The sequence below is a fragment of the Balaenoptera musculus genome, chromosome 11 (genome assembly GCF_009873245.2).
Source record: "Balaenoptera musculus isolate JJ_BM4_2016_0621 chromosome 11, mBalMus1.pri.v3, whole genome shotgun sequence".
Taxonomy (NCBI): domain Eukaryota; kingdom Metazoa; phylum Chordata; class Mammalia; order Artiodactyla; family Balaenopteridae; genus Balaenoptera; species Balaenoptera musculus.
Genome location: NC_045795.1, coordinates 24,317,834 through 24,389,922, shown reverse-complemented (window position 1 = coordinate 24,389,922; position 72,089 = coordinate 24,317,834). Strand labels below are relative to the sequence as shown.

Here is a 72,089-nt window from a genome sequence, read left to right as displayed (position 1 = left end):
TTATTAATATGGTGATCAGAGCTAATGGAATAAATCATCTCCATATAAGAACAAAATAATACCAAAAAACCAACACTTTTGAAAATTAAGCAGCATGGTAGAGAGGAAAGCTAATTATTTTTTTAAAATTGCTCAATACAGTAGCAGCCTTGTATAAATAGGTACTTTTCATATTGATTTTTGGAAACACAATATCACATGATTTTGACTGAAACTGCATTAAATCTATGTGTTATATTCCTTTCTGGGAACAACGTATTCTCCCTCACTTATTCATCTTTTGAGGTCTCAGAAAAGTTTTGTAATATTTTCACTAATGACTCCTTGTTAAATGTATGACTTAGTATTTTACAGTTTTAAAATAGATACTTTTTTCTTTTTCTGTAACTACTTTTTCTTACAGTCTTTCATGGCTTAGTCTGCCAGAAACAAAGGATGCTGCCTTCCATATGGTTCTAATTTGCCTGAGAGGAAACTTTCCAATGTCTCATTTTGGTTTCACTTAAACCCAACTTCTGCAAAGTTTGTTTGTCACCACAGTCTGGCTAGAGAGGAGTGGCATTGTGGAGACTGAGGGTGAGGAAGTTACTCCATGGGTGTGCCTTCTAGGGCGCTCTGCTTCTCTGTCTAGAAAAATGTTCCACATGAACAGAGAAGTGAAGGACTTAGCAGTCAGCTGAGACCACATGTACTGTACTACCCTGTTATCTAGGTCATGATCAAGAACTTAAACCAAGGATGGGTTCACACCCATACACCTGTAGAGAAATGAGAACCATAAATATTAACACCTTAAAGTGTTTCTACTTCTGGAAATGCTGAGGATACTTAATTTCTTATGTCCACTCAGTCCCAAGTGAATTTCATGATATGCCAGTTGGGTCTTATGGTGTAGACTCTGTTTACTAAACAGCACACGCTCATAAAATCGACTGTGAGTTCAACCTACCGGTGTGAGCCTGATTTTTGCAGTTTTAGAATCAACCAACAAATTCTGGGATGTGTAAATGGTGGAAAGGAAATCCAGACGGAGTGAAGGGATGGACGCAGCTATTTCCCCTGATGTCTGGGATCTGGTGAGTTTCCTGGAGGTGGCTAGAACAACGTCAGAATCTAAAACATGAAATGGCTATTTCTCTCAAATTCCTTCTCTTTTCCCCTTTCTCCCCAAACATAAAGAAAGCCAGGCCTCTTTTGGCTTTTGATCCTGCCCCAGACGTGTTGGATCCTTATTAGCCAGACTGGTGAGAAAATGAAGACAGATTGCGAGATTACCCTCCAGCCATGGTGATAATGGTAATTAATAATAATGATAATAACCATAATGCCTAATATATTGAGAGCTTACTATATGCCAGACACTCTTTGAAGTGTTTTTACTATATTAACTGACTTAATCTTTATGATATCATGAGGTAGGTATATTATTATTACTTCCCTTCCTCATTTTATCAGTTAGGAAATTGTAGCATGGAGGAGTTGAATTCTTGCCTAAAGCTACAGCATTAATAAGAGGTGGAGCCAGGATTCAAACCCAGGCAGTCTAACCCCAGAGTGATGTGCCAGAGGGCCCTTGTGCTACCCTGTGTCACAGAAGGCCATTGATGCCGTACTTCCCCTCACAGGCACTGGACCAGTTGTTAAACCACCCACTTAATTCTTCTAAAGAAGTGGAAAGTTGTATTTTTGCAGCTGACTAAGCTCTTCTTGTGGACTCCCTATGGGTAGAAAAGGGGTCTTCTGTATCCCTTTGTTTCTCATACTTAACACAGTATTTGACTCATGCATGCACGTATGAACACTCCTGACGAGATCCAGGATCATTTATCTTCCAGTTATTTAAAGAGATGATATACTTTGGAGTCTTCATGATCAGCTGAAGAATCTGAAATGTTATACAGTTAGACTTAGAAATCTTATAGTCTCAAACACATTGAGGCTAAAAAATCTTTCCAACTTTATCAAAAACCAAAGAAATGTTCCTGAGCTGAGACCATTGCTAAACATGGCCAAAGAGTCAAGGCTACACCCAACCCCAGAAGTTCCAACACAAAAGTTGATGTATTTTAACTACAGACTGGACACTTCTTCTGAAAGTTTCCTTTTGCAGCAAAAAGAGTGTGAATCTCAATAGCGTTCTTCTGTCTGCTTGCTTGGGCATCACAGGAATCATGGGCTGTGAATTTAAGGCCCATCAGATTTGGGGAGTGTTCATGTTTTTTCTCTCCTCTTTATCTCTGAGGAACAAAGTGGTAATTATTTAAGTTCCATGAGGTGATTGATTAAAAAAAGAACATTTTGGAGGGAAATGAGAAGTAGAAATGGCTAAAGATATTTTATAATAACTTTATATAAAGTATGGTATAACCTATAAAAATATCAGATCACTATGTTGTACACCCAAAACTAATATGTTATTGTAAATCAACTATACTTCAATGGAAAAAAAAAAAGACCAAAGGTATGTAAAAGGATTGAAAAGTGGGCTTGAGAGCTCAGCTAAGATTGGAGACTTACATGTTTATGGCCACAATCCTAGGGGGACCATGAATGCCTGTGGGAGAAGAAGAAAGGTAGGGAATAGGCACAGTGGGGACGGCATGGGCAGGTAACTTCAGAAATTCTATATAATGCTCCACATTCAAATATTCCATATACTAATTTCACTGAACTGAGATGTAAATGGAATTTCTTTCCCCCCATCCCTGCCCTCCACCACAACTTTGAGTATGCCTTTTGGACATTTTAGTCTGCCAGAGACAAATGATGCTGCCTTCCTTCCTTCTTCTTATTAGCTGGAAAGAAAAGTATTTTATGATACATCACGATTTCATGTAAATGTGGTTTATGCAAAGATTTATGTCATCATCCTTCCTGTTGAACCACAGCCCTGGTCTAACAACCACTTCCCAAACAACTCCTCTCTTCCTACAAGCATCAAACAGATTTTTCGTTTTTCTGAGGTTTTCAATGTAAACTTTAGATGGCAATATAGTCTTTGGTCAATCCTCCAACAATCTTCATACAAGATGTGAAGAACATAAGAACAAACTATTTATACATAAGTTTATCAAAGGAATGTATTGTAGGTTAACCCTCCCAATTGTGAAGGAAATTTTCACTAAGGCACAATATTTTACAGGGCACCTTCTTAGCATATGAATCCAACATATTAGTAACATCGTAGAAGTTTCTCAAGAAGAGAAAAAAAGCATTTGGGAAACCCATTGCGATAAGAAGGATCTGTAATTGTTTGGTATAACAGTGAGGCTTGTGTCCAGCTCTGGGTCAGACAGAAATAGGGCCACTGTTTCAATATTTGACAGAGATGGGGTTTTGAATGGTGAGGACTGCATTATCCAGAGCGCCGGATCTTAGAGTTCACATTTGGACAGAGATTGGAAGCATGCTTACTGCCAGCTCTGGGGCCCAAGCAGTGAAAGAGCCCCCTGCTGGAGGCCAGACCTCAAACCCTGTGCATATGCTGGCCCATTACTAAGGGCACAGATATACTTTCTGGAACAGTGAACACTTCAGGGCCTGGACTAAATTAGCCAGCGCCCTCTCTCCCTTCACCCCACCCAATGGTAAATCCAGTAAAGCAGCCCTAATTTGCTTTGCATTATAGGATTTGCTAAATGTGATGGCTGTTACTTTAAGCCAAGTAGCTTCTGTTGCTGACTCAAGAGCAATGTGTAATGGTAACTCGAGTATAAGAATAGAATTATTATGCATTGATTGCTATGCAGATTTACCAGTGACAGATAATCTGTCTCACTGTCTATTCATATACCTGTTCTTTTCTAGTGCTGAATAAAGATCTACACAATAGTAAGCAGTTTGTAACAAGATTGGTACCACGAAATGCTCAATTTTAGCTCTCTAGGGTTTTCTCTCTTGAAGTTTGTTGTATCTTTCTTACTTTTGCCAAGGCAGTATAAACTAAGCTTGTAAATTTTGAAATCTCTTTCTTCCAGTAGATTTTCTATGTCTAAATTTTAATTTAAGACTAGGAATCCTTTCTGACCCTTGGACACTGAAAGGAAGCGTCTCTCTCTTCCTTTGTTTACTTACCAACCTTTCTATGAGCTGGTGAGTCTGGAGGTTAAAGTACAAAGTGGAAGTAATAAATCTCCCTGCTAGGTACCTCAGTTATTGAGATCTCCTTAATATGGAAGTCCTTACTATGTCCCTTGGGGAAAATGAAGGACATGACTGGCTTTGTGGTGTTGGTCATGGGAAATCAGCTGCACTGTGTCAAGTAATTCGGTGAAAGGCGCTGATGTCTTCCCCTACTCTGAGCATTTTGATCTGAAGGACTTCTTCATATCAAACCTCTGGGGATCCCCGGAGATTCTGAGAATGTTTCTGAGAACATTTCCCGTAACAGAATTCTGGTTACTTCTATTCTTCTTTGTCTGCTATTATGATCCCTGCCTCTCTGAACATCCTTGTGCATGTCTCCTGGTCCACATGTGTAAAGTTCCTTAGAGCATATGTAAGGGTAGAATTGCTGTGTATTGTATGCGTATTTATAGCTTTACTAGATTTAACTAGTTGTATGAATTTACACCTCCACTATCAGTGTATAATTAATCTAACTAATTGACTTTCTTGCCAGTAGTTGGTATTTTCAGACTTTTTCATTTTGTCCATCTGTTGAGTATTAAATGGTGCCTCTTGGTGCTTTTAAAATGCATTTTACTGATTACTAATAAGGTTGGGAATCTTCACATGTGTATTGGTCTACTCTGTTTCCTTTTCATAATCTAGCTCTAGCCCTTCCAGTGACAATAATTCCTCATTATTTTTATAAATATATAAAAATATGTCTAGATAGAAATAAGTTTATAGGGGTTAGATTTTAGTTTTTACTATCTCAGTTTCCTATATAAGTTATATGCATTAAAATGATTTCTCCCAATTTGCTACGTATTTTTAAAAGTGTCTTAGGGTTGATATAATTTTAAGAAACATGTAATAAAGTCAATTTTTCTATATTTTACATTTTTTTGCTATTATATTCCTGTTAAGAAATGATTCCTTACCTAAGCTCATAAAAGTAAACTTCTAAATTTTTCACTAGAAGTTAAAATTTTTTCTTGTTCACATTTAAGTACTTATTTTTCATGGAATTAATTTTTGTTATGTGTTATATGGTCTGGATCCAATGCTGAGTTTTCCCTCTGGATAATCAACCTCACAGGATGATTTATTAAAAACTATACCATTTCCTAAATGAATTCCAATGCCAACTCCAGTAGATGGATGGGTTGGTTCTGGGCCCTTTGTTTGTGTTCGTTTGCCTACACGTCTGTCCCTGCACCAATCTTACTCTCTTATTTTTACTTAAGTTTCACAACATTTTGGTCAGAGTAGATACTTGATATGAGTTCAATCTTCTTAAATTTGTTAAGACTTGTTTTGTGACCTAACATATGATCTATCCTGGAGAATGTTCTGTTTGTGCTTGAGAAGAACATACGTGTATTCTGCTGCTGTTGGATGGAATGTTCTATATATGTCCGTAAGGTTCATTTGGTCTAAGTTGTCACTCAAGTCCATTTTTTCATATTGATTTTCTACATGGATGATCTATTTATTGTTGAAAGTGGGGTAATGGACTTGAGAGTCACCTACTCTATTACATTACTTTCTGTTTCTCCCTTCAGATCTGCTAATAATTGTTTTATATATTTAGGTGCTCCAACAGCCATCTATTTCAATAGTGCCCTGGGGCATCAATTCCTCTATAAACTAATCAAATAAAGTTGTGACTCTTTCTATGGGATAGTTTCTGAGGTCAGTGTTTGATATTTGTTCTGACGCCAGGAGGGCACCCCTCAGCTCTCTTATTCCCTGGTTTTTACCTGCAAACTAGCCAACCTATAGCCTAGGATGTGTCTTCATTAGATCCATGAATTGCCTCCCAACTGCCTTTCATCACAACATCTACTGCTCATGAGAGTGCCTTTCTGTAATTATTTTCAGTTAATTGAAATGATCAGTGACAGTGGAATAAAAATTAAATGTTTATTAACATTTATCATGTTTGAGGAATCAGTTCAGTGTTAACATGGGCAATCATGTAATTCAATTCCTTAATTTCAATGATGAAGAATGAGAAGCTCAAAAGAGTAAGTCATTGGACTAGCCTACAGATCAGGTCCCAGAATTCTGACCTTATGACAGTGAACACTGCTTTTCCCACCCCAGTATATATTCACTAACTGAGCTACAGGATAACTCTGATCAAGTGAAAGTTGCTTTGTATTGGAAGAATATTAAAAGAGGAAATGTTAAGTTGAGGTGCGTGAAATTCGTAGAATGAAGGTTCACTCAACTCTTACTCCAGATACTCTTCTGACCTCAGAAAAACTAGTATTTTATTTCCTGGGTTTTGGACTTAGGCAGAACTAAGTTTGGATCCTAATAATTATGACCTTATATTTCTTAAACTCACTAAATCTTAGTCTCCTATTCATTTATTAATTAATTGCCTAGCTGGTTATTCCATGCTAAGAACTACTCTGGGTGCTGAAAATTCAGCCGTTAAGAAAAATTCAAGACTGTCATGATGATAAATAGAGAGATAATACATCTGGAAGTGCTGCTTCTCTAGAGAAAAACTGTCAGCATGTGGTATGGTAATACGACTTTCCCTTAAATTGTCCTATGACAATCAGCAGGTGGGTTCATGGACTTTTTCACAATTTCCATCTCGTCCACCACAGGTACTCATGCGTCAGTGTCAAGGAGAGTTCAGTGTCATAGCCATTTCCTTCTTTTTAAAACTTGAGCAGGGACTTCCCACAGATGCATGAAAAATATCAGGTTCCCTCTCCTTTTTCCATCCAACACCAAATGCTTAGATACCCTCCACTCTGCTTCACAACTACAAAATGTGGGGTTTTTTTTGTTCTCTAACATGGACTATCATTTTTTTCCATGAAACTAGGTTGTCAGCCACTCCTCTCACTACATATTAGTCATCCTGCCTCTTCTCCATCTTCTCCCCAAGACATGGGATCAGATCAGACCTTCTTAAAAGATACATCTGCTTGGAGACAAGTGATGCTGCTTCATTTTCTATCCCTATTGGTTGAAGAGAAAGGTTAAAGGGATGGGGATTTCCAGGAACGCTTTTCTTTCTTAAAATGCTTCAGTATGAAAAGCTGGAATGCCTTCCTAAAAAGGAATTAACCTGGGCCTGAGTTAACAGATGAGGCAGATTCTGGGTTTGAGGGCTCAGCCTGTAGGTGCTGCCTTTGAAAAGAGAGAAGATGCATTCCTTCTAAAAGGACTCATCTTTCCCTCTTTATCAAATGATATTTCCTAGTGCAATTATGAGAACATTAGTGCTCAGTAAATTCAAACCTTCCTTCCATTCTAACTGTCACTTCTTAACCTTGTAACTGCATTGGGATTACCAGAATAGCTTGGTTCATTTCCCCTTCTATTTGCAGCTATACAATTTTGCTTTGTTGGGGGTAGCTTCACTTTGTATTTTCCCTTCTATTCCTTAAGGAAGACTATTCTCTCACATCGGCCAGGACTCTTCTCCCTGCCTGCATCTTTCATCCTTTATTGTCCCTGCATATTCTTCCATTATATTTTATTTGCCTCTTCTGTTCTGTAATTAACCTGAAACATACCCCCTTTCCTCTTTTCATGACTCTTACTACCTCACATAAATGGAGAACTCCAATCTTTAATTTTTAATGTTCTTATAGATTTGTAAAACATTTTATCAATTTTTTCCCACTTTTGACAACATATGGCTCCACCAATTTATGCTCTAACTATACGTTATAAACAAATCTATTGCAGCTCTTGTTGTAGTGTATTATAGCAAGACTATGTAGGCTCTGAACTCCTAGGAACAAGATCTACAAATCCCTTTCATCCTGGCAATGCCAGCACCTTGAAGAATGCTTCGCACAATTTTCAGCACTAATACATTTTTACTAAATTTATAGTCTTCAGAGAGAATATTCTTTTCTTTTTTGAAGTCAGAATAGAATTCCTGTACTCCTATTATCACTTCTAAAAATAGTATGAAATGTTATTTGTAGGGTTGTTACAAAGATTAAATGAGATAATTGAAAACTGCTTAATCAGGGCCCAGAACTATTGATTTCTTTTTCCATCATTGTCCCTGCACTTTCTCATGATAACCAGCAGGTGGAGAGGTGGCCCTTAATACCTCTCTCTTCTTTCAGTCTTCTCTCCACCACAGAGATTAAATTTTTACCAGCAATGAGATACTAGCATCATAGCAATTTCCTTTCCATTTAATCCTGTCCAGGGGCTTTCCAAAGATGCCTGAAAAGGAATAAATATCCTGATTATAGCACTCTAGACCCATCTAAATCATGCTTGAATACCAAAAGGGGAGAGTTCTTGGCAATCCACATAGCCATATCCTGTTTCTTCTCACAAACTCTAGGTATTAGAACTTCCTCTCACCACATAACTCATAACTTGTCCTGACTCCACTTTCTCACAGGATCTTGAAACCAGACTAATACTAGGACCATTACAGTAACATTATTTGGTGGAGACAAATGATGTTACTTCACTTATTGGTTGTATAGGAAGGAAAGTGATAGAAATGAGAATTTCCATAAAGTATCTTTGTTCAGCAAATTGACCTGCTTTGTCCTAGAAGAAAGAGCCTAGGACCCAGGCTAGAGAAGCAGCCTGAGATTGAAGGACTGGGTCTTTTGATATTACTCCTGAAAAAAGAAAAGAGGCAGTTCTTTTTTTTTAAAATTGAAGTATAGTTGATTTACAATGTCATGTTAGTTTATATACATGACATATATATATATATATTTATATAAATATATATATATATATATTTCAGATTCTTTTCCCTTACAGGTTATTACAAAATATTGAGTATAGTTCCCGTGCTATACAGTAACTCTTTGTTGTTTATCTATTTTTTATATAGTAGTGTGTATATGTAAATCCCAAACTCCAATTTATCCCTCCCCTTCCCCTCATTTCCCCTTTGGTAACCATATGTTTGTTTTCTATGTCTGTGAGTCTAGAAGAGAGATGGTTCTAAAAAGCTCTGCATTTACTTTCCCTACTCATCCAATAGTAGTACCCTTACAAGTTTGTGAAGACACAAGACATTCAGTGATACCAGCCCTCCAGTCTCACCCTCACCTCCCTGGAATTGAAGCTCTTCTTATACCTATATGACACCTGGGTTACCAACAGTTGATTTTGCTGCTTTGCATTTGTGTATCTCAGTTCATCACTTTACTAAAGAAGTAACTGCTCTGCTCAGCCTCTAAGGCCTTTCATACAACAGGTCCTCTCTGCCTATCCGCTCTTATTCCACACTGTTCTTCAATGTGGACATTCACTCCATTCAATCAGGGCTTCTCCTAAAATTACTTCACTCCTCCTTCCCCCAGTACTTCCAACCCTAAGCCAGTACTGTTTTTGCTCATATGATTCATGATTGTTCCTTTTGCACTGCTGTTCTGAATCATTTCTTCCTCCTTCTCTGATTCAAGTCTCACTTCTGCAAACGAACTACATTTTCAAGTTTCTTCTAAATACTCCAACCTATATGAATATACCCTTTTTCTACTATGTTTAAACTTGATTACTTTAAAATAATACCCATTTGTATTTTCATTGTAATTATAAATGCCTGTCTTCTTTTTTCTTTTTTTAAATTGAAGTATAGCTGCTGTACAATATTATATGTTATATGTGTACAGTACAGTGATTCACAATTTTTAAAGGTTGTACTTCCTTTACAGTTATTATAAAATATTAACTATATTCCCCGGGTTGTATATTCTTGCAGCTTATTTTACACCTAATAGTTTGTACCTCTAAATCCCTTACCCCTATGTTGCCCCTCCCCTTCACTGTATTTATTCATAATGTATTGTTTATTAATTCAACAACTATTTATGATTACCTCCTCTGAACCAGGTGTTTCTCCAGGAACTGAGAAAGAACGGTACACAAAGAAGATAAAGTCTCCGACTCACAGAGCTATTATTCTACGTGTCTTTCTTTCTTTCCCGGTGGAGATTGATAATCCTGAGATCTTTATCTTGGTATTGCTAGCCACTAGCACTCTTCTGAATATAAGAGGTATCCAGTAAGTGTTTGCGCTTTGAATTTCACCAGTTGTACTCCATGCTTCTATGTCCACGTAGCACTTAGCATGATGCTTGACGTTCATAGGTGAGCAGGATTAAATTTGCTGTTTAATTGATATCATCGAGTCAAGGAGAAATTAAGATGAACATTAAGGAAGACTTTTCTTTTCTGACTTTGGAAGTGATGATTTGGGGGGTAACCTCTGCCACGCCACTCTCCTTCCCCTCTTTGCATTTTCACACTTTGGTTCATCACCTTCCTAAAGGTCACCTTGTTTCCCAGATTTAACTGCCCCTTTCCTTCCAGTGATTTCCAAAGTATTCGAGAGTGTGTTCCTCTGTCGTTCTTTTTCCTCTTTTTCCTAGAACCAGAGAAACTGGAGCCCAGCTAGTGAGAGGCTTCTAGAATCAGCATGATATGCTTGTTGAAGGTCCTCATCAGGAGTTTTCCTAGTACATCCCATGATACTCACTAGTTGTACCCAATAAATTCTTACTATCCCTATTTAAATGTTATACTTGTGACTTCCGGGTAATCTTTTTCTTTATGACTAGTGAACTTTGTATCCTATTTTAAAAATCTTTTTATACTTCAAGGTCATAAAGATATAACCTAACATTATCTTCTAAAGATCTTATTGCATTGCGTTTTTATATATAGATATACAATTCAACTGGAATTAATTTTGTGTATGGTGTGAGATAGGTGTCAAATTTCATTCTTTTTTTAAAATAAGGGTATCCAAGTGATTCAGCAGCATTTATTGACAAGACCATCCTTTCCTAGCTGCTCAATTGAAAACGATTAGGTCACAAAAGAGGCACAAAAGAGAACATACTGTAATAATTCAATTTATATAATGCTACTAAGCACGTTTAGAAATAAATGTCAGGTTGGGAAAGTACGTGGAAAATCAAGGAAGTGATTGGTATAGACATCTGGGTAATGAATTATCCTGGTGGAGAGAGAGAGAGGAGTGTGGATGGAAAGAGGCACATTATGCACTTACAGGGTGCTGGCCCAATGTCCCCAGTGTTCTATTTCTTGATCTGGGCAGTGGTTCCATGAATATTGGCACTATAAAAATTAAGTTGTACATTTATGCTTTCTGTGTTTTTCTATATGTGTGTTCTACTTCACTACAAAGTATCAAAAATGTAAAATGTTTAATTTCCTGACTAGACCCTTGTAGTCAATATTATTGAGTATCACTAAGTGATCAGCATTTTTCCATGTGTTGGGGATGCAGCAGTTAACTGAAAATACAGTGTGATACAACATAGCCATTTCGAGGCTATGATGAGAACTAAATGAACTAAAGTGTCTGGAAGTACATAATCAGTGCCTTGTAGAAAATAAATGATAATTCATTCTTTGATTTTCCCTTCATTTGTCTGTGCAACCAGAGTTGGGATAGTAGATCTCATTCACAGTCCCCATCTCTTCTAGGTCAGGAACAGCAGGGAGATACCAGCATCATAGCTTTTAATTTGTGCTTTTTAATCATAGCCAGGGACTTCCTACATAGGTATGAAAAGTCAGGCATCATATCTCTATCAAAACACCTATCTCCTCCAATCCTCACTCCACACTTTGCTTTACTCTGCAAATACTCTTTCCTCGCTAACCACTTAATCATGTCCTAATTCATTCCACTAAAGGATATTTTTGGCTTTTATTATCAATATCTAACTTAGTCATTCTGTCCTTTCCTGATTTCTACCCAAGACTTTAAATAAGACCTTCTGGTCAGATGTATCTGCTGGAGATAAGTGATGCTGCCTCATTCTTTATCCCTATTGGTTATAGGGGAAAAAAAAACCCAAACAGTTATCTGAGGAAGGATGTGGTTTTTCCAGCAAATCTTTCTCTTTCTCTTTCTTTCTCCAAAATGTCTCACTCAGAAGGAAAGAACCAACTCCCAGGCTGATAAAAGGGATGATCTTTCTATCTCCAAAAGGAAAGAAAAGATACTTCTAAAAGATCTCATGTTCCTCCCTTATTCATCAAATATCAGTTTTTTATATTATACATGTCTAGGAGTCCTATATTGTTTATTCCTACTGTCATCACAGTAATCTCTTTGCCCAACCCCTCATAACTAACCTTGGGTTGCTGAAAGTTTTCCTAGTTAATATTTTTTTCTAACCTCATTCCCATCTTTCTAAAAGATGTAATTTTACCATTTTTACAATGACTTACCTAGCATAGTTTAACTCTGCATATCCACTCTCTCATATTGCCCAACATTATTTAGGTAGGATTACAATTCTGTCAAAAAGGACTCTTCACCATCTACTGCCTCCTGACCACTCCCTCCCTCCTACACATATGATTTCACTGTGGTTCCTATTCCCCAGATGTCTCTAAACAACCCGAAACATAACCCCTTCCTCTATGTTCTAAGTCTCACTTCCTCCAGAACTCACGTCTCTACAAATGCTTCCTTGTTATTGTAAATTATGTTTTTACTTGGTTTTAATTATTTTGTTGTATCAATTTGTGTTTTGATTGTTTTTTTTTTATAGATGTTTCTACTGTAGGTCTTGTAACATTGTTTTACTTTAATTTTATATTTCTATCTTTATTGTGGGTTCTAGTTTCCTTAAAAGTACGATCTAAATCATATATATCTTTTCATCCCTAGCATGTGGCTCCAACAATTTCTCCTACATAGACACAGATAACTATTTCTTCCTAGAAAATGAGAGGATGAACTGACTAGTGACCAAGGGTGAACCAGTCCCAGGATCATGTCCCAGATGATACTCTGTGCGCCTTATTTCATAGTTTATTATTAATCACAAAAGATTTTCTGGATGCTTACTCTTTGGGTCTTTTGAATGTCCTTTATTCTACTTTCTCCCAGTCCTCAATATATCCACAGAAGGTCTCATCAAAACTGTATTCTGATATTTTATAGAATTACCTATTTCAGACCCTCTTGAGATTGATCTCTCATCTCCTCATTCTCCTGTACCAAATGCTAGAGTCCATGAAGTGCAAAGGGGCTAGTGTTAGCCATGTGCTTATTTTGGGCCTCTGGTCAGGAGCTTTCCTAGAATATCCTGTGGGAATCAGTAGCCTTGTCCCAGTGTTTTCCCATTATTCACTATCCCTATTTAATGCTGCTGCTGAGGTATTTCTTCTTTTCTTGACTAGACTTTAGTAATCCTGGCCCATGGCACCATCTTGGTTCACTCTCCATATCTTATTGTCCTTCTGTGGCTCACATGTGCTACTTCCTGTGAACCATCTGTGCTCTTGGTCACAGAACACAATGCTCAGCTTTTTCCCCAGGTCCTATTCCTTCTCCCAAACATTTGCATTTAAAGAAATGTTTCTTCTCTATCTCCCTTTTCTACACTTACCTTCTTTTATCTGCCCTAGTATTCACAAAAATATTTCCAGTTCTCTTGGGACCTTTCATGAAAAAAAAATGCTGAGGCAGTCCACGATGCCCATGTAGGAAGACCCTGAACTCACCTCCCATGAACACACCGAATCTACCGCTCCATATGAAACAGTTTCCTCTGAAAAAGACCTGAAAACTAGCTGAGCAGCTACTTCACGTTGCAGACAAGAAAAGGGCCACATGGAGGTGGGTAGGAGAGGCTGAGACAAGGTCTCGCCATAAACCCCAACCCTGACACAGCAACCGTAATAGGGAGGGAACCCACAGGCCTAGAGCTTCTTTCTGAGAAGCAAAGTGTTCGTACCTCAATAAGGCATCCAACTTTTAGGACCTGTACCTGACAGACAATCCTCCAAAACATCTGGCTTTGAGAACCAACAAGACCTGTGGGGCAGTGGCAAACTGAGAAGACACCCTTAAAGGGCTTATGCACAGGTTCACGTGGCCAGGGTCTAACACAGACGCAGTCATTTCAAAAGGGCCCAGACTTTACTGAAAAAGATTTATTGCTAATCTTTTTTTTTTTTAACATCTTTATTGGAGTATAATTGCTTTACAATGGTGTGTTAGTTTCTGCTGTATAACAAAGTGAATCAGCTATATGTATACGTATATCCCCATATCCCCTTCCTCTTGCGTCTCCCTCCCACACTCCCTATCCCACCCCTCTAGGTGGTCACATATCTTAAGGCTTTGGCTGGAGGTGCAGAAGCCTGTTGGGTTACTCTTGGGGACAGAAGCATGGGCCAGCACCATTGTTGAGCTCTCCCTCTGCCTTGCTAAAGCTGGTAGGGCACCATATATATATTTTCCCTCAGGAAGTGCCATCGTCATGCCCTGCCTCTGCCACTCTCCATAGTGCCAGTATCTCCCGAGGGGAGCTCTTACACACGTCTGGTGCTCCAGTTTGTACAACTATGGCCAGGAAACACCTCTACGTTGTCTGGCTCTGGTGGCCATCAGGGCTTATGCTCACAGGTCCCACAGGACGGTAACCAACAGAGAGATTTCTTAACCAGCTCCCACCCTCAGGGCACAGCAAGAGGCAACAGACTCAGGAGCTGAGTCTTTATGTGAAAGAAGCCTGTATGTTTATCATCATGGCTTTGGCCTGAGGGGCAGGGTTTTTAAATTAAACACACATCAAAGGGCTAACTGTAGACCTTTCCAAGGACCTCAAAACTCAGGCACTATCTTGCACTCTTCCTCTGCCACACTCCAGAGTGCCAGTATCTCTTGGAGGGGAGCTCTTACACATGTCTGGTGCTCTGGTTTCTCATCTGGTTCCCTGGCTTTTGTAGCTGTAACTCAGGAGACACCCTTTCATCTCTTGGCTCTGCTAGGGGGACTTGTGTTCCAGGTTCCTATGGGACTGTAACAATCAGAGACAGTTCTTGAGGGGCTACCACCCCCAGGGCAGTACACACACGCCAGACTGAAACGTACCCCAGCCTTTTTATGGAAAAGGCCTATTTTCTTATCCTGGACCTTCAGCCTTAGGGGCAAGCTTCAGGCTTGGTCCCCATCTAGAGGTTATGGATGTGCTCTCAGGGAATGTAGGCCTGGGGATGCCATCTTTGCACTCTTCCTCTGCCTTGCTACAGATCTCCCAGAAAGGGAGCCTGATTTTTGTGACTGTTGCTCAGGAGACACCTCCAGTTCACCTGGTCTGATGGCCAGCAGAGCTTAGCTTGTGGTCCTACAGGACTATATATTATTGCATACTTTAAAGCTGCTACCTGAGGGTCTGACTTCCAATCGGTCTGAATCTAGGTGCTGATTCAGATCCCCCCACTGGGACACTGGTAGGACTTGGCACACCCTCAACTACTGAGAGCTGTAAAAATATAATAGGCTGTTTAGAAATCACAAAGGTTTGAGAGACAGCCAAGAGCTAGGATAAGGTTGAACCATAAACTTCATCTCCTACCCAAAGCTACTTCTTCCAGACTGGGAGAGGTAGATGATGATTAACTGATAGTCTCAATAGATGCAGAAAAGGTATTGGGCGAAATTCAACATCCATTTATGATAAAAACTCTTAACAAAGCGGGAATAGAAGGAACGTACCTTCACAGAATAAAGGCCATATATGACAAGCCCACAGCTAACATCATATTCAATGGTGAAAATCTGAGAGTTTGTCCTCTAGGGGCAGAAACAAAACAAGAATGCCGATAGTCACCACTTTTATTCAACATAGTACTGGAAGTCTTAGCCAGAGCAATTAGGCCAGGAAAAAAAAGTCATCCAAATAGGAAAGGAAAGTAACACTCACTATTTGCAGATGACATAATTTTATATATAGAAATCGCTAAAGACACCACCAAAAATTGTTAGAATTAATAAGTAAATTCAGTACAGTGGCAGGATACAAAATCAATACACACAAATATATTGCATTTTTATACTAATAACAAACTATCAGTAAGAGAAATTAAGAAAACAATCTATTTATGGTTTTTACTAGAGAAACAATTGACCTATCACCAGCTGATGGCTACCATGGTTACCACAGGGGAGTTCTGCACCTTCTGTCTAATGGCTATTGTATATGGCTTTAGGGCTATAGAAGGCTTTTCATTGCCACTGGATGGCTCGTGGCCCCTGTTTGGAGGATGCTGCTATAATGATTAACGGTAACAAAACTGCCTTTGAGTTTAATGGCTGTTTCTTTTCATTTGACCACATCTACCATTGTAAAAAGATGAGAACATTGTGGCCCAGTTCCTCTGGGGTAGTTTTATAACATAAATATTATTAAAATATATGATCTGCAGAGCTACATGTTTTAGGTGGAAAAAGAAATTGAAGATGATTCCTGAAGACAACTCTCAACTTCAGACTTTCCATGGGAGCTGAGACCAGAGGTGCGTCTTGATGGATTTACCCAAAGGATTTCCTTTTATATAAGGCTTCTTAACACAGGAAACCCTTTATTACTATCCTGCTGTCCATATTAGAAATCTTTTTTTGGGTGTGGTTTTGGGGATAATATTTAGGGCACAGTAAGGGATAATGATATACCTACCAAGGATGTTTTTCATTGTTCTGATTAGGGTATATGGCAAGCTGATGTTTACTCTGTTAAACTCATGCAGAGACCCTTAGAAAACACCTTAAGGACTAAATGACAGAAACCTGCTTTCTAGTGGAACTCGATGCATCTCTCACAAAGGTAACAGGGACATGAAGATATTTGAAGTTTTGCATTTCAAGAACATTGTCACTGAACTCTCTGGAGACTATATCAGACTGCAATTCTCGAAAGTTTCTGAGTTTCTACCTAGGTGTAAATTATAAACTTGAGGTCTACTACAGAGAGGATTGTCATGATCAGTTTGTGCCCCAAGAGATCAGCCTGAATTGTGCCAAATTTCCTGATTTTATTTTTGGTAAGTTTGTACAGCCACAATTTCCAACACTTCTTGGTTAGGAAACCTGTGGAGAGTCTGAGAACATCTCTTCATTATTCCAAGAAGTTTCTATTTGGACTTCACAGGTGATATCATAACACTGATCTGCCAGAGTTGTGCCAAAGATTCCCGAATGTCACAAGTTAGTACCAACGTTTTTTGTTTTTTGTTTTTTTTTGCCTACTTGAACATTCTTGAAACTAGAATTTTACAACTTACTTAACAGTTCAAATCTTTATCATGTTAGTGCTTCTATCATTAACTAATAGACAGGGAAAATACAGGTTCCCTTAGAAGCTGATCCAGGCAAAAACTTCAGTGAATTGTCCATAGAGGAGCATAACAGGAAGTTCCATTTTTGTAGTCTGAAGTAACATGGCTATAAAATTATAGGTGAATCAAGAAATAAGAATCATCTCAAATAAACAACCTAAGCTTACACCTAAAGCAATTAGAGAAAGAAAAACAAAAAACCCCCAAAGTTAGCAGAAGGAAAGAACTCATAAAGATCAGATCAGAAATAAATGAAAAAGAAATGAAGGAAACAATCGCAAAGATCAATAAAACTAAAAGCTGGTTCTTTGAGAAGATAAACAAAATTGATAAACCATTAGCCAGACTCATCGAGAAAGAAAGGGAGAAGACTCAAATCAGTAGAATTAGAAATGAAAAAGGAGAACTAACAGTTGACGGGGCAGAAATACAAAGGATCATGAGAGATTACTACAAGCAACTATATACCAATAAAATGGACAACCTGAAGAAATGGACAAATTCTTAGCAAAGCACAACCTTCCGAGACTGAACCAGGAAGAAATAGAAAATATCAACAGACCAATCACAAGCACTGAAATTGAGACTGTGATGAAAAATCTTCCAACAAACAAAAGCCCAGGACCAGATGGCTTCCCAGGTGAATTCTATCAAATATTTAGAGAAGAGCTAACACCCATCCTTCTCAAGCTCTTCCAAAATATAGCAGAGGGAGGAACACTCCCAAACTCATTCTACAAGGCCAACAACACCCTGATACCAAAGCCAGTAGATATGTCACAAAGAAAGAAAACTACAGGCCAATACCACTGATGAACATAGATGTGAAAATCCTCAACAGAATACTAGCAAATAGAATCCAACAGCACATTAAAAGGATCACACACCATGATCAAGTGGGGTTTATCTCAGAAATGCGAGGATTCTTCAATATATGCAAATCAATCAATGTGATAATCCATATTAACAAATTGAAGGAGAAAAACCATATGATCATCTTAATAGATGCAGAAAAAGCTTTTGACAAAATTCAACAGCCATTTATGATAAAAACCCTCCAGAAAGTAGGCAGAGAGGGAACTTACCTCAACATAATGAAGGCCATATATGACAAACCCACAGCCAACATCATTCTCAATGGTGAAAAACTGAAACCATTTCTTCTAAGATCAGGAACAAGACAAGGTTGTCCACTCTCACCACTATTACTCAACATAGTTTTGGAAGTTTTAGCCATGGCAATCAGAGAAGAAAAAGAAATAAAAGGAATCCAAATTGGAAAAGAAGAAGTAAAACTGTCACTGTTTGCAGATGACATGATACTATACATACAGACTCCTAAAGATGTTACCAGAAAACTACGAGAGCTAATCAATGAATTTGGTAAAGTAGCAGGATATGAAATTAATGCACAGAAATCTCTTGCATTCCTATACACTAATGATGAAAAATCTGAAAGAGAAATTAAGGAAACACTCCCATTTACCATTGCAACAAAAAGAATAAAATACCTAGGAATAAACCTACCTAAGGAGACAAAAGACCTGTATGCAGAAAACTATGACACTGATTGATGAAAGAAATTAAAAATGATACAAACAGATGGAGAGAGATACCACGTTCCTGGATTAGAAGAATTAACTTTGTGAAAATGACTATACTACCCATAGCAAGCTACAGATTCAATGCAATCCCTATCAAACTGCCAATGGCATTGTTCACAGAACTAGAACAAAAAATTTCACAATTTGTATGGAAACACAAAAGACCCCGAATAGCCAAAGCAATCTTAAGAAAGAAAAACAAAGCTGGAGGAATCAGGCTCCCAGACTTCAGACTATACTACAAAGTTACAGTAATCAAGACAGTGTGGTCCTGGTACAAAAACAGAACTATAGATCAATGGAACAGGATAGAAAGCCCAGAGATAACCCACGCAGATATGGTCACCTTATTTTTGACAAAGGATGCAAGAATATACAATGGAAAAACGACAGCCTCTTCAATAAGTGATGCTGGGAAAACTGGACAGCTACATGTAAAAGAATGAAATTAGAACACTCCCTAACACCACACTCAAAAATAAACTCAAAATGGATTAAAGACCTAAATGGAAGGCCAGACACTATCAAACTCTTAGAGGAAAACATAGGCAGAACACTCTATGACATAAATCACAGCAAGATCCTTTATGACCCACCTCCTAGAAAAATGGAAATAAAAACAAAAATAAACAAATGGGACCTAATGAAACTTCAAAGCTTTTGCACAGCAAAGGAAACCATGAACAAGACGAAAAGACAGCCCTCAGAATGGGAGAAAATATTTGCAAATGAAGCAACTGACAAAGGATTAATCTCCAAAATATACAAGCAGCTCATGCAGCTCAATATCAAACAAACAACCCAATCCAAAAATGGGCAGAAGACCTAAATAGACATTTCTCCAAAGAAGATATACGATTGCCAACAAACACATGAAAGGATGCTCAACATCACTAATCATTAGAGAAATGCAAATCAAAACTACAATGAGGTATCACCTCACACCAGTCAGAATGGCCATCATCAAAAAATGTACAAACAATAAATGCTGGAGAGGGTGTGGAGAAAAGGGAACCCACTTGCACTGTTGGTGGGAATGAAAATTGATATGGCCACTATGGAGAACAGTATGGAGGTTCCTTAAAAAACTAAAAATAGAACTAACCATACGACCCAGCAATCCCACTACTGGGCATATACCCAGAGAAAACCATAATTCAAAAAGAGACATGTACCACAATGTTCATTGCAGCTCTACTTACAATAGCCAGGACGTGGAAGCAAGCTAATTGTCCATCGACAGATGAATGGATAAAGAAAGTGTGGCACATATATACAATGGAATATTACTCAGCCATAAAAAGAAAAGAAATTGAATTATTTGTAGTGAGGTGGATGGACCTAGAGACTGTCCTACAGACTGAAGTAAGTCAGAAAGAGAAAAACAAATACTGTATGCTAACACATATATATGGAATCTAAAAAAAAAAAAAAAATGGTTTGGAAGAACTCTAGGGGCAGGACAGGAAATAAAGCCGCAGATGTTGAGAATGGAGTTGAGGACACGGAGGTGGGAAGGGTAAGCTGGGATGAAGTGAGAGAGTGCATGGACTTATATATACTACCAATATAAATAGATAGCTAGTGGGAAGCACCGCATAGCACAGGGAGATCAGGCTCTGTGCTTTGTGACCACCTAGAGGGGTGGGATAGGGAGGATGGGAGGGCGACGCAAGAGGGAGGGAGATATAGGGTTATATGTATATGTATAGCTGATTCACTTTGTTATAAAGCAGAAACTAACACCCCATTGTAAAGCATTATACTCCATAAAGATGTTAAAAAAAAAAGAATTATAGGTGAAACTACTATGGTCAAATTAGAGATACTGTAGTTAATAACAGCAATAGCATTGAAGAAAATGTTAATGGTTAAAAGATTTTCGTGTTTAACTCCTGTTCGGAGTGGAAAATAAACTAACAACTATGTATTTTGCCTAGGAAGCAGAACCAATTTCTGTAGGACTAATTCTTGTTAGGCCTTTGTGTTTTCATACCTTACAATTCATAAAGCAGCAAGTATTTCTCATTTCTGGAGAAGCTGATTATTGCTCATAGTCATTGTGCTATCTTCTGCTTTGGTAATTAGATAGCTTTTTTCCTCTGGTTAATAATGTAGCCATGGTGTAGATAATTTTTTTTATTACTGGCCCCTTTGTTTTTATTTAAACACATGACCATACTCCTTTCTCCTCTGAAAGTTTTTGTTTTGCTTTGTTTTGTTTTTGTGTTTTAAGACCAGGTCCCATATTCTGAACTATAGAGGCTGATAGGCCATTTTTACACCCAGATTATCTTTAGCATCTCTAGGTGGATGTGTAATAGCAACAAGCTTTCCTATTTTATCTCGCATAAATATGGATGCTAGCACAATTTGTGAGGGGTCATATGCTTCAATATTCTCAAAATTGGTCTACAATATTGAAAGAACTGATTCATTTGACAGGCACACAATGTAGAAAGAGATGTCAATACAGAGGAGTAGCTCCTTCTCTCACTGTGAAGAATAATTACTAGTAAGTTTACTTTTTGAGGGTAGAAACTTGTTTATCTATAAGAATGGACCAATAGCAGAAGAACTGTTGAAAGATTTTTTTAATATATTTTGAATAAAGCAGACAACATTCAGACACACACCTGGAATCACTAGGTAGTTGCCAGTGGAAAAGCAAAGTGAAAGTTTGAAAAATAATCTGGCCAGTATTTGTACTGGATAAAGAGGTGGCTACACACAATTAACACAAGATCTAGATCAAAGAGAAAGAAAACTAAAACTCTTCCTACATACAACATTAAAGGATGGGCCTATGAAAATTCCAGTCGTCTATCTGTGACGACTCAATTGCAAACATTCTGGGTTTTTTTTAAGTGCTGTTTTAAAGTTTTATAAAACACAGGTAAGTTGAATCAAAGAATGACATTGGGAAGTTAAAGAAATCCTGTCAACTGACTTAGATAGCACCATGGTGTAAATACTGGCTCCATCCAAAGTTACTAATGGAGGAGATCCCTGAGATCTAACTGGAAAGGGTCTTACCAAGCCTGCAGAGGGATGATAGGGCCTGTAAATGGCACAGTCTTCTGTTGAGGATACATGTCTTTCATGGTAAGAAAAAATTGGACCTGTTTATTCATTTCTTATTATTAATATTTTTTCCTTAGATAAAGGGACCACTGACCTGCTTCTCACTAAGTTCCAGATTAGTGGTGGTAGCTTCTGAAAATTACAGAGAATATATCCAGACTACTCGGACAAGAGAGAGACATTCTATACTAAATGGCTTGCTGATATCTAAGAGCCCATTTTCCCCAGGTGTATTGTGACCTTTCAGGCTTCCCACTCTGTGACAATTGGTAGGACTCAAGACATCCCATAATGCTACAAATTTCAACCTGCCTGTTGTTCAACAAAATTCTGTGCATCTGATGTCACTTGATTGTTCCTAATAGTGTTGTGATTTATTTTTCCTAAAAGCAAGACTATGCTCTCATGCCTCAAGAACAGAGATTAGAACTTTAGTACCAAGAAACATTTTCTTCCAAAAACCAATTTAACTGCCTTTTACTCAGGAAATAGGCCTTTATTTGACACTTGTTTTACATACAAGAGTTGTGCAGAATTTCTTCTCTTGCTTTCAGGGAAGAAGCTCTGCCTTGAGATCACCTGTACGATACAGTTGTCACCAAAGCAACTTTGGTGACAGTCGCTGCATTATTTCACCCGAACTGTCCTTACGTTGAATCAGTATTGCAGAAAAGTGTGAGATATATAATATTTAAGACAGCACATTTTTGTTACTCATAAATGTATACAACATACAGAATTTAGGTCATAGTCATTGACTCATTCTTTTTAAAATTGTATGATTTGTAAATTGTATGTGAAATTTATCTAAACAAGTTTTGATAGTGTTCTCTTTTACTATATTTCAGTATGTTCTTGATATAGAACTACTTTTTTTTTGCCATTCCTATTATCCTGTGATATATGGTGAACCTTAGCTTGGCTTTCCCTGAGTACCATGTCACAAGTAGTGAATTCTGAGTAAATTATGATTTTCCGTTTGTCAAATTCAACATGATATTCTTTCCCATGGTTGCAACTGCACAACTTCCAATAGTACTAATTATTGTTGGCATTTAGGGACATAGATTCTTCTCAAATCCAGAAACAATGGTGACTTTTACCCAACCTCTCTAAGAAATGTTGAACTTTCCATATTAATAGAAATATATTTTTCCAAAATAAGGGACATACTATTTATAGTCTATTCAAAAATGTTCAAACTTGCATTACATTATGCTGAGAAGTCTGAAATAATGATTGAGAACAATAGATTGGATTGAGGAATTTTAAGGCCTCTGTTGTCTTCAATAAGAAGGAGACTTGTGGGGAGCTGTGGGTATCATTACATAAGATCAATGCAAATTTTGTTATTTCCAGAGGAGATTAACAATGCTGATGAAAGGAGTCTTTTAAGTAACTAGAATTGTTACAAGTAGCTGCTTCAATTTATATCAAATGCTGTCATTCATTAAAAGGAGTAGTTTTATTGATACGCATATCTCTGCATTAAAGTGACAAAAATAGATTCAATATAAGGGACACTATTCTCTTCAGAAATTGAATGTGAGTTGGTATGGTGTAATGTCCGAGCTTGTGGGGTTTGGAATCACATATAACTTGCTCAATCTGGAGTGTACCATTTACCAGCTTTGCATCCTTGCAAAAGCTGTTTATCTTCCTCCCATCATTTTATTATCTCTATCTGTAGGAATGAAAGTGTACTTAAATCACTGAGATGATGTGAGAATTAAATTTTTAAAAGATGTATAAAAAAGCCCTTGTATAATTAATTCATGGTAGAAAGTAAAATGCTTAAATTTGTTCAATAAATTTTAGTAATTTTTATTGTGCCATGGTTGGTACTGTTACAAGAACTATTGAGGTACATAAAGAAGGGCTGCTTATAAGAACTGCAGTGGAGCATGAATTAATGCAGAATTTCAGGATGATAGTTGACTTTTGAATTCCATTCTAAATCTGAGATATTACATTTACATTAATGTGTAATATTTATCTAAAAATAGAATTACATGTTAAATTATATGATTATATCAAAGGATGCAACTCATAGCTTTTCCAAAGTGTTCTATTTCCTGAACATTCTGTAATGTATTCATTAGCAAGGTCTTCTTATATCTTTTCTTAGAATAAAGCAAAAGATGTTGAATAATAAGGAGACACATCCCCAATAAAATGTGGAAATCAAAATGGAACGCAGAAGTAAGGGGTTGAACACATTTTCACATAAAATATTTGTTATTCTAAGGCAGAGTTGCTGTGCCAAAGGGTGACTTTGAGTCCTTTATCCACCTCTCAGCCCCCTGCACATTTTGCTTTGGACAGTTGGCCTTCCCACCTTGTTACATTATGTGCTCTACAAAGGTATCTTCAAGACCCTCCATTCTACATAAATTGTCTCCTCTAAGCCCTTTCTCTAAGTGTTTTCTGGAGGTGCCACTAAACTCAGTGACAGCACCGGAAGACAGACCTGAAAAACCTTTTCACTCAGGTTAAATTATTGACTAACTTTAAATTTCCTTTAGTTTATCAGGGACATCTCGACCTGTAAGGAGGTACAGACTATTCTCCAATCAACAGCTATAATTCTGTCACATCATCCGTTACCAGGGGATGCTGTTCCTTGAGGAGTCCACAGAATCTTTCAGTATTGAAATAACTGCAAGATCACAGTGCCTTCGTTTCAACTGTAGAGGTTAAGTAACTTCCCCAAATCTACAACACTAGGTTACGGTGCAATAAGGACCAGATTAAAGGTCTCCAAGTTAAATGATTAACTTGCAATCATTTTCTCTCCAGGAACTCAACTCCTAAACACAATCACACATACATTTGTCAAAATAGCTTTGTCTCAAGCAGAGAGGAATGAATGCTTGTAAAAGGCTCAAACGTGTGACACATCACTGACCAGCATGGAGCTGGCTCACAATAGAGGCCCAGTTAAAATGTTTCAGATGCAGCTGGATCAAACCTCTAAAGCACTAAATTAAAACAATCCTTTTAGGGGGCTTCCCTGGTGGCGCAGTGGTTGAGAATCTGCCTACGAATGCAGGGGACACGGGTTCGAGCCCTGGTCTGGGAAGATCCCACATGCCACAGAGCAACTAAGCCCGTGTGCCACAACTACTGAGCCTACGCGTCTGGAGCCTGTGCTCCGCAACAAGAGAGGCCACGATAGTGAGAGGCCCGCGCACCGCGATGAAGAGTGGCCCCCGCTTGCCGCAACTAGAGAAAGCCCTCGCACAGAAACGAAGACCCAACACAGCCAAAAAAATAATAATAATAAATGAATAAAAATAAATAAAAATAAAGGAATTCCTTTTAAAAAAAATCCAGTGAATTCCCTTTAAAAAAAAACAAATCTTTTTAGTGGAGGAAATTCTAAGCTTCAGAAGAGGACCTTCCTACTGAATCTCTGACCAGTCACTGATGATGCTTCTCGTCTGTGATGCTGATTGGTTCTCTAACACCGGGATCATCCAATCCAGGAGCAAATACTGAATTCCTTGGTTGGTGTCACTTGGGTGGAGGAGGGTCACAGTACCCATTTGAGTGGGGCTTGCCTGCTCCCCTCACACCCTGTCCTCTCCTGTTCTCCAGCATGGTGTCTCTGTATTTCTCCGGAGGCTCCTGGATGGCAGCTCTGACAGTGATACTGATGGTGCTGAGCCCTCCCCTGGCCTGGGCCAGGGAGACCCAACGTAAGTGTATACCTTGGATGGTGAGCTATCATGGGGTGGGGGAAGGAAGGTACTTAGTTTTGTCACTGTGTCCAGGCCATGTCCCTTAAAAATTGTGATATATTCTTCAGTGACCAGCTATCTTTACCATAGGGATCCCCAATTCTTTCCACAACAAAAGGTGTCTAGATATTTGTCCTCTCTATGAGAGCTGCATCAGGGACTTCCATATGTATAAGACATTTATTTTTCTCAATTCTCCTCCAATAAAACCTCCCTAGCCTTGCATCCCATTCTTTCATTGTCTTAAGAGGATTTAGAAATAAAGATAACTCCCCATTTGGCATTTCCCTTTATTATGTTGAGTTATGCCAGGAAAAGGGAAAGTTTCTCTGAGAATTTTATGGGAAATCGCAAGGAATTAGAAAGATCCCTCCTAGAAGATCCTGTGTTATATCCTCAAGAAGACCTGTGATGTTGGTGCCTCTCTCTAATATGTGAGAATGTATCAAAGGGTCTTCCCCCATATCTTTTCTTTCTCCTGAACCCCAATGTTTAAAATGCCTGTATCCCTGCCCTGGAGGTTCTCTGACAGAAGTTGGGATTCGTTTTCTCTCTCTTTCTCCTGGGTAAAGCACCCTGGAGCTGAAACGACTCTTAGTAATCCTTAGTACTTGAAATGACTCTTTAGATCAGGAGCATCCACGGGGTGTTCTTTGATGCCTTAAAGAACTTAGGACATCTTCTGAAAACCTGACACAGGTTAGTGTTCACTGTGAATCTATTTTGAACCTTTCTAGATGATCAGTTTCTCCTACATCTCCCCGTTCTTTGGCCCGAGCATATGAGAAGAGATTCAACTAGTAGAGGATAAATTATAGGTTCATCCATTGTGCTGTCTATGTTCCTTAATTAGCCATGTTTGGTTACCTCTCCTTCAAGTTTGTCCCTATTTTTCCCCAGCTATGTCATCAGCATTACTGAAAGTCCCCAACGTTTGCACAGACCCCAGCACTATAATAGATCCATTGGATGAGTTAAACTTATGAAATTTTCCCTCTTGCTTAAAATCACCTTTTTCTTTCCTGTGAATGCCTCTTACAACTAGTAGAAGAAGAAAGAGGACGTTTGTCTGAATTTGTCACAGAAAGTGGAAGGGATATAATGTGTCAGCAGAATAAAAGAGTGTTGGAGCTGGAGCCCCTTCTTGCTTTCCAAGATCCTCACAATAATCAATTCCCCAAACCATGAGTTCATTCATTTAGACCACAAATGTTTATTTGAGCAGCTATTATATACTAGGCTCTGTCTAGACTCAGAATTCTATATGAATAAAAGCTAGAAAAGTCTCAATTATCATGGAACTTACCTAATGACAGGAGAGAAAGATAACAACCCAATTAACAAAGAAAAACATTTCAAAGAGCAGTAAGTGCTCTGAAAAAAATGTATCAGGGCTATGGGACAGAGAAAATGGGATTCACTTGACGTTGGTTCAAGTGGCTAGGGAGGTCTCCCTGAGAAAGTGACCTTTAGTTGAAACATGAGTGATGAGAAGGAGGCAGTTATGTAAAGGGTGCAAGGGAACAGGGAAAGAACAAAGTGTGGAAAGATATTTGCTGTGTTTAAGGGACAGAAAAAGGCTAGAGTGGCTGAAACAGAGCAAGCAAGTTAGCACGTGGAATAAAATGAGATCGGAGAGGAAATCAGGAGCCAAATCATTTTGGCCCTGATGGCTAAGGTAAGATTTTTGAATTTTATTGAAAAAGATATGTGAAGCTACTGAGGGGTTACAAGGAGTGTCAGTTTATGTTTATTAAAAAAACAATTCTAGCTACCATGTGGAGATTGGATTGTACGGATTCATCAGGGAGACCTTTTAGGATCACGGTAGAATTCTCCAGGGAAGACGTGCTTGTGGCCTGATTTAGTGTAGTAGTGACAAAGACAGTAATAAAGAGAAAGGCAACAGATTTGAAATAGATATTTGTATGACTTGTTAATAAATTATATTAGGAAGGGGTAGAAAATTAAGCTTATCCCTCAGGATTTTGTCTTGAATTACTGGAATAAACATAATGGTGCTGCTTATTGAGGTAAGGAAGACTATGGGAGGAAAAACTTTGAGGTGGGTGGTTAGGAATAAAAGTTTTGTTTAAGTTTAAAATGATTTTTTGACATTTTTGTGGAGCTGTCAAGAGGCCAACTGAATTTATGAGACAAATTCAGGGGGAGACCAGGGCTGGAGACATATATGTTGCAGTCATTGACAACTGTGTTAAATTTCAGGAAAGTAGAAGAGGTTGCACATAAAGAAGGAGTGTGGGAGTGTGTAGTAGAAGGCAAAGAGAGGGCCAGGGTCAGTAAGTCAGCAAAGGGGAGTGGGAAGGAGTACCAGGGATAGTGACAAAAACCAAGAGAATGTGATGCAGAGAGTGAGGGAACTTAGATTTTTCAAGGATGGAGAGAGTGGCGATTTGTGGTGAGTATGACAAAGAGGTGGGTGAAATGAGAAAACATGACAGAGAAGTGAGCACTGGGTATGGTGGACCTGGCATTTGCTGTCAGTGGAGTATACAAGACAGGAGCTAGATTGGACCGTTTGCGGAGAGAATGGGAGCTGAAGAACTGAAGAATGGATTACAGATGACTCTTTTGACTAGCTGACCTCAGGGACAGACTGTGCTCTAGCATAAGGGAATCAGCTGGACCTAAAGTATAAAAATAAGAGCCCGATGAGAAGCTGGGAAAACCTGAGAATCAGACGTGTTTAGTTAGTCATCAGCAAGGAAGCATTAGAGTGCCCTTGAATGCCAAGGTTATGCAAAAAAACATTAATTAATACAGCCAGTATTTATTCATGTCCTAGAATACACCAGTTATTTTACCTTAGGCGGTAATGTTGGAGTAACACACCAAACAAATCTGGCTTCTGTCAACGTGGAGCCTCATAACATTTTACAGCTACTCTGTACCAGGCCTATAAATTTCAGTATGTAATTCTTATAACTATCCTATCATATCTGTAGCAATTAAAGACATATATATCACATGGAAGCAACCTAAGCGTCCATCGACAGATGAATGGATAAAGAAGATGTGGCACATATATACAATAGAACATTACTCAGCCATAAAAGAAACGAAATTGAGTTATTTGTAGTGAGGTGGATGGACCTAGAGTCTGTCATACAGAGTGAAGTAAGTCAGAAAGAGAAAAACAAATACCGTATGCTAATGCCCATATATGGAATCTAAAAAAAAAAAAAATGCTTCTTATGAACCTAGGGGCAGGACAGGAATAAAGACGCAGATGTAGAGAATGGACTTGAGGACACGGGGCAGGGGAAGGGTAAGTTGGGATGAAGTGAGAGAGTGGCATGGACATATATACACTACCAAATGTAAAATAGATAGCTAGTAGGAAGCAGCTGCATAGCACAGGGAGATCAGCTCTGTGCTTTGTGACCACCTAGAGGGGTGGGATAGGGAGGGTGGGAGGGAGACGCAAGAGGGAGGGGATATGGGGATATATGTATACATATAGCTGATTCACTTTGTTATACAGCAGAGATTAACACAACATTGTAAAGCAATTATATTCCAAGAAAGGTGTTAAAAAAAATCCAAAAAACAAAAAACATGTATATCTATGGAATCTAAAATTCAAAGAGTTTGAGTTATTTACCCAGTGCCACATTGTTAGTTCTAGAACTTAGATTATATTATCAAGTCTGAGTATATAGAAATTCCCTTTCTTCTAAGTCAGCATACCCCTTTTGTGTTAGATTTATATATACCACATTATTATATATAAAATGTTCTGCTCTTATTTGCTCAAAATGGTAATTAGTGATTATATTAATTGAAGACAATTGCCAAATGATGATGAAGATATTACTTGCTTTAGGAAGTTAAGGAATAGAAAGATCTTGTGAGCTTGCTTTCATAGGGTTATAAAAATAAAAATGTCAATATATTTATTGAGTATTTATTATATGATCAGCACTAGGAAGTGCCACTCTTTAATTTCACACTTAAAAATATACTGTGAGGGATATACTATCATCAGATCTGTTTTGGAGATCAAGAAAAAAGGCTCATGGATGCTAAAACTGACCTAAGTAGAAGAGCTCATGTTCAAATTCAGAAGTTCTGATTCTACAGCTTGGGATTCTAACCCCCATTAGCGGATAGTGGTTTGATTGTGTCTGAATTACTGACAAAATTTCTGATGTTCATATGCACAGTGTGTGTCTTGGGCGTGTGTGTGTGTGTGTGTGTGTGTGTGTGGAGGGGCGCTGCAAGGGCTGCTAGATCCAATACAAAAGAGACATACCTACTGTATAGCACAGGGAACTCTGCTCAATGTTATGTGGCAGCCTGGATGGGAGAGGCGTTTGGGGGAGAAAGGATACATGTATATGTAGGGCTGAGTCTCTTTGCTGTGCACCTGAAACTATCACAAATTGTTAATCGGCTATATACTCTTATATAAAATAAAAAGTTAAATAAATAAAATAATAAAATAAAAAATAAGATGTAAATGTATCTTTTTTGTTGTTGTTGACAAAAAAGAGACATTTACAAAAAAAGAGACATTTACATTCATTCTGCATTTATTAGTTGAAAAGTCCATATGTGTTCACACTTCCTGCAGCCTGCCATGGGCATGTGTTAAAGAATACAAAGAAGAAGTATTAAATATCCTCCTCCTTCTGAGGCTACATTAGCAAGTTGGGCTAAGGTTGCCAAATTAAATACAGGATGCTCAGTTAAATCTGAAGTTCTGATAAACAACAGTAATTTATCAAAATCGAAATTTCACTGGGAATCCTGTATTTTTATTTGCTAAATCTGGCAACCTTAAGTTGGGGACGAGAACTGGACAAACAGTGCTAACCATACAAGCTACAGTGAACAGTAACTTCACACTTTTTAATTTTGTAACGTTGGTGTCATGTGTCGATAAGATACTTGAGAATTTCTGAATAGTAAAATAGACCTGGTCTGACCCAGAGTACCCTTCTTTCCGCCATCATTTCTAGGTGATGGTCTCTACTTAAAGTCTGGGGACCTGCTCAGTTTTTTGTAAACTGTCTATATGAGAATATCATCTTCTTCTTAGTTTCTCCCCTTCTCTCCCCTGAGGAGACTTGACTACAGAAACAAGTTCTACATCTGGCCAAGGGTGGTAATTTGATGCCTACTTGTATTGTTGGAACTAGGAGACAAAGTTAGAAAATGAAATCGTTGAGGCACGAACAGGAATAAGATGTCTGTGGCTGTAATTTACTACTACAGATAAGTAGTGGACCAGAGGCAGAGAAATTAAGAAATACGATGATGTGAAGGATAAACTATGACTTTGCAATTGGTTGGCAAGCAAAGAAATAAATAAGCCTGGGTCCTGAACAAATTAATTTTCCTGGAAAAACAGCTCTTCAGTGGGTCCAGATTCTTAAAAAATATAAATTTCAGTGGGACCAAGATTTTCAACAAATGTAATGTCGGCTGCCGCGTGGGGCTGAGGCCTGACTGAGCGGCGGTGTCTCCCGCAGAGGATTTCCTGTACCAGTTTAAGAGCTACTGTTACTTCACCAACGGCACGGAGCGCGTGCGGTACGTGGTCAGACACATCTATAACCGGGAGGAGTACGTGCGCTTCGACAGCGACGTGGGCGAGTACCGGGCGGTGACCGAGCTGGGCCGGCCGGACGCCGAGTACTGGAACAGCCAGAAGGACATCCTGGAGCAGAGACGGGCCAAGGTGGACACGTACTGCAGACACAACTACGGGGCTGTGGAGAGCTTCACGGTGCAGCGGCGAGGTGAGCGCGGGGCTGGGCGGCCAGCGGGCGGGGGCGCAGTGCATGTGGGTGTGTGTTTGAGACAGACACAGAGACAGGGAGACACAGAGACGGGGACAGAGGAGACTGCGTTCGGGGGGCGGGGGGTGTGTAGGACTGCGAGCAAGTACGAGTTAGGCGGGTTCCTGTTGTCTGGAGACAGTGTGTGATTTTGTCAGTGACAGTGAGAGGGGACAGAGCGTGTGTGGTGTGCGGAGGCCCGGGAGGGAGGGGAGGTGTGGCGGGAGGGGTGCAGGAGGGAGGCTCCGGGCGTCCTTGGTGGTCCCTGTGGGGGAGGGGAGGGGGAGGGGGAGGGGAGGGGAGGAAACCCCCACTGGGGTGGGCGGTTAGAGATGCGGGAGGGACTTCAAGGTGTCTGTGGTTGGGGGAAGGTTTGGGGGAGGAGAGGTGAGGAAAGTGAAAGGATTGGGAGCCTGTGAGGAGAAGAGTCACAGCGTGCTCTGGGCACACACCCTCTGACTCCTGACACCCCAGAAATAAGTGTGCCGCGTCTGTCTGTGTGCAGGAGCACTTCACGGAGAAAAAGGTGTCAGACTACTTTTTGACAGGTGCGGGCAGGGGAGCCTCTGAGGCACCTCTGATCTTCCTGAGACTTCTTCTAGGTCTAAATTTTTCGCCTTTTTTTTTTTTTTCCCTTAGCCTATATATTTTTACATAGTTGAGATGAGTGTGTAATCACCTTTTGAATTATAATTATGTTAACACACTGATGTTACTATTTTTATAACGCTAATAGTATTCGAGTAGTTACATAATATTTCTTTTTATAAGTGTAACAATTCACCTCACAATCTCCTTTATCAGATCTTTTTTCAAAGATATATAGTGCCAAGTACTCAGTTTAAAAGTTAACATTTTTTATTTTAAATTTATATTTCTTTGATTCCTAAAGTTCTTGAATATCTCTCACATATTTATTGGCCCCTTGTTACTGCTCTAACTATTATTTATTCTCTATTATTTCTGGGGTCCTGGTGTTTTTCTCAGTGATATAGATTCTCTATGCAGCAAAATTAACTCTGCTGATATTTGATTCAGCTTTCTGTCCAGTTCGAGGTTTATATCTTGATTCAGTTTATTATTTTCCATGATAGAAATTTAAACATTTTACTTAATAAAATAAACTGCAAAATTGTTAGGAAAGATTTACCATCAATTTTAAACTTACCATTTTAGAGTATTGTAAAAATGTTTTTCACCAAGTTTCTCCATCATTTAAAAAAAATTGTGTTTATTAAGGCTGATACTGTCAGATTGTCTCAGGCGCTAAGCACACATATTTAATGAGTCCCAGACCCTTGCCTGAACTTATGTGTCAGCTTAAAAAGAGAGACAATTGCGAACTGATAACAATTCCAGTAGTAAATTCACTTGTTTTGCAAAGGAGAGGGATTGATTAGCCGAGTTTAATTATAAGAAAATGTTTTTTTAAATAATGACTTTTCTTCCTTCTTTCCTTCTCCTTCAGGACTCATGGGTTTTTTGGAATTCAACTCAGAGTTAGAGATTCACTTGCGTCTTTCCTTCTTCCTGGGGCAGAACCTTTTCTGAGGTGTTCTAAGGTGTGAGTGCCTGGAGACAGCTTTCCCAGGATTTCATCCTCTGTCTCCACACAGCCCCCCGCCTCGCTAATTTATCCACACTGCTTTGAATCATATATTCTTTCAAATAAAACAAGGGTAATAAATAGCTCTGATATACTGAAGGCTAAATTCCAGTTACAATTTTATATACTTCAGGTTCATTAATCCTCACATAACCCTACGAGGTGAATTAGAATTATTATTCCTTTTTATAGGTGAGAAAGATGAGACACAGAGGAATGGAAAAATTCTCCTGGGATGAATCTGTGAGAGACAGAGCCTGGATCTGAACCCATGCAACATGAATTCAGAAATGACACTTCTAATTAAATGCCTTGCAAAGATTTGTAAACATGTCAACAATAAATAACTGTTTCATGCAATGGGAAAAAAAGACACACAAGTATCCTCAGCATCTATAAAATCTAATGGGTCCATGCGGTAAGGGTTAAATTAAGGATCATGGTACTAACTCCTAAAGTTGGGCCACATGGCCACCTTTGAGGGAGACCTGCCCAAGGCTGCAGTCTGGGACTGGAGAGTGGATGCAGAAAGGCAGGCAACCAACGAGACTTACTCTGTCTCCCTCACTTATCCCCTCTACCATTTTCTCTCCTAGTGGCGCCTACAGTGACTGTGTATCCTGCAAAGACACAGCCCCTGCAGCTCCACAACCTCCTGGTCTGCTCTGTGAATGGTTTCTATCCAGGCCACATTGAAGTCAGGTGGTTCCGGAACGGCCAGGAAGAGGAGGCTGGGGTGGTGTCCACAGGCCTGATTCCTAATGGGGACTGGACCTTCCAGACCATGGTGATGCTTGAAACAGTCCCTCAGAGTGGAGAGGTCTACACCTGCCATGTGGAGCACCCCAGCCGGACGAGCCCTCTCACAGTGGAATGGAGTGAGACGCTTTCTGGCCTCATAAGTTCCTCACCCACCATGGAGGGGGCTTGCTTACCCCTGAGTGTCAGGTTTCTCCTCTCCCCACAGCATATGTTCATTTGCTCTATTCTCTCCTATCCTTCAGCTTAGGTTAGGAGGGTAGTCATGTGAATATCCTGTGATAGAGATCCTCTGATATTTTTAGATATCCTGTGATAGTTTGTACAAAGACCTATACCCCCTGAGAAGGCAGTTATGCCTGACAAGCAGAAAAGAGGTGTCCCTGTTTTGAGCCTTCCATCTTATCTCAGGTCATGGACACCTCTTTGGCCCTGGGCACCAGTCCCCTTCTTCAGGCTGGGCTGGTACTTCTGACATTGTTGCTCTGAGTTGTTCATTGTGATCTGAGAAGAGGTGTGTCCTCTACGATGTAGGGACCTTCCTGACATGAAGGGAGTCCAACCTCAGCTCTGCCTTTTATTAGCTCTGCCACCCTAGGCAACCTACTTAACCTCATTGAGTTCCTGGCACTTCACCCTTAAGATGTTGAAGTAGTGGCCTTATGTCAAGACTGTGATATTTAAATGAGTTTAATTCTCAGTGTGTATCTACTTAGTGTGATTCTTAAACCTCTTTTCCAGAAATGGCCAATTATTCTATTTCTTCCAGGGCAGGCTTTTTTCCCCCATTGTCACAGTTCTGAATCTCAGAGTCTCAATTAGAGAAGTAAGAACTGGGGTAAAATATCACTAAAACTAGCTTCTTTTCTCAGGGGCACAGTCTGAATCTGCTCAGAGCAAGATGATGAGTGGAATCGGAGGCTTTGTTCTGGGTCTGCTCTTCCTTGGGGTGGGGCTGTTCATCTACTTCAGGAATCAGAAAGGTAAGGAACCTGTTGGCAGCTGAGCCTCCCCACAGACTTCTGGGGGAAGAAATATGACTTTGCTCAGTTAGTTCTCTGTATATCAATGACCCTGTGTAAAGTCTTTCTTTGCTTAGTTGACCTCAAATTTCCTGAAAATCCAGAAATTGACAGTCCATGGTTAGCTACGGTTAAAATGTAAGAGGTGATGGCCTGCAGAGATAAGAAAAATGTTAACATGCTTGGAGATTTTGGGTGGAGATCCTGGGGCAAATGCAGGAAGAGACACTAAGACTGATGAAGTTATACTGGATTTGTGTGACAGAAGCTTCGTAGCTTACCAGCTCTCAGTGTCTGCTCTCCTCCCTGCCCTGGCATCGTGTGATTAGGTTGTGGTATTAGGGGAATGTGAGGTGGGGGTCGGGGGTTGGGACCATTGTGTCTGGGGACAGATTAACCTCCATATATTTTAAGTATATATCTTCCCTTCTCTTTCCCAGGACACTCTGGACTTCAGCCAACAGGTAATGCTCTTTAACTCTCTTTTAGAGACATACTTAGTCTCCCTAGAACAGATGGTAGAGGTGACAAGACAGGTGACAGAAATAATGGGAAAGACCTTGGATCTGACTTTGGATCAGGCAGTTTCCACTGAAGCTTCTTCTCTCCACTAAACAGAAGGCCTGTGCTCTGAAGTAACTTTGGCTCAGGGAGACTTAAGAATTTATTTTCCTTCTTAATTCAATGCTTTAACATGAGACCCTGAAAGAGGAGGAAAAAACTGCTTGCAGAGTTAGATCTGGAAACAACCCTCTCCTCTGTCTTTTGCAGGACTCCTGAGCTGAAGGGAGGGTGGTGACACTCAAGCAGAAACCTTCTGTCCCGGCTTCTTCGCAGCATGAACATGTTTCCCGCTTTGCTGTAATGCTTCCACAACGATAGCACTTCTCAGGATCTGGTTTGCTCCTGGTCGAGTGACCCTGCAGAAAGCGTCCTTCGTGCTGGCTTCCTCAGCCCCTGCCCTTGACCTGGAAGTCCCCAGTATTGATCGCAGTACCTGATCTTCATGTTTTCCTGGTCCCTTTTGTTTTTAACCTTTACTGCCTCCTGTGCATCTGAACTCATCTTCTGCCCACTTTTCTGTTTAAAGTCTTTCTCAAATAAATATGGATGAAAATCATCTGCTTCATACAGTTCCAAGGAAGGAAGTAGAAAGAAAAGAAAAAAGGAGAATTGCATCATATAACAATAATGGTTTTCATTAACATTACTGAAATTTGGTCACTTGGGGATCTGAAAGATTTCCTTGCTTCCTTCCCTGTTTTTTTCTTGGGTTTTCTGTATCCTCTAATTAGGAATGTTTTCCTGAACTAGAATAAAAACCTTGTTGAACCCATTTCATGGTTGTCTCCTACATCTTTGCATTCTCAAAGACAAGCATGCAAGTTTCTTCACACCATGGGATACAGAAAGGGGCAAAAAATATAAGAAATACAGGTGACTTGTAAGGATGTGATGCCCTGACAATTTTTGTAATCATGTTCTTTTTTCTCTTTTTCCCTGTTTTTTTTTTTGTTTGTTTTTTTGAAGAAAATATCTAATCCTGGGTACTTCTTGAACTCCTCTTTTATTAGACTAATGGTGGGCTTCAACACTTCAGTCTTTTACTGTCTCTCAGATAAAAGGCAGTGGCATGCTGGCTCTTTGGCTGAGATGCATTCTTCCCCATAAATAGGGTTCAGAAGGCCTTCAGGACAAAGCCAAAACTATTGGAAAAGGTACATTTCTGAGACCCTCCAGATTGTGCAGTAAACTTACTGTCTGTTACAGGAAAATCCTTAATGGACCTTATCTTAGCAGAAATCAGGGACAGTTCTGGGAAAGAAAAGGGATTATATAAATTCACTGATGTACATCCAAACAGTGAAATACTCTGCAGCTGGAGGAAAAAATGAGAATAACCTGCTGTGGAATAATATCCAAAATGCCCTTTCAGTATGTACAGGGCTGTGTGTATAGTACACAACATTTTGTTTAATAAGATAGAGGAGGAGAATAGGAATATATAGATACACCATTCATTTTATCTGTTTATCTATTTTTCTATCTATCATCTATCTTTCATCTGGTTTTGTTTGTAAATAGAAATAATGGAAGGATTTTTTAAATGGTTGCCTATAAGGCAAAAGAAAGGAATAGGTTAAATAGGACAGAGATGAAAGCCGGACTTTTCCTATTATGTCTTTTTAATAGTTTTAACTTGAGGCACATTCAAATATTTTATGTAATAAAAAATTTAAATCAACAGTTTAAAAAGGTGATACATAAAAACTGAAAACAAACTGCAAGGATATAAACTGTTGATGGAAAAATAACTAATCAATAGTCAATCTAAGAAAGAGAATTTTATTCCAGCCAAACTGATGATTATAACCTGAGAAATAGTCTTTCAGATACCTCTGAGGACTGTTCCAACCATTAGAGGTCAAAGCACAGTTACATAAATTTTTGAGACAAAGGGTTATATATCAAAGTAACATTGTCAGTTTACAGAGTCCAGCAAGGCAAGTAATGGGTCACTGTGACCCCTTACAGAATTAAGGAATGAATGTTACTTCCTAAGGTGCTACCTTGCTGACACCAGGAGAAAATTGCTTTTTTTTTCTTTTTGGGTGAATAGGCATTCCGATGTCTTATAATGGGATCTAGCTAATGTATAATGCACAATGCACACATAAGGGGGAGAGATAGTGGCTCAAATGGCAGAAAGATTTTATGTCAAATTTTTCCTGTCCTGCCTTAAAATAATTTTGTTACTGAGTCTAAGCTCACACAGCTTGCCACACAACAGGCCAGTCAATTGAGAGACAAGGTGTTGGAGCCAGGAGTAGGGACTTTATTTGGAAAAAGCCAGCAGCCCAAGAAGATTGTGGACTAATGTCCTAAAGACCCATCTTGCCTGGTTTTGCATGCTAGTTTCTTTTATAAAGCAAAGAGGGGGAGGTGAGGAGGTAAAGTTAAAAAGGCAATAGGTTGCTGCAAATGCTTCCTGGTTCCAGCCAGACTCCGGAGGGGATGTGTTAAAATTCTTTCCTGCAGCCATTCACAGGTGGGTCTGGTCAGGATGTTTCCTGTGAGTTAAACTAAGGTATTTTAGCTTAATGCTCAGGCCTGGGGGCCAGGGTTCTTAGAGGTGGGCCATTATGCATGTTTTAAGCTATAGGCAACCTCCCTTTAGTGATTACCTTGAGCAAAGGAAGTAGAACGCAAAGGTTAAAGAAAAAGACCCAAATATGGAATCAGACTTGTTCTTTCCTATTACAATTTCGTTCCATCAAAAGAAACTTGACAAAAAGTATATGATGGGAAACAAGCTAGAAAAGTAAATCAAACTTTCTTTGACCTTTCATAAAACACTGTGGATCTACAACTGTAAATCAGTATATAGTTCTAAATTCCAAAGACTTCAATAATATAAAGGAATTGGATAGGTTTCAAAGAAAGCACTAAATGGGTTAAGAAGATGGTGGCTTCTGCTATCATATTCCATCCTAAGAGTCAGTTTCAAATGTAAATCAACTCTAAAGAGTAGATAATTCAGAAGTTTATTTTAAAGTGATGGTCATTTGAACACAATGTCAAAGTCAAAGAACAGGAATTGTGTGATCAAAAGATTTGAGAGGTATGCTAGGGCCAGAGGTTAGTGAAGCATGGGGCACCTGGTGTAAAGATTAAGTTAAAATATAGCTTGGTGAAGTCTATTATCTGTTAGCTACAGAAGATGGATCTTGGCCCCTAATCTCACAGAAATGGAATAATGTCTGATAGTGGGGATTTGTAAGCAGCCCCTAAAAGCATACTTCTCAAATCTTTTGATCACACACTGCCTCACCTAACATTGTTGATTCTTTTCTTAGACTAAAGAAGTTGGAAAGAATAATAAACAAATAATGGGTGACTAGACCCTTTCCACAGCTTCCCCTTCAGTAATCCTGTGAGAAAACTATGTGAACAAGATAACATCTAGAGGAAGATCACAGGAGGCAGCAAGTCTGCACAGAATGGAAAATGATGAGGAAGCTAACCCCCTACCTTAATGATCGACTGAGATTATTTCCCCTTTTCCCTTTAAAAACTGTCATGGCCAAGCAGGATCTTCAGAGTTTTTGCTTGAACACGAGTCCGCCTACTCCCACCACAAGTTGCCAGCCTCCTGAATAAAGCAAATTTTCCTTTCCATCCAACACTTGTCGTCCAAGTATTGGCTCTTGAGCAGTGAGCAGCCAAACCTAAGTTTGGTAACATTCATTGTGGTGGCGTGGGAAATTGGGAAGTAGATAGAAGGCAGAAAAACGTCTCTATAGATTCATGCAAACAAATATAAGTAAAGAAATTAAAGATGTGAACCATCTTTACCAAATTTTTATTTATAATTGACACATATTTTGACTACATCCAATAACCACAGGGTATGTATTTCCTTAAGTTTTACAAAGCATATCTACAAAATAAACCATACTTTATGGCCATAAAACAAGTTGCACAAAACTTCACAGGAATAAAATCTCACAGAATATATTCTCTGACAACAATCCAATTAAATTACAATCAATAAGACTGAGAAAATAGCCAAGTTTTTGGAAGTGAAGTAATACACTTGTAAATAATCCATGGCTTATGAAAGAATAAATCAGATGAGAAATTAGAAAATATTTTAAAGAAATATTAAAACAGATTTTCAAAATTTGTGACATGAAACCAAAACTGTCCCTAGAGAGAAATTTATAGGTTTAAATGCTTAAATTATAAAAGGAGAAATATATAAAAATCAGAGATCTGAAAGCTTAAGTTAAGAATCAGGAAAAATAGGTAGCTAGTGGGAAGCAGCCGCATAGCACAGGGAGAGCAGCTCGGTGCTTTGTGACCACCTAGAGGGGTGGGATAGAGAGGGTGGGAGGGAGACACAAGAGGGAGGGATATGGAGATATATGTATACATATAGCTGATTCACTTTGTCATACAGTAGAAAATAACACAACATTGTAAAGCAATTATACTCCAATAAAGATGTTTTAAAAAATTAAAAATAAATTAAAAAAAGAATCAGGAAAAAGTGAATTTAACTAAAAAAAAGTAGAAGAACTGAAACAGAAAAAGTAAGAGAGGAAATTAATACAATTGAAAATCAATGTATATTAAAGACAATCAACAGAGCCAGAAGATTTTCCTTTTCTTTTTCAGATAAACTTGCAAGACTGATAAGGAAGAAAAACAGAAAAAATCCAAATTACAAATTATTAACATCTGGAATGAAAAAGATGCCACTCTTACAGATCCTATAGGCATTAAAAAGATACTAAGAGAATATTATAAAGAATTTTGTGGGGTTTCCCTGGTGGCGCAGTGGTTAAGAATCCACCTGCCAACACAAGGGACACAGGTTCATGCCCTGGTCTGGGAAGATCCCACATGCCGCAGAGCAACTGAGCCCGTGGGCCACAGCTACTGAGCCCGTGGGCCACAACTACTGAAGCCTGTGCTCCTAGAGCCCATGCCCCACAACAAGAGAAGCCACCGCAATGAGAAGCCCACGCACCACAGTGAAGAGTAGCTCCCACTCACCGCAACTAGAGAAAGCCCACGTGCAGCAATGAAGACCCAACACAGCCAAAAATAAATAAATAAATAAATAAATAAAAGAAAAAGAAAAAAAACTTAAAAAAAAGAATTTTGTGGCAGCAGATTTGATATTTTAGATGAAATTTATTGAAAGACAACAAATTTCATGATCTATTTCTGCATTAACAAATCATTCTCAAACTTAGTGGTTTAAAACTACAGCTATTTGATGATTTTTCACAGTTCTGAGAGTTGGTTGAGCTTAGTGGGTGGTTTTCATGGAGGGTCTCTCACATGGCTGCAGTCAGACAGTAGCTGGGGCTGGGGTCCTCTGGAGGCTCATCTGGGACACTGAGACACTCTCTCCCTCTGCATGAAGTTCCAGTGCCTCTAATGTGGCCTATGTGGTCCCATCAGATGTGAAGACAAACTTCTTTCCTGATAGCTCAGGACTCCCAAGAGAGGAAAGTAAAAGCTGCAAGACTTTTTTAGACTTAGCCTCAGAAATTGTGTGGTATAACTTCCACAACATTCTAATGCTCTAAGTGAGTACATGTCCAGTGCTGATTTAAGGGAAGGGAAAATACAATCTACCTCTCCATGAGATGAATGGCAAATAATTTGCACCCATCTTTTTTTTTTTTTTTAACATCTTTATTGTAGTATAATTGCTTTACAATGGTGTATTAGTTTCTACTTTATAACAAAGTGAATCAGCTATACATATACAAATATCCCCATATCTCCTCCCTCTTGTGTCTCCCTCCCACCTTCCCTATCCCAACCCTCTAGGTGGTCACAAAGCACGGAGCTGATCTCCCTGTGCTATGCGGCTGCTTCCCACTAGCTATCTATTTTACATTTGGTAGTGTATATAAGTCCATGCCACTCTCTCACTTCGTCCTAGTTTACCCTTCCCCCTACCTGTGTCCTCAAGTCCATTCTCTACGTCTGTGTCTTTATTCCTGTCATGCCCCTAGGTTCTTCAGATCCTTTTTTTTTTTTTTTTTTTTTAGATTCCGTATATATGTGTTAGCACACAGTATTCGTTTTTCTCCTTCTGGCTTACTTCACTCTGTATGACAGACTCTAGGTCCATCCACCTCACTACAAATAACTCAATTTCGTTTCTTTTTATGGCTGAGTAATATTCTATTGTATATATGTGCCACATCTTCTTTATCCATTCATCTGTCGATGGACACTTAGGTTGCTTCCGTGTCCTGGCTATTGTAAATAGAGCTGCAATGAACATTGAAGTTGCACCCATCTTTAATCTACTCCACAAATTTACCAAACCTGACTCAAAAATAGACAATCTGTACAGTCTTACAGGTGATAAGGCAATTGCATCTATTACTAAAACCATCCCTTAAAGAAAATTCCAGGCCCAGTTTGCCGCAATGTTGAATTCTACTAAATATTTTCAATCCATCTGCAATTGGTTTGTATTGAAATTTGTGTAGGTGTCACAGTATCTTTTCTCAAATGGACACTTAAATGACTTAATAGGGTTTTTTCCACACATTGCTTTGCAGTGCCACCATAAACTAGAGCACTGTCTTTGGGAAAATATTTATTTCTAAAATTTCTCTTTTGTTGTCTAGTTTGTCTGCACTTGAGTCAACATCACACTATGTTCATTAATATGCCACAATATGTTAACTAGTATAGCTAATACCACACAATGTTAATTAACGTTAACATTTTATTATAATTAGCATTTTATTACCTTGGACTCAAGTTCTTCCAGTTTGTTCTTATTTTTCAAAATTTCCTTGGTTAATCTAACACTTTAGTAGTTACGTATGAATTTCAAATTCAGCTTGACAATCCTCCCCACACCGACCATACACACAAAAGAAAACAGAAGAAACAGGAATCAAACAAAACAAGCAAGCAAGAAAACAAAGGAAATGTTATGTGTAAGCTTATGTCTTAAAACTGGTATTTAGATTGGTTTAAATTATTTGATTTCTTGGCTGATAATGTGTAGCATTAAGGGAGTGGTCCCCAGAATGTAGAATCAGACAGGAAGTATTATAGTTGAGTGATTTATATATTTATCATTCTTCTTTTTTCACTTTTGGATGTTTGGGAGTTCTACACTATCATTATTATTATTGTTTGACTATGACTCTAGAAATGACAGCATACAAACTTTAGTCCAATATGAACCAATATTTTTATCCAACTCCTGAGTAACACAAGGATCTTGGAACGATTTAACAGCTTATACTCTTTCTCAATTTATATATTATTGTTTTGGCTATTTAAGTTTTAAACTCCACAGGATAACATCAGTATTGCTTTATAACTGATATATTTTAGAATGACCCACGTATTTACTGTTCCCTTCATTCTTCATTTCTTATTTCATCCCAGACTTTCTATCTGGGGTTACTTTCCTTCTGCTTGAAATATATACATCTTTCAAATTTTCTACATTAAATCTGTTGGTGGTAAAGACCAGCAGTTAGTCTAATCTTCTCTCTTTGAAGACAATCTGTATTTTCCCCCCTCTGACTGCTTTAACATATGCTCTGTCTTAGTTATACTCTGGTTTTATTAGAGTATCTAGGCGTTTTCCTTTTTATTTATACCGCTTCTGATATTTTGAACTTTAAATATGTGAATTGGTGTTTCATTAGTTCTGGAAGCTATTTTTAGAAGAGGTAACCAGCATCATCAATATTCAGGAAACATTTTTCAACCGCTTCAGTCCCTGATACTAGTTAGATTCTGGCTGGCTGACTGTGGCATAGATTCAATTATTTTCTAGAGGAACATTTGATTTATTACCAGGTGGTGATTACCACGGTTACCACAGTGGAATGCTGCACCTTCTTTCTAACAGCTATTGTATACAACTGTAGGATATCTATATAGCAGGCTCTTCATGCCACTGGGATGTCTCATGCCATTGATTGGGGGGTGGTGCTGTAAATGATTCATGGTAACAAAACGGCCTTGGAGTTTAATGTCTGTTTCTTTTCATGTTGACCACATGTGCCACTGTAAAAAGATCAGAACATTGTGACCCAGTTACTTTTGGGTAGTTTTGTAACATAAACAGTAACAAAGTATATGATCTTCAAAGCTCCATGTTTGAGGTTGGATAATGAATTGAAGATGATGCTTAAACATCAATTCTCAACTTCAGACTTTCCATAGGAGCTGAAATTTGGAATGCTTCTTGAGGGACTTATACAAAAAGCTTATTATACTACAGAACCCTTCATTACTATCCTACTGTTAATCTCAGAGATCACAGTTTTGTGAGTTTGGAGATAATATTCAGACACAGTTAGGGGTAATGTGTAATATAGCTATCGAAGATATTTTCATCTTTCTGATCAGAGTAAATGGCGTGCTGTTGTTTATTCTCTGTTGAATCCGTGCAGAAACCACTAGAAAGCATTCAATGACAGCAACCTCTTTTCTAGTGGAACTCTGCCAAAGATTACAGGGGCACCAAGATGTTTGACGTTTAGCATTAAAAGAACATTTTCATTGAACTTTTTGGAGACTGTATCAGACTGCAAGACTGGAAAGTTTCCGAGTTTCTACCTTGGTATAAATTTCAAACCTTGAGGTCTATCCAATAAAGAGAGGACTATTATATTAATTTGTGCCCTGTGAGATAAACCTGAATTGTCCAGGTTTCCTGATTTTATTTTGGGGCAAATTTGTACAGTCACAATTTCTAAAACTTCTTGGTTAGGAAAGCTGTGGAGAATTTGATTACATCTCTTCACTTTCCCAAGGCGTTTTATATTTAGACTTCACAGGTGATGCTATAACAGTGATTTGCCAGAAGTGTGCCACAAGTTTTCCCAACATTTCATGCCTTACTTGAACATTGTTGAAACTACCAAGAAATTTACAACATACTTAACAGTGTGAATCTATTCCATGTAGTGCCTTTATCTTTAATAGAGAGGGCAACTAGAGGTACCCTTAGAAGCCTATCTAGGTATACATTCCAGTGGGTTGTCCATATATGAGCATAACAAGGAGTTTGTTTTGGATGGCCTGAAAACACATGACTGTAAAACTCTAGGTGAAAGGATCATGGTCAGACTAGAGATATTGCAATTAATAATAGCAGTAACACTGAAGGAAGTGCTGACAGTTAAAAGAGGTTAGTGTTTAACTCCTGTTCTGGAAGGAAATAAACCAACTGCTATGTATTTTCCCCAGATGGCTGAATCAATTCCTATAGGACTGATTCTTGTTATGCTTTTGTGTTTTTCATAGCTTAGGACTTGTAAAAGCAATAAGTATTCCTCACTTTTGGAGAAACTTAAAATTTCTAATAGTCATTATGTTTCTTCTGCTTTGGTTATTAGAAAGCAATTTTCATGTGGTTAATAATGTAGCCATGGTTTAGATAATGTTTTATTAACTTGTCTCTTCTTTCTTATTTAACAACTGACTAGGCTCCTCTGAAAGGTTTTTCTTTAAGGTCAGACCCCAAATTCTGAACTACAGAGACTGATAGAGTACCTTTTGCACCCAGATCATCTTTAGCATCTCTAGATGGATGTTTAATAATACCAATTTTTGCACATTTATTTTGCTTGTGGAATAGACATATAACTAAATTATGGATGCTAGCAATTAGTAAGGGCTGCATGCTTCAACATTTGCAAAATGCTCTACAATACTGAAAGAACTGATTTGTTTGATAGGCACACCATGTAGGAAGAGATGTCAAGACAAAGGGAGTAGCTCTTTCTCCCACGTAGGGAGAATAATTACTACTAAGTTTACTTTTCCAGGGTAGAAATAGAAACTTATTTATCTATGGGATGAACTATTAGCAAAGGAACTGCTAAAAGATATCATTTATTTTGAATGAATTAGACAACATTACAGACACACACCTGGAACTACTGAGCAGTTGCTAGTGAAAAACCAAAGTGGAATTTGGAAAAACAATCCGGCCAGTATTGTACTGGATAAAGAGATACTTTGCCACAGCACAATTAACACAAGGTCTAAATCAAAGAGAAAGAAAACTAATACTCTTCCTACAAACAATATTAATGGAAGGGCCTATGAGATTTGTAGTTGTTTCTCTGCGACTAGTCAATGGCCAACATCCTGGTTATTTAAGAAAAAGTGCTGTGTTGAAGTATTATAAAACAAATGTAAATTGAGTTAAAGAACATCATTGGGAAGTTGAAGAAGCCCTGTCAACTGACTTAGTTAGCACCATGGTGTAAAGACTGGCTCCATCCAAAGTTCCTAATGGAAGACATCCCTGAGATCTCACTGGAAGTAGATTTACCAAGCCTGCTGAGGGCTAACGTGGTCTGTAAATGGCAGTTGTCTGCCCAGGTTACATGTCTTTCATGGTAAGAAGAAATTGGATATGTTTATCCATTTCTTATTAATATTTTTTCCTTAGATAAGGTACCACTGAGTTCCTTTTCCCTAAGTTCCAGATTAGTGGTGGTATCTTTCTGAAGCTACAAAAAATATTCTGAGACTACTTGGACAAGAGACAGATGTTCTATGCTAACTGGCTTGCTGACAACTAAAAGCTCATTTTCCCCAATTTATTGCAACCTTTACAGCTTCCTACAAGTGAGTCCTATTCTGTGACAATTGATAAGACTCAAGACATTCTGTAATGCTATAAACTTCAATCTGCCTCTTGTTCAAAAGAAAACAAAACTGTATACCTCTAATGTCACTTGCTTGTTCCCAAGAATGTTGTGATTTATTTTCCATAAAAACAAACTGCTTGTCTCATGCAACAAGAGCAGAGACTAGAACTTCTGTACTGATAACCACTTTCTTCCAGGAACCAAATTCACTGCCTTTTCATCAGAAAATAAGCCTTTATCTGACACTTCTCTTACACAGCAGGAGTTGAGCAGGATTGCTTCTCCTCTTGTTTTACGTGAAGAAGTTCAGCCTCGAGATCACCTGCAGGATTGATGGTTTGGTGACAGTTGCTGCATTGTTTCACCTGAGCTTTCTTTATACTAAATTGGCACCAAAGAAAGATTGAAGAAAAACAGCACATTTTTTTACTCATAAATTTGTACAACGTAACAGAGTTTAGGTCTCAGTCATTGGTGAATTCTTTTTAAAAAGAAATTTGCATGATTTGTAAGTTGCATGTCACCTTTATAAGAACAAGTTTTGACAGTGTCCTCTTTAACTATATTTCAGTATGTTCTTGATATAGCATTACTATTTTTTTTAACATCTCTATTGGAGTATAATTGCTTTGCAATAGTGTGTTAGTTTCTGCTTTAAAATAAAGTGCATCAGGTATACGTATACATATATCCCCATATCCCCCTCACTTCCATCCTTCCTATCCCACCCCTCTAGATGGTCACAAAACACCGGGCTGATCTCCCTGTACTATGTGGCTGCTTCCCACTAGCTATCTATTTTACATTTGGTAGTGTATATGTGTCCATGCCACTCTCTCACTTCATCCCAGCTTACCCGTCCCCCTGCCTGTGTCTTCAAGTCCACTCTCTACGTCTGCATCTTAATTCCTGTCCTGACCCTAGGTTCTTCCAAACCATTTTTTTTTTTTTTTTAGATTCCGTATATATGTGTTAGCATACAGTATTCGTTATTCTCCTTCTGACTTACTTCACTCTGTATGACAGACTCTAGGTCCATCCACCTCACTACAAAAAACTCAATTTCATTTCTTTTTAGGGCTGAGTAATATTCCATTGTATATATGTGCCATATCCTCTTTATCCATTCATCTGTCAGTGGACACTTAGGTTGCTTCCATGGGCTGGCTATTGTAAATAGACCTGCAATGAACTTTGTGGTACATGACTCTTTTTGAATTATTGTTTTCTCAGGGTGTATGCCCAATAATGGGATTGCTGAGTCATATGGTAGTTCTATTTTTAGTTTTTTAAGGAACCTCCATACTATTCTCCATAGTGGCTGTATCAATTTACATTCCCACCAACAGGGCAAGAGGGTTCCCTTTTCTCCACACCCTCTCCAGCATTTATTGTTTGTACATTTATTGATGATGGTCATTCTGACCAGTGTGAGGTGATACCTCATTGTAGTTTTGATTTGCATTTCTCTGATGATTAGTGATGTTGAGCATCCTTTTATATGTTTGTTGGCAATCTGCATATCTTCTTTGGAGAAATGTCTATTTAGGTCTTGTGCCCATTTTTGGATTAGGTTGTTTGTTTTTTTGATATAGAGCTGCATGAGCTGCTTGTATATTTTAGAGATTAACCCTTTGTCAGTTGCTTCATCTGCAAATATTTTCTCCCATTCTGAGGGCTGTCTTTTCGTCTTGTTTATGGTTCCCTTAGCTGTGCAATAGCTTTTAAGTTTCATTAGATCCCATTTGTTTATTTTTGTTTTTATTTCCATTTCTCTAGGAGGTGGGTCAAAAGGGATCTTGCTGTGATTTATGTCATAGAGTGTTCTGCCTATATTTTCCTCTAAGAGTTTTATAGTGTCTGGCCTTACATTTAGGTCTCTAATCCATGTTGAGTTTATTTTTTGTGTGTGGTGTTAGGGAGTGTTCTAATTTCATTCTTTTACATGTAGCTGTCCGGTTTTCCCAGCACCACTTATTGAAGAGGCTGTCTTTTCTCCATTGTATAGTCTTGCCTCCTTTATCAAAGATAAGGTGACCATATGTGCGTGAGTTTATCTCTGGGCTTTCTATCCTGTTCCATTGATCTATATTTCTGTTTTTGTACCAGGACCATACTGTCTTGATTACTGTAGCTTTGTAGTATAGTCTGAAGCCAGGAAGTCTGATTCTTACAGCTCCATTTTTCTTTCTCAAAATTGCTTTGGCTATTCGGGGTCTTTTGTGTTTCCATACAAATTGTGAAATTTTTTGTTCTAGTTCTGTGAAAAATGCCATTGGTAGTTTGATAGGGATTGAATTGAATCTGTACATTGCTTTGGGTAGTAGAGTCATTTTCACAGTGTTGATTCTTCCAATCCAAGAACATGGTATATCTCTCCATCTCTTTGTATCATCTTTAATTTCTTTAATCAGTGTCTTATAGTTTTCTGCATACAGGTCTTTTGTCTCCTTAGGTATGTTTATTCCTAGGTATTTTAATTCTTTTTGATGCAATGGTAAAAGGGAGTGTTTCCTTAATTTCTCTTTCAGATTTTTCATCATTAGTGTATAGGAATGCAAGAGATTTCTGTGCATTAACTTCATATCCTGCTACTTTACCAAATTCATTGATTAGCTCTAGTAGTTTTCTGGTGGGATCTTTAGGATTCTCTATGTATAGTATCATGTCATCTGCAAACAGTGACAGCTTTGCTTCTTCTTTTCCGATTTGGATTCCTTTTATTTCTTTTTCTTCTCTGATTGCTGTGCCTAAAGCTTCCAAAATTATGTTGAATAATAGTGGTGAGAGTGGACAAACTTGTCTTGTTCCTGATCTTAGGTGAAATGGTTTCAGTTTTTCACCATTGAGAATGATGTTGGCTGTGGGTTTGTCATATATGGCCTTTATTATGTTGAGATAAGTTCACTCTGTGCCTACTTTCTGGAGAGTTTTTATCATAAATCGGTGTTGAATTTTGTCAAAAGTTTTTTCTGCATCTATTGAGATGATCATATGGCTTTTCTCCTTCAATTGGTTAATATGGTTTACCACATTGATTGATTTGCATATATTGAAGAATTCTTGCATTCATGGGATAAAGCCCACTTGATCATGTTGTATGATCCTTTTAATGTGCTGCTGGATTCTGTTTGCTAGTATTTTGTTGAGGATTTTCGCATCTTTGTTCATCAGTGATATTGGCCCGTAGTTTTCTTTCTTTGTGACATCTTTGTCTAGTGTTGTTATCGAGGGGATGGTGGCCTTGTAGAATGAGTTTGGAAGTGTTCCTCCCTCTGCTATATTTTGGAAGAGTTTGAGAAGGATAGGTGTTAACTCCTCTCTAAATGTTTGATAGGATTTGCCTGTGAAGCCATCTGGTCCTGGGCTTTTGTTTGTTGGAAGATTTTAAATCATAGTTTCAATTTCAGTGCTTGTGGTTGGTCTGTTTTATTTTCTATTTCTTCCTGGTTCAGTCTTGGAAGGCCATGCTTTTCTAAGAATTTGTCCATTTCTTCCAGGTTGTCCATTTTATTGGCATATAGTTGCTTGTAGTAATCTCTCATGATCCTTTGTATTTCTGCCGTGTTTGTTGTTACTTCTCCTTTTTCATTTCAAATTCTATTGATTTGAGGCTTCTCCCTTTTTCTCTTGATCAGTCTGACTAATGGTTTATCAATGTTGTTTATTTTCTCAAAGAACCAGCTTTCAGTTTTATTGATCTTTGCTATTGTTTCCTTCATTTCTTTTTCATTTATTTCTGATCTGATCTTTATGATTTCTTTCCTTCTGCTAACTGGGTTTTTTTGTTGTTCTTCTTCTTCTTTCTTTAATTGCTATAAGTGTAAGGTTAGGTTGCTTATTTGAGATTTTTCTTGTTTCTTGAGGTAGGATTGTATTGCTATAAACTTCCCTCTTAGAACTGCCTTTGCTGCATCCCATAGGTTTTGGGTCTTCGTGTTTTCATTGTCATTTGTTTCTAGGTATTTTTTGATTTGCTCATTGATTTCTTCAGTGATCTCTTGTTTATTTAGTAGTGTATTATTTAGCCTCCATGTGTTTGTAGTTTCTGCAGATATTTTCCTGTAATTGATATCTAGTCTCATAGTGTTGTGGTCAGAAAAGATACTTAGACGATTTCATTTTTCTTAAATTTACCACGGCTTGATTTGTGACCCAAGATATGATCTATCCTGGAGAATGTTCCATGAGCACTTGAGAAAAAAGTGTATTCTGTTGTTTTTGGATGGAATGTCCTATAAATATCAATTTAGTCCACCTTGTTTAATGTGTCATTTAAAGCTTGTGTTTCCTTATTTATTTCCATTTTGTTTGATCAGTCCATTGGTGAAAGTGGGGTGTTAAAGTCCCCCACTATGATTGTGTTACTGGTGATTTACCCTTTTATGGCTGTTAGCATTTACCTTATGGATTGCAGTGCTCCTATGTTGGGTGCATAAATATTTACAATTGTTATATTTTCTTCTTGGATTGATCCCTTGATCATTATGTATTGTCCTTCTTGGACTCTTGTAATAGTCTTTATTTTAAAGTCTATTTTGTCTGATATGGGAATTGCTACTCCAGCTTTCTTTTGATTTCCATTTGTATGGAACATCTTTTTCCATCCCCTCACTTTCAGTCTCTATGTGTCCCTAGGTCTGAAGTGGGTCTCTTGTAGACAGCATATATATGGGTCTTGTTTTTGTATCCATTCAGCCAGTCTATGTCTTTTGGTTGGACCATTTAATCCATTTACATTTAAGGTAATTATCGATATGTATGTTCCTATTACCATTTTCTTAATTGTCTGGGGTTTGTTATTGTAGATCTTTTCCTTCTCTTGTGTTTCCTGCCTAGAGAAGTTCCTTTAGCATTTGTTATAAAACTGGTTTGATGGCGTTGAATTCTTTTAGATTTTGCTTGTCTGTAAAGTTTTTAATTTCTCCATCGAACCTGAATGAGATCCTTGCTGGGTAGAGTAATCTTGGTTGTAGGTATTTCCTTTTCATCACTTAAATATGGACTGCCACTCCCTTCTGACTTGCAGAGTTTCTGCTGAAAGATCAGCTATTAACCTTACGGGGATTCCCTTGTATGTTATTTGTTGTTGTTCCCTTGCTGCTTTTAATATTTTTCCTTTGTATTTAATTTTTGATAATTTGATTAATATGTGTCTTGGTGTGTTTCTCCTTGGATTTATCCTGTATGGGACTCTCTGCACTTCCTGGACTTGATTGACTATTTCCTTTCCCGTATTAGGGAAGTTTTCAACTATAATCTCTTCAAATATTTTCTCAGTCCCTTTCTTTTTCTCTTCTTCTTCTGGGACCCCTATAATTCAATTGTTGGTGCCTTTAATATTGTCCCAGAAGTCTCTGAGACTGTCCTCACTTCTTTTCATTCTTTTTTCTTTATTCTGCCATGTGGTCGTTATTTCCACTATTTTATCTTCCAGGTCCCTTATCCATTCTTCTGCCTCAGTTATTCTGCTATTGATTCCTTCTAGAGAATTTTTTATTTCATTTATTGTGCTGTGCATCATTGTTTGTTTGCTCTTTAGTTCTTCTAGGTCTTGTTAAACGTTTCTTGTATTTTCTCCATTCCCCATTCTCATTCTCCATCGTGTTTCCACGATGTTGGATCATCTTTACTATCATTACTCTGAATTCTTTTTCAGGTAGACTGCCTATTTCCTCTTCATTTGTTTGGTCTGGTGGGTTTTTACCTTGTTACTTCATCTGCTGCATATTTCTCTGTCTTCTCATTTTGTTAAACTTACTGTGTTTGGGGCTCCTTTTCTCAGTCTGCAGGTTCATAGTTCCCGTTGTTTTTGGTGTCTGCCCCCAGTGGGTGAGGTTGGTTTAGTGGCTTGTGTAGGCTTCCTGGTAGAGGAGACTGGTGCCTGTGATCTGGTTTGTGGAGCTGGATCTTGTCTTTCTGGTGGGCAGGGCCATGTCTTGTGGTGTGTTTTGGGGTGTCTGTGACCTTTTTATGATTTTAGGCAGCGCCTGTGCTAATGGGTGGGGTTGTGTTCCTGTCTTGCTCGTTGTTTGGCATAGGGTGTCCAGCACTGTAACTTGCTGGTTGTTGAGTGGAGCTCAGTCTTAACATTGAGATGGAGATATCTGGGAGAGCTTTCCCTGTTTGATATTATGTGGATTTGGGAGGTCTCTGGTGGACCAATGTCCTGAACTCGGCTCTCTCTCCTCAGAGGCACAGGCCTGACACATGGCCAGAGCACCAAGACTGTGTCGGCCACATGGCTTAGAAGAAAAGGGAGAAAAAATGAAAGAAAGAAAGATGAAAGAAAAAAATAAAATAAAATAAAGTTATTAAAATTAAAAAAGTATTAAATATAAGAAAAAGAAAGAAGGATGAGAGTAACCAAACCAGAAAAAAAATCCACCAATGATATCAAGCACTAAAAACTATACTAAAAAAAAAAAAAAACGGACAGAAAGAATCAGGACAAATGATAGAAGCAAAGCTATACAGACAAAATCACACAAAGAAGCATACACATACACACTGACAAAAAGAGAAAAAGGAAAAAAATCATATATCTATATATATATTAAAAAAGGAAGAGAGCAACCAAATCAATAAACAAATCTACCAATGAATAAAATCTCTAAATACTAAACTAAGATAAACATAAAACCAGAAACAAATTAGATCCCGAAAGCAAACCCCAAGTCTACAGTTGCTCACAAAGTCCACTGCCTCAATTTTGGAATGATTCGTTGTCTGTTCAGGTATTCCACAGATGCAGGTACATCAAGTTGCTGGTGGAGCTTTAATCCGCTGCTTCTGAGGCTGCTGGGAGAGATTTCCCTTTCTCTTCTTTGTTCCCACAGCTCCCGGGGTTCAGCTTCGGATTTGGCCCCGCCTCTGCATGTAGGTCGCCTGAGGGCGTCTGTTCTTCGCTCACACAGGACGGGGTTAAAGGAGCAGCTGATTCAGGGGCTCTGGCTCACTCAGGCTGTGGGGAGGGAGGGGTACGGATGAGGGGCGAGCCTGCAGCGGCAGAGGCCGGCGTGACGTTGCACCAGCCTGAGGCACCATGTGTTCTCCCGGGGAAGTTGTCCCCGGATCACGGGACCCTGGCAGTGGCAGGCTGCACAGGCTCCCGGGAGGGGAGGTGTGGATGGTGACCTGGGCTCGCACACAGGCTTCTTGGTGGCGGCAGCAGCAGCCTTAGCATCTCATGCCCGTCTCTGGGGTCCGCGCTGATAGCCACGGCTTGCGCCCGTCTCTGGAGCTCGTTTAGGTGGTGCTCTGAATCCCCTCTCCTCACGCACCCCGAAACAAAGAGGCAAGAAAAAGTCTCTTGCCTCTTCAGCAGGTCCAGACTTTTTCCTGGACTCCCTCCTGGCTAGCTGTGGCTCACTAACCCTTTCAGGCTGTGTTCACGCAGCCAACTCCAGTCCTCTCCCTGGGATCCGACCTCCGAAGCCAGAGCCTCAGCTCCCAGCCCCCGCCCGCCCCGGCGGGTGAGCAGACAAGTTTCTCAGGCTGGTGAGTGCTGGTCGGTGCTGAGCCTCTGTGCGGGAATCTCTCCGCTTTGCCCTCCGCACCCCTGTGGCTGCATTCTCCTCCGTGGCTCCAAAGCTTCCAACCTCCACCACCCGCAGTCTCCGCCCGTGAAGGGGCTTCCTAGTGTGTGGAAACCTTTCCTCCTTCACGGCTCCCTCCCACTGGGGCAGGTCCCATCCCTATTCTTTTGTCTCTGTTTTTTCTTTTTTCTTTTGCCCTACCCAGGTACGTGGGGAGTTTCTTGCCTTTTGGGAAGTCTGAGGTCTTCTGCCAGCGTTCAGTAGGTGTTCTGTAAGAGTTGTTCCACATGTAGATGTATTTCTGGTGTATTTGTGGGGAGGAAGGTGATCTCCATGTCTTACTCCTCCGCCATCTTGAAGGTCTCCCTCCCAGCATTACTTTTTATTTCGCCATTCCTTTTATTCAATTATCTAAGGTGAACCTTAGCATGGATTTCCCAGATTATCACATGTCACAACTAGTTAATTGCACCACTTTCAATAATACTGAATTATCGTTATGGTCTAGGGACATAGGTTCTTCTCAAATCCATGGACAATAGTGGCTTCAACCCAACCACTCCAAGAAATGAAACTTCCATATTAATAGAAATAAATTTTTCTAAAGGAAGTGATACTATTTCTATTCTCTTCCAAAATGTTCAAACTTGCAATTTGTTATGCTGAGAAGTCTATAATAATAATTGAGAAGAAGATTGAATATAGGAATTTGGAGGCCACTGTTATCTTCAATTGAAGGAGACTGATGTGGAGCAATAGGTGTGATTACATAAGATAAATGCAAATCTTGTCATTTCCAGAGGAGAGTAAGGATGCTGATGATGGGAATCTTTTGAAGAAACTAGAATTGTTACACAGTAGCTGTCTCAATTTATATAAAATGTTGTCATTAATTAAAAGGAGCAGTTTTACTGATACATATATCCATGAATTAAAGTGATGAGAGTAGTTTCAATCTACAGGACTCTATTCTCTACAGAAATGGATTGTGTTGTAGTATGATGCAATCTTTGAGCTTCTGTAGTTTAGAGTCACATATATCTTGACTCAGTCTGGAGTGTACTATTTTCTAGCCCTGTAACCTTGCAAAGGTTTTTTAACCCCCACCTATAATTTTATTCTCTCTATTTGTAGGATTAGGAAGAGTACTAAAGTCACTGAAATGATGTGAAAATTGTATTTCAAAAAGATATATAAAAAGTTCCTTATATAATTCTGGGTACAAAGTAAAAAGCACAAAAGTTGCTCAATTAATTATTGTCATTTTTATTGCAGCATGGTGAATATTGTCACTAGAACTATTAATGCACACAAAGAATGAATGCTTATAAGAACTGGGGTGGGGTGTGAATTAATGCTGAACTTTAGGCAAACAATTGGCCTCTAAAGTCCATTCTAAATCTGACATATTACATTTATACTAATATAATGTGTAATAATTATCTAACATAGATTTATATGTTTAAAATTATATTATTATATCAAAAGATATGATTCATAGTTTTCCCATAGTGTTCTATTTCCTGAACACTCTGTAATGTATTCATTAGCAAAGTCTTATATCTTTTCTTAGGATAAAGCAAGAGAAGTTGAATAATGAGTAAAATGTAAAATGAGGAAATCCTAATGGGAAACAGCAATAGGAATTGAACTGTTTTTTATATAAAATATTACATTCTAAAGCTGAGTTATTGTGCCAAAGGCTGACTCTGAGTCCTTTATCCATTTCTCAGCCCCCTGCATACTATGATTTGGGCACTTGGCTTTATTACATTGTTAGGTTAAGTGCTACAAATGTACCTTCAAGACCCTCCGTTCCATGTAGGTTGCCTCCTATAAGCCCCTTTCTCTCTGCGTTTTCTGGAGGTGCCATTAAACTCAGTCATAGCATCAGGAGACAAACGTGAAAAACATTTTCACTTAGGTTAAATTATTGACTAACTTTCAATTTCCTCTGGTTTATTGGAGACATTCTTATCTGTAAGGAGGTATGGACTATACTCTCCATACAACAGTTATAATTCTGTCACATCATCGGTTACCAGGGGTGCTGTTCTTTCAGTTGTCCACAGAATCATAGAAGTTTTCAGTGTTGATGTACCTGAAAAATCAAAGTACCTTGTTTTCAACTGTACAAGTTAAGTAATTCCCCCAAATCTACAACACTAAATTACGATGCAAAAAATGACCAGATTAAAGGTCTCCTAAAATGCAATAATTTTCTCTCCACTTCCTCAATTCCTCACACACTCACACATATATTTGTCAAAATATCTCTATCTTCAAGTAAGAGAAATGATGTTCCTAAAAGGCTCAAACGTGTGACACACCACTGACCAGCACAGAACTGGCTCACAGTAGGAGCCCAATTAAAATGTCTCAGATACAACTGGATCAAACCCTTAAAGTACTAAATTAAAACAGTCCTTTTAGTGAAGGAAATTCTAAGTTTCAGAAGAGGACCTTCATATTGAATCTCTGACCAGCAAATGATGATGTTATTCATCTCTGATGTTGACTGGTTTTTCTAACACTGAGATCACCCAATCCAGGACCAAAGAGTTCATTGGTTAGTATTGTTTGGCCATGTGGATTGAGGAACATCCTAGTCCTCACTGAGTGACACTTACCTGCTCTCTCACGCTCTGTCTTCTCCTGTTCCCCTGCATGATGTGTCTGTGGTTCACTGGATGGCAGCTCTGACAGTGATACTGATGGTGCTGAGCACTTCCCTCACTTGGGCCAGGGACACCTGAAGTAAGCACGCACCTTGTGGGGGTGAGCTATAGTGGGTGGGAGAAGAAAGGGAGTTACCTTTGTCTCTGTGTCCAGACCACGTCCCTTAAAAAACTGTGACATTTTCTTCAGTCATCACCTATCTTTATCACATGGATCCTCCATTCCTTCCACAACAAAAGGGCCTTGGATGCCTGCCTTCTGAGTGCTGCTTAAGGTGCCCCCATATATATGGGATATTTCTTCTCAACTGTCTTCCAACAAAACCTCTCCAGCCTTACATCCCATTCCCTCAGGATCTTAAGAGGATTTAGAAATAAAGATGTCAGAATAATTCCACGTCATGCAATTCCCTGTATTATGTTGAGTTATGTCAGAAAAAGGAAAAGTTTCTCTGAAAATTTTACAGGGAATCTCGAGGAATTAGAAAGATCTCTCCTACAAATCCTGTGTTATATCCTTAACAGGATCTATGATGTTGCTGTCTCTCCCTAATATGTGAGACTATCAAAGGGCATCCCTCATTATATGTTTTCCTATCTCTCTGAACCACAATGTTTAAATGTCCTGTATCCCTGTCCTGGAGGTTCTCTGACAGAAGTTGGAGTTAGTTTTCTCTCTATTTCTCCTGGGTAAAGCACCCTGGAGCTGAATCATGGATTCTTAGTACTTGGAATGACCCTGTAGATAAGGAGCATCTATGGGGTGTTCTTTGATGCCTTAAAGAACTTAAGACATCTTCCGAAAACCAGACATAGGTTAGTGTTCTTTATAAATCTATTTTGAATCTTTCTACATGATTAGTTTCTCCTACATCTCCCCATTCTCTGGCCTGAGCACATGTGAAGGGATTCAACAAGTAGAGAATAAATTATAAGAAATTCTGTTTTTGTAAGTTAAAAGTAGTCAAATATCAACATTTTCATATGGTAACCCATGAGCCCTGAGTAGGGTCCTGAGAATGTGAAGGTTGTTTCCATCCCATTGGGCTGAAAGCCAATAAGCAACTCAAGGGAACTCATTGGCCTATCAGGTCTTGGCCCCAAATTTCATAGGTTCATTAGTAATGCCCTTTGATTTCCTTAATTAGTCATGTTTGGTGTCCTCTCCTTCTGTTTCTTCCCTATTCTTTCCTCAGCTATGTCATCACCATTACTGAAAATCCCCAAAGTTTGCACAGACCCTTAGCACTATAACAGATCAATCACCTTTTCCTTTCCTGTGAATGTTTCTTCTAACTAGTAGGAGGAGAAAAGGAAGTTTGCCTGAATTTCTCCCAGGAAATGAAAAGAATATCATGTGTCATCAGAATAAAAGAGTTTTGGAGCTGAGCCCTTTCTTGCTTCCCAGGATTCCCACAAAAATCCATTTCCAGAACACTGGGTTTATTCATTTTGACCACAAATATTTGTTCGTTTGTTTGTTTTTCTGAGCAACTATTATATACTGGGCTCTGTTCTTGGCTCAGAGAATTCTATTTGAATAACATAGGAAAGTCCCCTACTGTCATGGACTTACCTAATGACATGAGAGGAAGACAACAACCCAATAAACATTTAACAAGGAAAAACATTTCAGAGAGCAATAAGTACTCTGAAAAAATACATCAGGGTTATAGAACAGAGAGAATTGTATTCACCTGACTTCAGTTCAGGTGTCTAGGGAGCTCTCCATGAAAAGGTGACACTCAATTGAGACATAAATGATGAGAAGCCAGACACATGAGAGATCTGAGGGACAAGTGCTCCAGGGAGAGGGAGCAGCGGAAAGGACAAAGTGTGGGAAGATCTTTGCTGTGTTTAAGGGACAGAATGAAGGTTAGAGTGACTGAAGCAAATCAAGAAGGTTGGGGAGTGGAAAAAGATGAGGTCGGAGAGGAAGTCAGGAGCCAAATCGTATTAGACTCTGATGGCCATGGTGAGAACTTTGACTTTTATTTACAGAGATACGTGAAGCTCCTGAGAGATTATAAGGAGAGTCAGTCTGTTGATTTTTAAAAATAATCCTAGCTACCACGTGGAGACTGGATTCCAGAGGTTCACAAGTGGAGTCAGGGACACCATTTAGGAACATGGTAGAATTCTCCAGGGCAGATGTGCTTGTGGCTTCATTTAGTGTGGTAGTGACAGAGACAATAGTAAAGATAAAGTGAACAGATTTGGGGTAGACTGTTGTGTGGCTTGTTATTTTTTAACTTTGCCATGTGACAGGGAGGTATTAGAGAATTCCTGGATAGTGAGTAGACCTGGTCTGATCCAGAGCACACTTCTCTCTGGCGTCATTTCTTTTTCTTTTTTTAACATCTTTATTGGAGTATAATTGCTTTACAATGGTGTGTTAGTTTCTGCTGTATAACAAAGTGAATCAGCTATATGTATACATATATCCCCATATCCCCTCCCTCTTGCATCTCCCTCCCACCCTCCCTATCCCACCCCTCTAGGTGGTCAACAAAGCACCGAGCTGCTCTCCCTGTGCTATGCGGCTGCTTCCCACTAGCTATCTATTTTACATTTGGCAGTGTATATATGTCCATGCCACTCTCTTACTTCATCCCAGCTTACCCTTCCCCCTCCCCATGTCCTCAAGTGCATTCTCTACATCTGCATCTTTATTCCTGTCCTGTCTGGCATCATTTCTAAGTGAAGGTCTCTACTCAAAGTCTGGGGTCCTGTTCTTTTTCTGTAAACTGTCTATATGAGAATGTTATTTCTTCTAACTTTCTCCCTTGCTGAGGGTAATTGACTACAGAAATAGAGAGTTCTACATCTGGCCAAGGCTGGTAATTTGATGCCTACTGGTATTATTGGGTGCAGGAGACAAAGTTAGAAAATGAATTAGTTGGGGCTTTGAATAGGAATAAAATCTCTGCGGCTGTAGTTTTCTACTATAGATAAGTAGTGGACCAGTGGCAGAGAAATTAAGAAGGAAGATGATTTGAAGAATAAATTATATGTCTTTTTAATTGGCTGGCAAGGCAAAGAAATAAGTAAGCCATATTCGAATTTATTTCGCTGGAAACATAGCTCTCCACTGGGGCTGGATTCTTGAAAACTAGAAATTTCATATAGGAACAAGATTTTCAACAGATATAATATTGGCAAAACTTTTAATGTAATTCTCAGTGCTCCATAATTAACAGTGACTTTTGACCACAGATTTTCAGATGGTTTATACTAGTGGAGCTCATCCAGTGACAGATCACCATTCCTTCCCCCTACTCCTTGACCCCCGAATATTTGGCAATATCTGGAGCCATTTTTGGTTGTTACACTGAAGGTTTCTTCTGACATCAAGTGGGTAGAGGCCAGGGATGCTGGTAGACAGCCTACAATGTACAGAACACACCCCCTCACCTCCAGATACGTATTTGATCTCTTACCTTATCAGGTCAGATTTGCCAAGTGAATTATGGCACCAAATTTTAAAAAATTTGGTTTTCTGAGCTATCTGGATTTGGAAATGCAGAAAAGAAAAGGTAGAAGTGTATTGGGATCATGGTTTTAATTTCCTTAAAATTCTTCAAAAGTTTCCCATTACACTTAGCATAAATTCAAAACCATAACATCACCCATAAGCCTTTTAAGTACCTGGCTTCTGTGATTTTTCAGTGGAATCTTTTACCCCCCTTCCTCACTCTCTGTGCTTAGTGAAATGTTTTCTTCTGGTTTCTTGCAGAAGCTCTTCATCTCTTTCAAGCTTTTACACATGCTACTACCTTTACCTGAAATATGCCTTCTTTTTCTCCCAAACATACACCCCCCCCACATCTTTCCCTCACCCCACATCAACTTAACCTTTCATGTCAAATCTTTTTTTTAAATTGAAGTATAGTTGATTTACAATGTTGTGTCATGTCACATCTTAAATGTCATTCTACAGAGACTACTTCTCTGACACCCTAATATTAATTATTCTCTGTTCTAGATCTCCATGCTTTTCTTGTGACATTTCTGGCTCCTGTATAATTAATTCTTGTGTGGTTGGGTTTTGTCCATCACTTTCACTAAATTTTATGCTCCTAGAAGGTAGGGGAGATGTTTGTTTTTCCTTCTGTGGATTCCCAGGGGCAGCAGCACAGGCTTGGCACAAGGTCAGCACTAGGTAAGGAAGTGTTTCAGGAACAGCTAAAGGGTGGTGGGGTGAGAGGAGGAAGCAGAGAGTGTTTTTCTGGTGGAGGCATGCAGGAGGAGGTGGTGATGGGGCAAATCCTGGTCCCGCTCAGGCTTGGAGGTCCCCAGCCAAGTACAGAGCTGACTGCATCCCAAATGCCTTAGGATCAGAGAGGTCTTCTCTGCCCACCATGGTCTCGCTTGACCCTGCAGATCAAAGATGAACCCGTGGGGTGCTTGTAGTTGGGGGCGCCAGTGGAGCTAATGAAGGGGGTCCTAGTGCTCCCACCCGCGCTTGAGCTCCCCTCGTTGGTGGGTGTAGCAGTCAGTCATTTCCCAGGAGCCCGCCCAGTGACCAGATCCTTCCTGTCCTCACAGCAGTTTTCATGCATGAGTTTAAGGCAAGTGTCATTTCTCCAACGGGATGGAGCAGGTGCGGTTCTTGGCCAGATACACCTACAACGCGCAGGAGGATGTGCACTTGGACAGTGACGTGGGGGAGTTCACGGCGGTGACCGAGCTGGGGAGGCCGGACGCTGAGTCCTGGAACCTGCAGAAGGACTTCATGGAGCAGAAGCGGGCCAAGGTGGACACGGTGTGCAGATCCAACTACTGGGGTATTGGTAGCTTCACGAGGCAGCAGCGAGGTGAGCCGAGGCAGGCGGGTGGCCAGGGGGAGGCGGTGTGTGTGTGTGTGTGTGAGAGAGAGAGAGAGAGAGCGAGAGAGACAGAGAGACAGAGACAGAGAGAGACAGAAACAGAGACAAAGACTCAGTCTGGGTGAGCGTTGGATTGTGAGCATTACACGTTGCGAAAGTTACTGTGAGAGGGTGAGACAGGGAGTGAGTCTCACAGGCTGTCGGGGAGACAGTGTGTGACCTTGTCAGTGTGTGATTGTGACAGGGGAGAGAGCATGTGGTGCGAGGAGGGGGCCTGGGGTCTGGGAGGACTGGGAGGGAAAGGAGGTGTGGGGGGAGGGATGCAGGAAGGATGGATGGTTCTAGGCAGCCTTGGTGGTGCTGTGGGAAAGGTGAGGTGGGAGAAAGGGGGAGGGGAGATGGAGGAATACTGATTGGGCTGGTTGGTTAGGGAGGAGGGAAGGGAATTTAAGTGTCTGTGGTTGTGCTACCCAGAAAAGAGCTTTGGAACTTGGACATTTATGGAAAGGTGTGGTAAAGGGGCTTCAGTACCTGATCTTCCTGGACAATGGGCCTTTTGCTTCATGTCTGAGTCTTTTGGTTCTATGGTCAGGGGAGAAACCTTGATTCTGGGTGTTTGGCTCTAGGTCAAAATTTTATCCTCTGCTCATGCTTCAGCTGCATGACTCGTGGTTTTGTTCTGTGGTCTCTGAAAAAAACCTCAGTATCTTGCTAGAAACTGAATAGTTTCCAAACCAGTTTGGAGCTGGTTCTGGGGTTACACAATTGTAAGAATTATTTTTTTTTAATTAGTGACTTTCCTTCCTGCTTTCCCTCTCCTTCAGAACTCAAGTTTTTCTTGGGATTCAACTCATAGAGTTAGAGATTCACCTGTGTCTTTCCTTCTTCCTGGGGTAGAACCTTTTCTGAGGTGTTCTAAGGTGTGAGTGCCTGGAGACAGCTTTCCCAGGATTTCATCCTCTGTCTCCACACACACCCCCTGCTGTTCCCTAATTTATCCACACTGCTTTCAATCATATTTTCTTTCAAATTAAACAAGGGTAATAAATAGCTCTGATATATTGAAGGCTAAATTCCAGTTATTGTTTTACATACCTTAGGTGCATTAATCCTCACATAATGCTAAGAGGTAAATTAAGTATAATTATCCCCCTTTATAGGTGAGAAAGCTGAGGCACAGAAGAATGTAAAAATTCTCCCAGGATCAATCACTAAGAGGGAGAGCCTGGATTTAAACCTAGGCAGTCTGACTTCAGAAATTATGCTTTTAATTAATACACTATATGCCTTGCAAAGGTTTGTAAACACTTCCATTTAACAATGAATTACTATTCATACTATGAAACACACACACACACACACACACACACACACACACACATTTCCTCAACATCTCTCAAATCTAATGGACCCATGCTGTAAGAATTAAAGTCAAGGCTTATGGCACTAACTCCGAAAGTTGGGCCACATGGCCAGCCTGGCCTACCTGAGACTGCAGTGTGGTCTGGAGACTGATGGTAGAAAGGCAGCCAATCAAGGAGACTTACTCTGTCTCCCTCACTTAACCCCTCTACCTTTTCTCACCTAGTGGCACCTACAGTGACTGTGTATCCTGCAAAGACACAGCCCCTGCAGCACCACAACCTCCTGGTCTGCTCTGTGAATGGTTTCTATCCAGGCCACATTGAAGTCAGGTGGTTCCGGAACAGCCAGGAAGAGGAGGCTGAGGTGGTTTCCACAGGCCTGATCCCTAATGGGGACTGGACCTTCCAGACCATGGTGATGCTTGAAACAGTCCCTCAGAGTGGAGAGGTCTACACCTGCCATGTGGAGCACCCCAGCCGGACGAGCCCTCTCACAGTGGAATGGAGTGAGAAGCTTTCTGACCTCATAAGTTCCTCAGCCACCAAGGAGGGGGCTTTGATTACCACTGATTGTCAGGTTTCTCCTCACCCTGCACCATATTTTTATTTGCTTCATGTTCTTCTCTTTTTCAGCACAAGTTACTGGGGGTAGCCCTGTGATATCCTGTGATAGAAATCCTCTGATAGTTTGTAGATATCCTTTGATAGTTTCTATAAATACCTATACCCACTGGTGAGACAATTCTGCCTGGCAGGCAGAGAAGGGGTGTCCCTGTCCTGAGCCTCCATGATATCACAATTCATGGTCACCCCATTGCCCAAGGCACCAGTCCCCTGCCTCGGGCTGGGCTTGCACTTCTGACACTGTTGCTCTGAGATGTTCACTGTGATCTGAGAAGGGGCACATCCTCTACAATGCAGGGACCTTCCTGACATGAGGGGAGTCCAATCTCAGCTCTGCCTTTTATTGTATCTGTCACCCTAGACAAGCTCCTTAACCTCATTCAGCCCCAGGGTCCTCATCTATCAGATATTAAAGTCATGTGGCCTTATGTCAGGGCTGTAATATTTAAATGAATTCAGTGCCTTAACCTTGAAGCTACTCAGTGTGATTTTAAAATGTTTTCCAAGGAATGGACAATTACTCTATTTCTTCCAGGGAAGCCTTCTTTCCCCATTCTCAAAGCTCTCAGTCTTAGAGACTGAAATAGAGAAGTTGGATTTGGGATAAGAATCACTAAAACTAGCTTCTTTTCCCAGGGGCACAGTCTGAATGTCAGTCAGAGCAAGATGCTGAGTGGAACTGGAGGCTTTGTTCTGGGTCTGCTCTTCCTTGGGGTGGGGCTGTTCATCTACTTCAGGAATCAGAAAGGTAAGGAACCTGTTGGCAGCTGAGCCTCCCCACAGACTTCTGGGGGAAGAAATATGACTTTGCTCAGTTAGTTCTCTGTATATCAATGACCCTGTGTAAAGTCTTTCTTTGCTTAGTTGACCTCAAATTTCCTGAAAATCCAGAAATTGACAGTCCATGGTTAGCTGTGGTTGAAACATAAAAGGTGATGGCCTGCAGAGATAAGAAAAAGGTTAACGTGCATGGAGACTTTGGGTGGAGATCCTGGGGCAAATGCAGGAAGAGACACAGGGGTGATGAAATTACACTGGATTTGTGTGACAGAAGCTTCATCCTCTCAGTGTCTGTTCTCTCTACCCTGGCATCATGTGAAGCGGGTTGTGGTGTTAGAGAAGTCTTAGAAGAGTGGTCTGGGCCCGGGGACATTGTGTTTGGGGATAGATTTACCTCTGTATCTTTTAAGTATATATCTTCCCTCCCCTTTTCCAGAACACCCTGCACTTCAGCCAACAGGCTGAACTCTCTTTTAGAATCATATTTAGTCTCCCTAGAAGAGATGGTAGAAGTGACAAGACAGGAGACAGAAATAATGAGAAAGACTTTGAATCTGACTTCTGATCAAGCAGTTTACATTAAAGCTTCTTCTCTCCACTAAACAGAGGGTTTGAACTCTAAAGTGGCTTTGGCTCAGGGAGACTTAAGAATTTTTCCCCTTCTTACTGAAATGCTTTAACATGAAGGCCTGAGAGACAGAGAGAGGGAAAAAAGCTGCTTGTAAAGTTAAGACGGGAAACGACACTGTCCTCTGTCTCCTGCAGGACTCCTCCACTGAAGTGAAGATGGATGGTGACACTCAAGGAAGAACCTTCTGTCCCGGCTTCTTCACGGCCTAAAAAGGTCTCCTGCTTAGCTCTTATTCTTCCAAAACGAGAGTGTTTCTCAGGATCTGGTTTGCTCCTGGTTGAGTGACCCTGCAGAAAACGTCCTTCTTGCTGGTTTCCTCAGCCCCCGCGTTTGACCTGGACATTCCCCATATTGATTGCAACACCTTATCTTCATTCTTTCCTGGTTCCCTCTGTTTTCAACCTTTACTGCCTCCTGTGCACCTGATCTCATCTTCTGTCCATATTATTATATAATGTTTTTCTCAAATAAATATGGAATGACAATCATCTGCTTCATACAGTTTCAAGGAAAGAAGAAGAAAAGAGAAAGGGAGGATTTCATCGCAAAACAATTAATTGTTATTATTTATATTCCTGAATTTTGGTCACTTGTGGAACTGGAGGTTTCCTTGCTTTGTTCCCTGTTTTTTCCTTGAGTTTTCTGCATTTTGTCATTAGGCATGTTTTCCTGAGCTAGGAGAAAGCCCTTAATTCACCCTATCATGATGGTTTCCTGCATCTTTGTAATCTCAAAGATAAGCACACTTTATAAAAATCTGTTATTATTTAAAAATTATGAAATTTATAATCATGCTCTTTTTCTCTTTTTCCATGATCTTTAAAGAAAGTATCTAATCCTGGGTTAGTTCACACCTTGATCACCTCTTTAATTAGACTAATGGTGGGCTTCAACATTTGCCTTTTTCTGTCACTCAGGTAAACATCAGTGACATGCTGACTCTTTGGCTGGGATGCATTCTTCCCCATAAATAGGTTTTGGAAGGCCATAAGGACAGAGCCACAACTCCAGTCAATAAGATGCATTTCTGAGGCCCTCCAGTTTCTGTCACAAACTTACTGCCTTTCATGGGAAAATCCTGTATGGATTTTATCTTAGCAGAAATCAGAGACAATTCTGAGAAACAAAGGAAAATTTATGAATACAGGGATGTTCACCCAAACAATGAAATATCCTGCAGTTGGAAGACAAATGAGAATCCCTGTTATGGAATAATCCCCAAATGCACTTTCAGTAGGTATAGGAGATTTGTATAGTATACAACATTAAAAAAAATAAGATAGAAGAGGAGAATAGAAATATATAACTATACCCATTCATTCTATCTATCTATCTATCTATCTATCTATCACTTACTTACATTTGTAAATATAAACAATGGCAGGATTTTTTTTAAAAAGTGATTGCCTTTAAGGCCAGATGAGAGAATAGGTTAAAGGGGACAAATATGAAAGCCAGAATTTTTCGAATATATTTAATGGTTTTAACTTGAGGGACATTCAAATATTTTACGTAATAAAAAATTTAAATCAAAAGTTTAACAAGGAGATACATAAAAACTAAAAACAAACTGGAATGATTAAAACAAACTTGACAAAAAGTATATGATGGGAAACAAGCTAGAAAAGTAAATCAAACATTTTTTGACCCTTGCATAAAAGACTGTGGAACTATAATTGTAAATAAGTATATAGTTCTAAATTCCAAAGACTTTAATAATGTAAGGGAGTTGGATAGGCTCAGAGAAAGGTAATTAAATTTGTTAAGAAGATGGTGGGTTCTGCTATTGTATTCCATCTGAAGAGTCAGTTTCAAATGTAAATCAAATCTAAACAGTAGTTAATAGATTCAGAAGTTTATTTCAAAGTAAGAGTTGAATTCTCCACAGTCAGACATAACTATTATTTTATTTTCAAGCAAATTAAAAGCTTATTTTTGCATATGTTAATTATACTGTGTTATTTGTGTGAAACAGGTTATCATCCTGTAGGAGTTTGATAACCCAGTAGTCATGTCTGCAATGTGCATACAGTTGGGATAAGTTCTATTTGATCCCAGGGTTGCACCTTTACTGTCACTTTGTTCTCTGAGATGAAAAAATAAATTGTCTCATTTTATTTGAGACCTGTGGTGTGAAATGATAAGGTAGAATTAAAGTATACGGTATGCATATATCTATGAAGATGCTTTCTGCTGCTAGTAGCAGATAATCCAATCTAATTGGCTTTAGTTTTCTTTAAGTTATTTATCTCACATAACAGATAGACCCAAGGTAGGGAATCTCCAGAGTTGGTCAATTCATCAGGCCAGTTGCATCACCAATGATCTTAAAGGCAAGAAAAGAGAACTGTTTCTTCTTGTGTGGTTTTATAAGGAGCAACCAAACTTTTTCCAGAGTTTTCCCAATAGACCCACTTCCCCACACATTAGGAAGACCATGGATTACAACGGTAGGCTCAGACAAACCATGATTCATCCTTTGTGACATGGGCCTGCCTCCTGTGATGCACAAGGGAAGAAAAGGTTTAAAATAATCTTTTTTAGAGAGAAAGAAATGGCCCATGGGTAAGGAGGATGATTTTAGGGTATGGAACTATTAGATTGTGTTTTTAGTAATTTCCTTATGAAGGATGATAGGTATTTAATGGACAACATCATTGCAAGGATTTTTTTTTAGCATTGAGACTTAAATATCAGCCATAAGCCACTTTCTTCCCCCCACAAAGCAAGCAAGCAGGAGGATTATTTACTTGATTTTAGAACATATACTGACTCTTAATTTTGTGAGGAAAAGTATATCTTCCAGGGAAATTTTTTTTAAAAAGACACATAATGAGGAATGACTCACTTTTTAAAATGTTAAAACCTATTATACCTCTATTTTATTAAGCACTTTTTGGCATTGATTCATTATTTGTTATATGCACCAGTAAAACAAAGCCCAGAATTAGATCCCTGGACATTTAAGGTTTAGATTTGTATAGAGAGTTTCAAGTTGTTTGCCAGGTATATCCCATACTCGTTCCTTTAAACAAAATGGATACTTCACAAATATGCATGTGCAAATGTTCACAGCAACATTAGTCATTATAACACAAAACTGGAAACAACCCTAGTATCCATCAGTCAGTGAATGGAAAAACAAAATGCACTGTATCTATACAATGGAAAACTATTTAGCAATAAGAAAGAACAAGTGAAACACATTTAAAGGAATTGATGATACATGATGCAAAATGGATGAACTTCAAAAATACACTAAGTGAAATAAGCCATACACAAAAGACTACTTGTCAGATGATTCCATTTACATGAAACGTCTAGAAAAGGCAAATTTATAGACTGAAAGCAAATCAGTGGGTCTCTAGGGCTTGGGGTGGGGGTGGGAATTAACTGTAAACAGGAAACTTTTTGGGGTGACAGAAATGTTCTAAAACTGGATTGTGGTGACAGTTGCACATATCTATAAAATTACTAGAAATTTCCCAGTTGAGTATGATGTAAACTGTGGGTTTGCCTTAGTTAGCCCTTATTATGTTCAGCTCTGTTACTTCTAGATCCATTTTATTGAGAGTTTTAATCACAAATAGGTATTGAATCTTGTTAACTGCTTTTCATACATTTATTTAAATAATCATGTAAGTTTTATCCTTCAGTTTTTAATATGGTGTATCATGTTGTTTGATCTGCTGATGTTGAAACATCCTTTCATCCCTGTAATAAATCCCACATCATGGTGTATGATCCTTTTAACGTATTGTTGCATTTCGTTTGTTAATATTTTATGGAGGATTTTTACATGTATGTTCATCACAGAAATTGGCCTGTAATTTTGTGTGTGTGTGTTGTATCTGGTTTTGCTATCAGGGTAATGTTGAATCATAAAATGAGTTAGGAAGCATTCCTTCCTCTTCAATTGTTTGGAATAATTTGAGAACAGTACATATTAAATCATTGAATGTTTGGTAGACTTCATCTGTGAAGCCATCTGGTCTTGGATTTTTGTTTTTTGAGAGGTTTTTGATTACTCTTTCAATCTCTGGGCTGGTGGTTGGTCTATCAGATTTTCTGTTTCTTCATGAGTCAATCTTGGAAGGCTGGATGATTCTAGGAATATGTTTATTCTTCTAGGTTGTCCAATTTGTTGGTGTGTAGTGTTCATAATATTCTATTATAGTTCTTTGTATTTCTGTGGTATCTGTTGTTATTTCTCCTCTTTCACTTCGGATTTTATTTATCAGATCCTTTTCTCTCTCTCTCTTTTTTTTTCTTAGTCAGTCTAGCTAAAGATTTGAGAATTAAAAAAGAAAAAGTTTTGCAAATTTTGTTTATCTTTTCAGTGAATCAGCTCTTAGTTTCGTTGATCCTTTCTGTTGCCTTTTAACTCTCTAATTCATTTATTTCCACTCAGATCTTTAATATTTGCTTCCTACTGTCTCTGGGATTCATTTATTCTTCTTTTTCTAGTTCCTTTAGGTGTAAGGTTAAATTGTTTATTTGAGATTTTTCTTGAGGTAAGCCTGTATTGCTATAAATGTCCTTCTTAGTATTTCTTTTGCTGCATCCAAAGGTTTTGGTATTTCATATTTTTATTTTCATTTATCTTTAGGTACTTTAAAATTTTCTTCTTTGATTTCTTCATTGACCTAACGGTTATTTGGTAGCATGTTGTTCAGTCTCTGTGTATTGGTGATTTTTCCAGCTTTCTTCTTGTAGTTGATTTCTATTTTCATACCATTGTAATCAGCAAAGATGCTTGCTATGATTTGAATCTTCTTCTTAAATTTATTGAGACTTGTTTTGTGTCTCAACATATGGTTTATTCTTGAGAATGTTCCATGTGCACTTGAGAAGAATGTGTATTCTGCTGCATTTGAATGGAATGTCTTTACAAATATTTAAAATCCATCTAGCCTAATGTTTTATTTAAAGCCACTGTTTCTTTGTTGATTTTCTGTCTAGATGGTCTATCCATTGATATAAGTGCAGTGTTAAAGTCCCCTACCATTATTGTGTTGAGTGTTGATTTCTCCCTTTAGATAGATTAATACTTGGTTTATATATTTTGGTGCTCCTGTGTTATGTGCACATATATTAATAACAGTTATGTCTTCTTAATGAATTGTTCCCCTTATCATTATAAAATGTCCATCTTTGTCTCTTTATCTTTTTTGGCTTGACGTCTATTTTGTCTGATATGAGTGAGGCTCCGCCCACTTTCTTTTGGCTGCCATTTCCTTGGAGTATCATCTTCCAGCCCTTCACTTTGAGCCCGTTTGTCTTTAGAGCTGAGGAGAGTCTCCTTAGAGGCAGCATATATTTGGGTCTTGTTTGTTAATCCATCCATCTACTGTGTGCCTTTGATTGGTGAATTCAACTCATTTACATTTAGGGTGATTATTGATAAGTGAAAACCTAGCACTAACGTTTTGTCTTCTGTTTTCTGGTTGCTCTGTATCTCCATTATTTATTTTCTTTGTGTCTCTGTCTGCCATTTTAGTTTGGTGGTTTTGCATAATGTTTTTCTCAGTTTCCTCTTTTTTGTTTCGTGTGTCTGCTCTAGGTTTATGTCTTTTGGTTACCTTGAGGTTTGTATAAAATGTCTTACAGATAAAATAGTCCTTTTTCTGCTGATAGCATCGTATCTTCATTTGCCCATACGGGTTCCATCCTTCTCCTCTTCTTCTCTTATGTTTCTGTTGTCTAAAATTATCCCTTTCCATGTTGTGAGCTTGTTACCAAATTGAGGCAGCTATAGCTATTTTTACTGCTTTTTTTTCTCCCTTTCCCCTTCATGCTATAATGAAGTGTTTTAATATCTGTTGTGATATAGAGTTGCAATTTTCTGATTCTGTCTGTCAGTATATCATCTTACTTAAAGATTTGTGTACTTTTGCCTTTTTGTCTCCGGTAGAAGGGCACTTTCAACTTTTCTTGTAAGTTTTATGTTGGTGACCTCCTGCGGCTTTTGTTTGTCTGGGAAAGCCTTTATTTCTCCTTCATATCTGAATGATAACTTTTCTGGGTAGAGTATTCTTGGCTGACAGTTTTTACCTTTCAGAAGTTTGAGGGAAGAGATATGGGAACATATGTATATGTATAACTGATTCACTTTGTTATAAAGCAGAAACTAACACACCATTGTAAAGCAATTATACTCCAATAAAGATGTTTAAAAAGAAAAAAAAAAGAAGTTTGAGTTTGTCGTTTCACCTTTCTGACGAGTTTCTGCTGAGAAATCTGCTGATAGTCTAATGAGGGTTCCTTTGGAGTATACCATCCTTTTTCCTTGGCTGCCTTTAAAATTCTTTCTTTGTCATTAATTTTTGAGAGACTTAATGTAATGTGTCTTACAGAGGTCTTTTTGCATTGAGATAATTAGGTTTGTTCTTAGCTTTGTGGACTTGCATATCCAGTTCCTTTCACGGGTTTAGGAATTTCTCAGCTATTATTTCTTTGAATAAACTCTTTGCTCCCTTCTCCCTCTTTTTTTATTTTTATTTTTTTGTGATACCCATTATCCTAATTTTCCCTTTGTAAAAGAGTCAAATAATTCTCATAGAATTTCCTCATTTGTTTTTAGATCTTGAGTCTCTTTTCTCTTCTACTTGTATCATTTCTAGATTTCTATCTTCAAACTCATTAAGTCTCTCTTCCATATGGTCTCCTCTATTTCCAATGCTTTTAATGCATTCTTCATCTCATTTATTGATTTCTTCAGCTCTAGGATTTCTGTTTTTTTCTTTTTAGAGTTTCTACCTCTTTTGTAAATATTCCTTATGTTCATTAATTTTATTCCTGAGCTCATTGAACTGCCTTTCTGGATTTTCTAGTAGCTCGTTATTTTGAAATCTCTGTCAGATCACAATAGTCCATGACTTTAAGTTTGGTTTCTGGAGAATTGCCATTTTGTCATTTTCTCTTTGTGGTACCATGTAACAATGGTTCTTCATGGTGGTTGAAGAGTTGTTCCTCTGCTGGTGTATTTGAAGTAGTGAACACCTTTCTTCTTTAGGTAAAGCTTTAAAAAAATTTTAAAACCTTAATTCTGAGTTCTTTCTGTGTTTTCCAGTAGGTGGTGCTACAGCACAGGTTTTTGGTTTCTCTTACCTGAGCTGCCTCTGGTTATGTTTGAGAGTCGGCAATTTCCACCTCTCACTGCCTCTGTCAGAGGTGTTGGCCACCTAGTACCCTCGTTGCTACTGCTTGTACTTCCTGGGTCATTGGTACCTTGCAGCTGCCAGTGTCGCTGGCATTGCCACCTGGGGCAATGGGATGATGGGCACTTCTGGATGGAGCATGGGGGTCTCCTGAGTCACAGGCTCTGCTGCTGTTGGGAGGGGAAGAAGAGGGTGGGGGGAGGGGGGCCAGGGTCAAGGGCTTTTCTACTCTGTCCTGAGTTGTCAGTTACACTGGAACCACCACTGTGGGCAGAGGCCGGGGGGTTGGAGTTGTGGGTTCCTCTGTGATGGAAGGATGGGGTTGTAAGCTCCCCTACTGCTGCTGCCTAGTTCCCTGTGGCTGTGGGCACTGTTGTGGCCAGGAGGCTAGAGTCCTGTGCTCCACCTCCCCTGTGGCTGCTGGGTTCTCTAGGGCTGC

The 72,089-nt window shown here is 39.0% G+C and overlaps 1 protein-coding gene and 1 pseudogene across 1 annotated transcript; both read left to right on the top strand.

Moving 5' to 3' along the window:
* The first annotated feature begins 25,440 nt into the window (after nt 1-25,440).
* On the top strand, nt 25,441-36,205 carry LOC118903935 (DLA class II histocompatibility antigen, DR-1 beta chain-like). The gene is made up of 6 exons (XM_036869496.1): nt 25,441-25,633; nt 31,174-31,443; nt 33,685-33,966; nt 34,720-34,830; nt 35,310-35,333; nt 35,641-36,205. Exons 1-6 carry the CDS (start codon nt 25,534-25,536, stop codon nt 35,652-35,654), a joined length of 801 nt encoding a protein of 266 aa, XP_036725391.1. The 5' UTR covers nt 25,441-25,533; the 3' UTR covers nt 35,655-36,205.
* Nucleotides 36,206-56,251: 20,046 nt separating this feature from the next.
* Nucleotides 56,252-64,638, top strand: LOC118903939 (annotated as a pseudogene).
* The last annotated feature ends 7,451 nt before the right edge of the window (nt 64,639-72,089 follow it).

What these genes read in the sequence shown, in the direction of transcription:
- LOC118903935 (XM_036869496.1), top strand. Translation starts at nt 25,534, where the DNA reads ATGGTGTCTCTGTATTTCTCCGGAGGCTCCTGGATGGCAGCTCTGACA. An exon ending in CTGGGCCAGGGAGACCCAAC is followed by an intron (nt 25,634 to 31,173) that starts GTAAGTGTATAC and finishes TGTCTCCCGCAG; the next exon opens with AGGATTTCCTGTACCAGTTT. An exon ending in CCCTCTCACAGTGGAATGGA is followed by an intron (nt 33,967 to 34,719) that starts GTGAGACGCTTT and finishes TTCTTTTCTCAG; the next exon opens with GGGCACAGTCTGAATCTGCT.